General features: G+C 37.5%; 2 protein-coding genes across 3 annotated transcripts in view; one reads left to right on the top strand and one right to left on the bottom strand.

Moving 5' to 3' along the window:
- The first annotated feature begins 5,556 nt into the window (after positions 1 to 5,556).
- Positions 5,557 to 43,354, top strand: slc24a4b (solute carrier family 24 member 4b). Its single transcript, XM_027166381.2, has 17 exons — positions 5,557 to 6,118; positions 14,793 to 14,903; positions 28,994 to 29,070; positions 31,204 to 31,278; positions 31,506 to 31,590; positions 31,908 to 32,011; positions 33,071 to 33,145; positions 33,357 to 33,382; positions 33,491 to 33,544; positions 35,094 to 35,185; positions 36,533 to 36,702; positions 37,228 to 37,369; positions 39,353 to 39,519; positions 39,613 to 39,727; positions 41,001 to 41,113; positions 41,754 to 41,819; positions 42,826 to 43,354. Exons 1-17 carry the CDS (start codon positions 5,956 to 5,958, stop codon positions 42,976 to 42,978), a joined length of 1,788 nt encoding a protein of 595 aa, XP_027022182.1. The 5' UTR covers positions 5,557 to 5,955; the 3' UTR covers positions 42,979 to 43,354.
- Positions 43,355 to 57,132: 13,778 nt separating this feature from the next.
- The window catches only part of tmem121ab (transmembrane protein 121Ab), a 70,935-nt gene continuing 62,066 nt past the window's right edge, over positions 57,133 to 66,001 (bottom strand). The window contains exons 2-3 of one of the 2 annotated variants that reach the window (XR_007138031.1): positions 58,143 to 62,095; positions 57,133 to 58,053 (exon numbers count right to left, since the gene is read on the bottom strand). Coding sequence is in view for 1 of the 2 variants with exons in the window: in XM_047801299.1 (XP_047657255.1) it covers positions 60,187 to 61,137 (951 nt within the window). In the remaining variant the exon portion in view is untranslated. Of the gene's footprint in view, positions 62,096 to 66,001 lie in introns of both variants that reach the window. The other variant, XM_047801299.1, reaches the window with a different exon arrangement.

The raw sequence follows: 66,001 nt of genomic DNA, 5'->3' as shown, positions 1-66,001 counted from the left end.
CTGAGCTTGGGCTACTGTCAGTGTGGGGGTTCTGTTTTTCACAAGTTGATATGGGTTTATACCAGATTCTCTGGTTTATTCTCACTTCCCAAAAACATTCCAGTGGAAGGTGTAACGTTCTGGAGAAGGGCTGCAGTGCTCACGGAGATCCAACCCTATTCTCAGTTGTCAGGGCTATCATCCACTATGGCAATTAGACCCAAATGCAGGAATGTAGGGAAAACACAGTTTTAATGAACAAAATGGACTATAACCAAAACGTAAACAAAAGACGCATACGGCACGGTTGACATGACTTGACATATAACATAACATAACATAACATAACATAACATAACATAACATAACATAACATAACATAACATAACATAACATAACATAACATAACATAACATAACATAACATAACATAACATAGAAACATGGAAATGCATCCGACCATGCTGCAAGAAACACAAAGACAACAGAATAGATATGTTTAGGACATCTAATCAAGTTTAACCAGGAACAGGTGCAATGGGGGAAACAAGCATGGAGCCTATTTATTATATCTTGTTTTCTTTTTCTATTTTTATTTATCCATATATATAGAAGAATATAATGTGAATTACCCCATGTCAACATTTTTACTCATTCACTCACTTTCGGTAAGCTTTTAATCCTGATCAGGAGCCTATTCCATTCAATAGAAGGAATACCCAGGATAAAATACCAGTCCATCAGGGGACACCACCATATACACCATATACACACATTCATCCAAACATTATGTATGAATTATGTATGAGTATATCTTATCATATCTCAGCTCATTGTCTGTTCTGTTCATTTTTTGCACTGTGGGATGAGAGAATGAAGAAAAATATTGCACTACATTACATCACATGTATGTGCAAATAAAGAACTGTGAACCTTGACCTTTTTGTGGAAGGTAGTTTCTGTTATCACATCACATTATGGCAGGTATAAACAGTCAATCCATTATTAGTCCAGATGTGTTCAATAAAGTAAATAAGACAAAAGATAAACACCACAGCACAAAGTACTGTGGACTGAAAATGTACTCATTTCAATAATGCTAAATTAAGACAATAAACAGAAAGTTTTACCAAAGTAAAGATTATATATATATTTTGTTAAATAGCAACCTTTTTAATCTGTTTATTATTAGTATTAGATTATGCAAAATGTTTGCTGAAAGTACTGGCAGAGCTGCTGTTATAGGTAAATTAATCAACACCTTTGAGAATTTAACAGTGTTATGGTTAATAGACTCTGGAATGGAAATTGCAGTTGGATCATATATCAGTCCAGTGAAAGGGTCAGTAAATATGGACAAAACTGTATAAACAGATTAATACAAGCAAGGCGGTTCATAAGTGTGGCTGGCATCTTGGCTCTAAAAGTCATGACGCTGATCATGTCTTGCTGACTTCTCTCTTTATAACACAAAATTTATGTGCAGATATATGCCATGCTAGAGCATTAGACTGCCAAGGCTTAGAAACCTGGCAAATGTGTTCAGACCAGTGCCAGGAAGAGCTTAACCAGCTTTAGCTATAGTGCTACTCCCCCTGCTGCAGATCAGACAGGAGAAACCTGCTGTTCACTGACTGCTGGGGTCAACCAGCGTGAAGAAATTGTCCTTTTCTGACCCATATCTCTTGAGTTCAGGTCATAAATCAGAAGAAGTAGTGCATGGTCAGGTGCCTTCAGCATGCTGAGGCTCTGCCTGCCTCCTGGAGAGAGAATAGTTTGCTGAAGCCACTGACACTCCTTCAAACTTTCACAGGTGACAAATATCTGCTATATGGATTTAGGCCAATGAAAAACTCAGCATTTGTTTAATACTGTGCATGATGTGCCATGCTAGAAAAGACGAAAGAGAAACAGATTCTCTGTATAGCAATGATTCATGTATAATTCAGTGTTAATCTGTCCTCTAACACTGACATATAACCTTGTGGATAGCTTCTACTGAAATTGAATGAAGGGGTTAAAGAAGTAACTAGCTGTAAAGCTAATATATGTGAACTCACAGAAAAACATAAGCAGCATATTCAAATTGTTCAGACAAATTGATACAAAAACAATACAGAGCTACATAAAACTGGATGCAAGTTGTCCTAGCCATATAAAGTGCATCATGTGCAACATGACACAAGTGAGTGCAGACCAGTGTGGATTCAGTTTGTTTTACAGAACATTGTGCAAAGTACAGGGTGCAAAAGAGGGTTCTTGCACACATATATACACTTCTGTTATAGCAGCAGTTTGATGATGTATTAAAATGTGGTGTGCATAAGAACTCACTCACTCTCACTCACTCATTTTCTACCGCTTTATCCGAACTACCTTGGGTCACGGGGAGCCTGTGCCTATCTCAGGCGTCATCGGGCATCAAGGCAGGATACATCCTGGATGGAGTGCCAACCCATCGCAGGGCACACACACACTCTCATTCACTCACGCAATCACACACTACGGACAATTTTCCAGAGATGCCAATCAACCTACCATGCACGTCTTTGGACTGGAGGAGGAAACCGGAGTACCCGGAGGAAACCCCCGAGGCACGGGGAGAACATGCAAACTGTATGTGTGTGTTCGGTACACAGATCAGTTCAGCTGTTGAGGAATCTGATGGCTTGTGGGAAGAAACTGTTACACAGTCTGGTCGTGAGGACCCGAATGCTTCTGTATCTTTTTCCAGATGGCAGGAGGGTGAAGAGTGTGTGTGTGGGGTCATCCACAATGCTGTTAGCTTTTCGGATGCAGTGTGTGGTGTAAATGTCAGTGACAGGGGAAACAGAGACTCAGATTTTCTCTTGTGTTCTGAGATGGTGCAATTCCCAAACCAGACAGTGATACAGCTGATCAGGATGCTCTCGACGGTCCCTCTGTAAAACATAATAGTCACATCAAACCTCAAAATGGGAAAAATTTGATCTCTATGATTTTGACCTTGGTATGATTGTTGGTGCCAGATAGGCTGGTTTAAATTTCTCATAAACTGTTTTTCTAATCTTCTGTCTCAGATTCCTGTTCTTGGCTTTCAAGAGGTAGAAGTTGAACCCAATTTGGCGTTCTGCTCTTGTAGCCTTCTCTCCTCAAGATTTGTTGTTTTGTGTGTTCTGACATCCTGTCAGCCAAGATCCTACCAATCCTCTTAGCAAAGAACAAGTATCTAAGGCTATAGTGGGCACAGGATCACCACAACTGGACAGTTAAAGCTTGGAAAAAGACCATATGATGCTTTTTTAATGTTCAACTCTCCAGATTCAATGAATAATTATGCAACAAGTTGTGCATAATAAGCTACATCTCAGAGAGTCTATAGTTTCATTTAAAGCAAAGAACACAACACTCAACATTTTGTAGTTTAATTGGACAACATATGCTTATACTATTATCTTATATAAAAATACACCTTTTTTTTAGTTTACACTGATAGGTTCATGAAAATCTGTCAATGCTGAGAACTTTCTGGTCTGAAATCACCTTAATACCCAGGTGTGTGTGCTGTGTAATTGAATGGCACTCAAGAGTGTGATTTTCCATTTGTGAAAATATCATTAACACTCGAATTGAACAGGGTGAGAAATTAAAAGTTCAATAATGGGAATTAACTTCATTATGGCCAAAGTGTTTTTTTTAGGGATGGTCGCTGTACAGTGTGCTGAAGTGTGAGATCAAATCCCAGTGGACACAAAAACAGGGCACACGCTTCACGAAAACAATTTTTTGTGGTAGCTCTAATGGATGACTTGTGTGTTTAATGTGGAATTAAATGCATAATAAAATAAATAGTGCACTAAATAGTGCACAGTCGCTTATTTATAAAAGACACTTTATAACTATCCTCCTTACACACCGTTTCCTGCTTACTAGCTATTATATGTCATCAGTAATCAGTATGGTGTGTTTTCTCTCATTAAACATCTGTAACACTTGTTTCACACACACACACACACACACACACACACACACACACACACACACACACACACACACACACACACACACACACACACACACACACACACACACACACACACACACACACACACACATCACCATGTCTCAATGAATAAAATAATTGCATCACACTATTACTGTATATAAAATGTCAGCTTTGTGATGTCCTCACTTTGACAACATGTGTGTATGTGCATCCTCCATTTGAGCTTGGCTTTTGGTAAAAAAAACATCAACCAGTCATTCTTTCCAGCAGCCTTTCTGTCCTGTGTGAAGCATACAATGTATATTATGTTAATTGTTTAATTTGTACACAGAAACTTACACAGCAAATCATACAGTTGCATAATTACTCTCCAAATGCTTAATTACTTGTTTGTTTGCTACCAACCCCAGAGTGATATACATGCTATGCTATTTTTTTCTTTTACACTAGCCTAAATATAACTACAGGATGCTATTTGTTGGTGTCTTTCTGATAGTTAAAGTAGTTCTTCAGCTTTGTGTAATACATTACAAGGCTTGCATATGTTATATAGAGATTTGTATTGTAAAAATGAAACAGACGAAGACAAATAATAATAAGAAGACGCTTTTAATGATATGCTAATAGGTGGGAGTATTACAAGCCCTCAAAATGTAAATATTTGACACCATTGTATGATTGACAAGGAATGAACATTGATAAACAGGATAGATTTTGGAATTTATATAAACAGGGTCATGGCAATGTCAAAGGAAATACCTTTTTTTTTTTTTTTTAATTTTTTTAAATATCTTCCTCTTAGACAGATTACTTACATGTTCATGTTCAGGAACTCAATACCCTTTTTTTCACCAGCTACAATTTTGGACATGGGTGTGACATGCATGTGTTTGTTTGAGATGTTTAGTATGCTATTAACATAATAAGTGTGTGAATGTTTGTAGGATTTATATGGAATTGGCTTTGAAACCAGCAGAAAACTGTGTTAGATTTTGGAATTGATACAGTACTATTACAGCATAGTTTAAGAATTATATTAATATTAATTAATCATATTATAGTGTGTGTGTGTGTGTGTGTGTGTGTGTGTGTGTGTGTGTGTGTGTGTGTGTGTGTGTGTGTGTGTGTGTGTCTGTCTGTCTGTCTGTCTGTCTGTCTTGGGGTGGAATCAGGTGCTTGGTGCATGAGGGTGAACTATTTTCCTGCTTTCTATCTAGTCTTAGCATCATAAATACAAAATAAAAACACAATAAGCCAACTTGTCAGTTTAACTGTGTGGAGTATTGGGAAGCGTGTACATTTACTATTAGTCATAATGTTGCTTTCAGTATGCTTGTGTTCCTATTAAATCAGATTGTTGTTTCTTGTGTTCCTACACACTCATTTAACGTGATACACACATCAGAGTGGTGAAGGCAAGTAGACATGCCTTAAGGGCATTATGAAAACTGAGTAATGAATCACAATCACGGAATCTCTGGTCGAAAAGTTCGACTCATTTAAACGATTCACTTTACAGAATCGAATCTGGTCAAGTATTTCTGAACTAGGCATTGCTGCTGGACTCAATGTGGGCAGTGTGTTACTTTACTCGTCGCGGATAGGTTCGTGTAGATGGGATCTCCACATGGCCACGCCCACTGCCCGATACATACCGACCAATTAAACTAGATCAAAGCAGCTCGGGTTTCCAATTAAGACAAGACGCTGAGCGCGCGCGCGCGAGCACGTCTGTGGGACTGCACGCCGCTTTGAGAGCCGGATAGAAAGGCGAACTCGAGGAACGTGCCTGTGAGCAAGCAGCGTTTATATCCGCAACCATACCATTTACGAAGTGCGTTAATCTGGGGGATTTGGGACGGAAATGCTGCATTGATTCAAAACACCGGCTCTTAGCGCGTGCATGTGCCAGGGAGAGAGAGAGAGAGAGAGAGAGAGAGAGAGAGAGAGAGAGAGAGAGAGAGAGAGGGAAAACACCTTATCTGAAATGAAATGAGGACCGAATTGGAAAAGAGAGACAACATGAAGAAGAAATGCGCCATCTCGAAGATCTTTAAAGTTCGTAAGAGGCGGGAGCTGCTGTGCGCGCAGGCCGGTTTGTTATGCAGCATGCTGCTGGGGGTTTGGTCCATGTCGGAGCTCCTCACCCAGGCAGGTGAGTCCATAATCACCATTGCTGCTGCAACGCACACACACACACACAGTGCACATACAGCTGATCTGGGTCCTGGATGTTTTGCAGGGCAGTGATCCCACTGCTGTACACACACACACACACACACACACACACACACACACACACACACACACACACACACACACACTCTTCTGGTATTTATCAGACACCCTAATCCAGAGTGACTTACAGTACACACACACACACACACACAATACACACACACAGATTTAAAGCTCTCCATCCTGCAGTTCACATGACGAGCCTGCGATGTTTTGCATCAGTTCCTGTCAAAATGCACACCATAATATAGCAGATACAATTCAAGGACGACTCCATTTATGGCTTTTTATTCCATGTCATGTTCCTTAGTGGTGCATTCACACACTGATCTGGATGTCAACGTGAAATAACATTTCAGCACGTCACTGGGATTCAAGGTGCTGCTCATTTTGGAAAGGAGATTTCTAGTCTTAGTCTGTGTACTAGTCACATTTTAAACATTGTGTTTCCTATAGTAAGATCATTTAACTTATTTACTAGCCTATAAGCAGATATAGATGCTGAGACCCATGTAAATATAAAGATCTGTACACATTTGAGGTTAATCAGGTGAATTGTACTGATACTGATGAGCCGCCACATGCACACGTCTACGCCTGATATCGATCAAGTACTGTAGAGATCTCAGTCTGAAATGTAGTATTGAATTTACAGTGTAATCTAATATAGTATATGATGTACCCTCACTGTCCACTTTATTAGGTACACCTGTACATTAGGTCTGTTGTTTAATCAGCCAATTATATGGAAGCAAAGCAGTGACAAAATCCATGCAGATACAGGACAAGCGCTTCAGTTCATATTCTCATCAGAAAAAAAAAATTGTCTGACTTTGACCATGGCTTTGATGTAGGTACAAGATGATCTGGTCTGAGTATTTGATCTGCTGATCTCCTGAGATTCACACACACACACACACACACACACACACACACACACACACACACACACACACACACACACATGCACACACACACACACACACACAACAAAAACCATCCTGTGCATGGAGATGTCTGCTAGCTGAAACACCGTGTTGATGAGAGACTAATGTAAGCTGACAGGAAGTTTATAGTAATGCCAATAAAGAATTTTTACAACTGTGGTGAGCTAAAAAGCATCTCAGAACTCATTAAACCCTGAGGTGGATGGCCTACAGTAGCAGAAGATGAGGTTTCACATTTGTCAGCCAAGGCACAAAGGTTACACCTTTTCATCTTTTTGATGTGAAACTCTTGACTTGTATCTGCAGGGTTTAATGCAGATATGCTTCTGTCACTCTATTGGCTGATTAAATAACTGCGCGAATGTACATGTTTCTTCACATGTACATGTGTTTCTAATAATAATGTACATGGACAGGAAGGTGTTTTTGTTGATATTCACCACACACTATACTGTTTGAGTAGACATTTTTAAATTATGTTTGCTACTGCTAAGATTTGTATGTCTAGTATTGTGTTTAAGTTATTAGCAACAATAGTCAAATCTGTTGTGTTATTTAAGCCGTTATTGACGCATTAACAGCTCAGTGTGCCAAGAAATCATTCCCCACACCAGTACACAACCCCTACCAACCTGGACTGTTCAGACAAGGCAGGTTGGGTTTATGCTGTTGCCAGCAGTTATAGAAGTACTCAAACCAGCCCATCTGGCACCAATCATGCCACGGTCAAAATCACGGAGATCACAATTTTTTGCCATTCTGATGGTTGATGTGAATGTTGCCCAAAATTCTTGGCCCATATCTACATGATTGTATGCATGTCACTGATGCCACATGACTTGCTGATTAGAGAATTGCATGAACAAGCAGATGAACAGGTGTTCCTAATAAAGTACTCAGGGTAGAGTAACTTTTCTGCCAAGTGTTAATTCTAAAACTTGTTGCTCTGTATTGGCTTAAATGAGAATATCATCAAATCCTAATACAGCGTTCAGGGGAAAAGATTTTGGTGTCTAAAATCTTGCATTTTTTTTCTTGTAGGTTTATTATGTTATGTTTGGATTAATGGATGATTAAAATAAGAATAAACAAAGAGTCCATTCAAGGTTTTGATTGCAAACTAGCTAGAAAATATTATTTGTCATCATATGCTTGACTCGTATGTCAGTGAATGGATGAATGAATATACTGTAACATATAATGTTTAGATATCAATTTTATCATTAGATCATGTTTTACAATACAGGTATTGGTGTTATTTTGCAAACATTGTGTAACTTAGCCAGTTAAGGTTGGGAACTTTCATGGGTATCATTCTGAGACATCATTATTATTTTTTTTTAAACATATAAATAGAAGCAAATCCTTGCTTTTTGCAAAACAAACAAACAAAAAAAACACCTTATTAAAAAAAAACTTTCAACACCGGTGGCATAAAGAATGATGAGCCAGAAGTTTTACATTGGGTTAAACCCACCTGCCATTTGTCACCTGCCACAGTTAGTGTCAACAGCTCGAGTCAATGATTCTCTCTTAGACGGAGCTTCAGGATGCTGATGGCACCTGGCACTCGCTCTCCAAGCACCCTGTACTTGTTTCCATGATTTATTGTTTGAACTCTGGAGATATGGGTCAGTGCAGGATGTTTTCTTCATGCTGGAGGACTTCACTAGGAGTCTTTGCTCATGTTGCAGTGTGTGAGAACAGTAGAGCTGCACAGCATAACCTCCCTGCATTGAATTACCTTCTGCAGTGTCGCATGATCACCTACACCGCAGGAACATGCTGATTATCATCCTGGACATTCAACATGAGCAGTATTGCTTTAATTGATGCTTAAATGCATTATAGGTGGAATCGCATTAGTCTCCATGGCTGTCCTGTGCATTGGTTTGGAGAAATGTAGCATTTTATGAGCTTAAGAAAACACCCTTAATATCATAAACTGGAGCACTTAACACTGATAGGAGCTGGCATAGAAAAAAAACAAGAAATATAGTTAATTTGTTTTTTTTCCCCCATTTGGTCACAGATTGGGCTTTTTTAATTTCTTGTGGTTTAGCATCAAATATATTAAATTTAGATTTCTTGTCTCTGTGGTAACAAGCAACTAGTGGCTGTAGATGTCTGGAGTTTTGTTTTTTCAGTCTTTGAGATTATTGGCTTTTTGAAATTTCATAACAGTGGCACACACAATCCATTTTAATGGTTTTTATTTGAACAGATTTTATAAATGAATAATAAAAAAGTGGAGATAGTGAGATCTTGTCATGACCATATATAAATCAGGTGACGTCATGTGATGTCACTGACCCCGTTTCGGTAACCTGTGCTGTAAAATAAACCTCTCTCAGTTTGAGAGTAAATTTTATAACGCATGTCTCATTAGAAAATACAGCAAGCATATGGCATCTTGTATCACAGTGTTGCTGGATACTCTGTATTTTTGATTGGTTAGGTGTTAATTAGTACTCGCAGTCGTGTCTGCTGTAAGAAATCATTGCTGTATATTAATGTAATTGATTGTTGTAATATGTTGTTGTATCTGTTTTACGAACATGCATAATTTATTGGCAGATGCACAACATACATGTTTCTTAATATTTGTTACTTATTTTCTTCTTGGCAGAACTTAAACTTGAAGTAGCAATTTTACAGGCAATTCTGCAGGGCACAAGATTTACTTTTTACATAAGCATAAAACATTAAAACCTACCTTTTTTAAATTTAATTTAAAATATTAATATTACGTAAAGCTACTGTAATGTCACCTGTTTCATGGGTGTTCCACACCACTAAACATAGCTATAAAATGCTTTACCTTCTTAAATAATAATAAATATTGGCAAATTGCTGTTGCATAAGAGGAATAAATGACATACGTTTGGAAATAACTCAACAATGACAGATGTTGGGCCAAACCACACCACACAATTATTGACAATTTTTCTATAAGAGCATTAAATGTAAGAGCCTATCTGTTTAATGTACAACTGCCGGTCTTACCTGCGAAATGGTGGAGGTTTGTGGGTGTTTCCATTTTGCATATTCATAGAACAAATATGGGGCCATCAAAGCAAGATTTGTTCGACGTTAATGTGCTTTAATTTAACTTCAGCTCTTTATTCAGAATCACCTTTGGTTTTGTTAGATGTGAGAGGAGAGATCAGAGGCCAATGATTGCCGTTATTTTCTTTGTTAAAGATTTAAGCAATACTACACTGATACAATTCTCACTTTTCTTTGTAAGTCAAACAACCCATCAGGGAAAGAACGGGCTGTGTAGATTATGATAAAACAACATTATACAGCAGATGAGATCACAGTGAGAATGCTAAATTTCGCATGAGGAAGTGTGGGATGTAAATCTGAAGCGTTTATCATCAGTAATGGTTGTCTTTTTGTGTAATGGTGGCATGATGAAAGGCACTGTGGGTGTGTTGGTGCTCCTCAGCTCTCATGATTGCACTCATAAAAATCTGAATGCAAGAGATCAGAGAAGAAAAATGAGCACACCCTGTCCATCAACTGTTTTTCTCCCACTCCCTCTCAATTTCGCTGCCACAGCCGAGTCCTTTCGAGTTTGTATCTGGCTAAAGGCAATAACCCTAATTCACCTGTCCAATGATGACCAGTTGATGGACACAGTGAGTGCACAGCTAAATTAAGGGGAATTGTTGACTGGCATATTTCTGCCTCACACACATCACATTTCCACTGATGAAGCCAATGTGTCTTTGCTTCTACTGCAGAATTATGATAATTTTTGGTATTTTTATTTCAGCATGTCCTTAGATATGACCTTTACTTAGACAAAGTGTAGAAATAAGTCCATCTGGATTTAATATATTGGAAAATCTCAAGTAAAACATTTTAACGAGACATTGCCATAGACCAGGGATTGTCATATTGGGGTCTGTGAAGCAAAACCATAAGGGCTGTGTTTGATTTTCCTATTTTATTAGAAAGCAGAACACACCGTTTACAAAATCTCTCATGTTTATTGCTGGGTTCTTAGTTATGAACCCCTATGACTGGCTCTTCAATATAAATGGTTTCAGTCCAAACTTTAATAACTCTAAAAGATTTAGACCTTAATATCAACTTAAACCTAATGTGTTCTGATGATGGAAAGTTCAAGGATTAAAAAATAGCTTTAAGGTTCTAATAAATAACAAGAACATTATTAGGACTAGCACATTATTATAAACCTTTATAAACCTTTATTTTTCTATCTGAACTGCTGTCAGAGCTGTTATTGAAAATGAAAGAACACCCACCTGATTATCATTTAAAAACACTAGTATAAAATTATGTTAAAAAAATAATTAATTCTTGTCTCTAGGTCAAGTGATCCAATTAGAATTTTTATGAAAATAATGCAGCATTACTTCCAAGCAGGATGCAGGACAAAAGCTAATCTTTTCTACATTATTCAGTATGTAGTTACATAAGGAGTTAGATTTGACATTCACATTAAATTGATTGTTTAAACAATCTGCAATATTCAAATCTTTTTTTTTTTTTTAATGAGGTGCTTCATTGAACCTGAATTGTTGCTATGGTAATGAAGTGAAACCTGCACAGTTCAGTATGTTTTTTTTTTTTGTGAGAGGAACAATGTCGCAGAAACAAATGAGAGGTCATGGCACGGACATCGGTGGCAATTGGTGTTTGTCCTTGTGTCCGATTTGACCGGACAGCTGCCTGTTGTATCAGTCATCTTGTTCGGCATAGGTCTCTGAGGTAGACCTGCGGGATATTCGTCCATATAATCCTTGAAAGGTCGTCCTCTGCAAATGATCCAAAATGCAGCTGCACGACTCATTTTCAAGCTGCCCAAGTTCTCACTCACCCCCCCGCTGCTGCGCTCCACACACCAGATACAAAACACTGATGCTTGCCTACAAAGCCAAAAATCCAGATCCCTCTTACCCCAAAGCCCTCATCACTCCTTGCACTGCACCTCGCACCCTCAGATCTACCAGCACTGCTCGACTGGTCCCACCATCTCTCAGGGAAAGAGGTAAGTATACAACAAGACTCTTTCCTGTTCTGGCACTGAGGTGGTGGAATAAACTTCCAATAGGGGTCGTTTGACCATCTTCAAACGACGGTTGAAAACCTACTTCTTCACAAAATATTTGAACTAGCACTTTCTCTCCTGTTTGTTGATTGTTGAACAGTGTTTTAGGCTCATGGTGTCTTGCGTCTGTAACCTAGTGAACCAGAGTTCATGTATTCAATAATAGAGACTTAAAAGCAAATTTGTACGTCACTCTGGATAAGGGAAATCATGTTTCATAAAATTCCAGCGTAAATCATTTTCACTTATGTTTCAATCTTTTTGACAAGATTTGGCAAAAAAAGGCTTTATTCTGATGGCTTCTCTCTTTTTTCTTTATAAAAGTAGATTAACTAGCAAGACTATACTAGGGTACAATATAACCCAGTTCACACTTGTAAATCACTGACTAGTTATAAAAATGGTTGTAATCTTAATTTGTTTGAGTTTTTTGTTTGGTCAAACTTCACAGAAAATAAGAGCAACATTATTAATTTTTTCAACAAATGATGTTCTACTCTACCTCAGACATGCACCCGAATAAGAAAAAGGAAGAAACAGCAAAGAAAAGCTAAAATGTTAGCATATTTTATAAGATGAGTCCTAAACCGATTGGGAATTTAATATCCAGTTCTAAATACTAAATATATCAACAAGTTCTAAACAGACAAAATGTATGAAGTGAATGAATAGGGTGCTCAAAACGTGCCATGGATTCATTATGCATAGCTTTGATTTATAAGACCTGGCTTTCACCTGCAAGTGGTTTAACAGTTCCTCTAGGAAGGACAACAGAATCACAGCCACTATAATTTATCTCAATGGCCTTTAATATTGTTGCTTTATTTTAACTTTGCTTGGACACATTATGCTTATTGCAATCTGAATAATATTTTATACTAAATTGCAGTTTATTTGGCTCAGTATTTTGGTTCCAAAGATACAACAATAAGTCAGTAATTGCAAATGAATGATCTGTCATTCACAAATGTAACTACATGCCATTGCAATGTGTAATAAATGGAATAAATGTATGTTTTTTTTTTTTTGTGAAAATGGGTCAATGAATAAAAATGTGACACTTGTAAGCCAGGCAAAAGTTAGCATTTCTAGATCGTAAATTCAAGGTCGCCGTTTCGGTCCAGATCTTGAGTTAATGTCCGTGTGGAGTTTCACACATTCTTCCTGTTTTTGTTTGGGTTTCATCAGAGGTCATTGATTTTCTGCCAAAGAAAATACAGATATTTTCTCTTTCAGGTTGAATGTACGTCACCAGCACAGGTCTCTGAGGTAGTCTGGGTTCTGACTAATGACTGAACGTTACACTAGATATTGATCTTCATGGTCCTTGAAAATTAAAGATGTATTGTTGGCAAATGATAGTTTCATATGGTGATATGCATAAAACATAAAAGCCAATCAGATATGAATATGGATATAACATATATTGATGGTTACTCCATTTTTATGCACCTTGATACCCAGTATACATATAAAAGTACAATATTACCAATTTCACACTTCTAAAACCCCTTGATTGGTTATAGAGTATACAAAAAAACATCCTTGATATGATTCTCAACGTGGTTTGTGTCAAGATCTGATCAAGATTAGAGTTCATCATTTTTTGATGAATTGCCTCCGCTGGTGTGAACGTGCCTAAAGATTTAATGGAATTTTCTCTAGTGTGTGCCCCGGTCTCATGCTCTGGGTGTTGACTGTGACCCTTAATCAGTGACCCTTAATCTTAATTATTCCGTTAATAATCATCCAGCAATTCATAATATGCGACTTGCCATACAATTTTATTTCATTAGCTTAAGATGGCAGAAAAGAACTTGGTTTATAATTCTATTTTCTTGTGTTTTGTGTTATCTTGTTTTAAGATACGAGAACCAGAAACTGGTTGAAGATGGCTGTGATTGCATCTCATTTTGGGTTTAAATCAGACTCGGATTATGCTAAAATTATGCCAATTTACCATTTTCCTAATAGGTGCATGAGGAAAATAATTACTGCATACACACTTTCCACTTTTTGCTATAATGAATCCTAAATTTTTTCTCATTTTCTTTCATTATATCTGTCCAAAGTAGCATTTACAAGAAAATTTGGTTTGTCATTGTGCAATAATGACAATTTTTAAGTTTTCTGTCTCGTGAGCTTTCACTAGTCAGTAATTATTTATTTCACTAAACTAATTTACCAGTTTTAAGATTTTCCTGTCATATCAATTTAGGACTTTCTGTTAACAGAATGAATTTGTGTCAAGGCAACAATTTGGTTTTATCAGGCTGTGAAATCATTCGATCTGATCACGTCAATCATTAGTGTGTCATTCGTGCATCATTAGTCAATCATTAACTCCTGACCTTTAAACACAATCTTACTAGATTGTAGGGATCCTTCAGATAAAACCTGGACACAATGTTTTTAGGTCATTCCTGTTAATATTTTCATATTAATGTGATTTTTTTAAAATGTCATGATACTTGAAATGTCTTTTTTGCGTTATGATTTGAAGCTCAATACGCTGAGACATGCTGTTTTAAATGACCAACATTTCCGTTTTTCTTCAGGTCACGGCATGATCATAGACGGTGGGATAAATGTTGACGCCCACTGGGGCAGGAAACTGATGGCTACAGTGCAAAACAACGAGACACTGAAGAAGAACTGTACTGAGCCAGGTAGGAGATGACAATTTATCATCACAGTCATGGCAAATATACACAAGATCTTGGAGAAGTGAAGCACTTCACTGAGTCTCAGCAATGCTGGTGTTTCCATCTCGTTGTGGTATATAAATAACTTGTGGACTCCATTAACTTCTTAGTCTCTCCTGAAAAGTGCCAGCTGACGAGATTACACAATCAAAATCTTGTCTGCGCGCTCTCAGGATTACCTGCACTCTTTCCTTCGGGTCGTCCTCTTTTGCTTTTTGCTGCTGTACGGCGCCTGCCTTTAATGTACCGATAATATGACTTAAATCGTATCTCTCTCTTAATGGCTAGCTCCAGAGAGAAAGCTGATTTTCCAGTAATGGGCTGCTGCAGTGCTGACTTGCACATCTCTACATCCCACACACAGCGTCTTTTCTTTATTACATCCATCACCTTCAGGCCGATTCATTGCAGCATTTTTTTTTTCAACAATGAGTATTTTAATTCAAATCTTTAAGGTAATTAAAAATCGACAGCCATTTCCGACAGCGGTTTATTTTAACGGGAGATATTTATTATTATTAACTTTGTTCAATTAAAAGTCTGATTATGGCGTTTTTGTGCATCAGTGAATTGTCAGGCACGGCTATTTTTTCCCCCTCATCTCTAATCTTGTGACTTGACTGGTTCTAGATTCATGCACAGACATTTAAGGCTTTAAAGGCATGAAGTCAAGAAGCTGTTGTTTCTCCCATATATATATATATATATATATATATATATATACTGTACCTGGTGAAATAAAATGAATATACTGTACCTTGATGAAATAAAACAACGTTCATCTAGGACCATAGTGCTACATGGACTGCTCATTGGAAGGTTGTGAGTTTGAATCCCAGGTCCACCAAGCAGTTTCCATTTTGTTGTCATGTCCCTTGCGCTGGATTTCTCCAGTTTTTCTGAATCTTTTGATGCTCTGCACTGTAGATGATGAGATTTGCAAAGCCTTTGCAATTTGAAGTTGAGGAACATTGTTTTAAAATTATTCCACAATCTTATTACACACTTTCACAGATTGGGAAGAGCCTCTGCCCATCTTTACTTCTGAGATCCTCCGTCTCTCTAAGACATCCCTAATGTTACAGACCTGATATCAGTTACCTTAATTAGTTGCTAGCTGTTCTCCCAGCTGAATCTTTTCAAAATTTCTTGCTTTTTCAGCCATTTATTGCAACCCCAAAAATACTTAATTCCCATTGCACAAAACAATTTTGTCATTGTAAAACACTGCATAACACGTTTAGCTATCAGGAGGATTATTAGCATATTAACTTATTTTTTATTAGCTTTCTTTCATATTGTCCACACATCAAACTTTACATTCTGACAATGTAAATTTTTAAAAATCATTAACATCTTGACACAGATTTTGCTACTGACTACAAGTTTAAGCAGTTTATTTTGACTGTGAAGACCATATATGTTGTTTAAAAGGATAAACAGTTGTTTAAAAGGATAAACATGAAGACTAGTGAGCTGTCTGAATCTGAGGAACATGAGAAGGTGATCTTTTTCCTATCTCTGTCTGTCAGTTTTGGTGAACCTGTTCCTAATACTCAACATTGTGTTACTTTGTGCTGGTGACATTTATTAGTTTAGGGTCATTTGAAATTTATAACCGCATTTCTGTCGACAATATCCATTGTTAAAATGATAAACAAATCAACAACCAAGGAAATTGATAAAATCTTAGAGCGTTAAACTATTTGGATCTTCATGTTTATCTTGCGTTATTGACCAGATGACTCTACATTGCCACTGTGATATGAGTTAATCTGGTATAAGTCCCAGAATCTACACTTCAGTCACACACAGTCTGTGTATGTGTTTGATCTACATCTTTGTGTGTGTGTGTCATTCTGTAAAGTTTTGTTTGTTGGCTTGTGCCGTGTTTTTTGCTCGCTCCTTAATGGTTATAAACAAAGCCAGACTTTCTGAGATCTCAGCAGTGTGCCGGTTATGTGGGAATGTCATGCTGTTTGTTTGCTATTCATGCAAGTTTTCTGACCTCATTACATATAAGATCTGAGCATCATTTATTTATTTATTTATTTATTTATTTTTCTAAAAGACATAAACTTGTTTAAAAGTGGGTTGTTTTTGTACATGTTTACCATCATGCATTAGGCTGAAAGAGTAATATATATGAAATGTTTTTTATTTATATATATATACACACACACACACACACACATAATATTTATTTATTTTTACTGTCCCCATTTCGGTCTGTCTCTTTAATGATGTTTGACATTCTCTGTCTGACTGACAGGCTTTTTCTCTGAATATCTGTGAGAGAAAAAGACAGACAAAAACTTGAAACTAAGAAGATAAATAGACTGAAAGACAATGTCTATCTCACTGTTTCTTTCTCCCTAAGTGTTTCTAGGAGTTTTCTTTCTCTATATGTTTGTTTGTGTGTACATCAGTCTCATTATTTGTCTGTCTGCCTGCTTTTATGAACCTCACAATTTTTCAGTACTACCTCTCCATTTATTCTCTGACTGACCTGCGAAATGAAATATGTGAGAGATGTTCAGATAAAAAGTTCATACACATATTTTTGCTAATCAAATACAAATAAAAGCAAAATTAAGGAAATTAAAAAAAAAATTAAATTAGAATCTGCAAAAAATATTTCAATTAGATTTTTTGATCAATGACAATGGGAAGCCGACAGGAAATAAACACGGGTAGTGTGTCGGTTCTTTACTGCCAACTTTTGCTCCAGAAGAGAAGAATAAAGGTCAGTGGTTTATGGGAAACGTATTTATACCATGAAAACATTAAGGATGCCCTTAAATACTGTAAACTCCTAAAATCCACACTTTTTGGGTGTCACTAGAGACATAATTTGAAGGCTTGTTGAAACATGATGGCATAGAAGGACAAAAAAAATAATAAAGTGCAAAAAATGCAGTTCTTAAATAAATGCAGTTCTTAAATACAATAATACTATATTTCATGAAAAAATATGATATGCTGTAAAATATTCTTTTCCTACACTAAAACAACACATGGGTTGTTTAGCAAAATGTTAAGAAGCCTAATTAGAACAATTTTTGGCAGTTGTAGATTTTTAGTCATCGGATTTGTAGATATTGTATGATAAGTGAAACTGCTTTTCTCTGACTGTCTAAAAAGCTAAGTTCCCTAATGCCTTTAAATCCAGACTGAAGACTGATGTCTTTAATAAGCCTTTATTAAGAATGGGCACTAATGCAGCACTTTAGGAAAGAGACGCTTTCGAAGAAGCGCGTGTGTTAATGTAGTCGTATATCAACACCGGCTCGTGTTTCTGCTTGTGCTTTAGGCTTGTGGGTTTCTTAACATGTTGCATAGATAAAAGCATCTGGTAAATGCTGTACAGTGTATGAGCGCATGAGTGAAAATTACACTGTTTTGCTTTCTTTTCTAAAGAATCTTTATTGCGGTTGTTATTTACAACAACTTGAGTAGGAAAAAAACAACTCACAACTTCACAAATTAGTGCAAAACCTGATCCGTTTTACTTGTGAATTTGTGTCTGAGAACTCCGGTAACGTGGGAGTTGCTCGAGCGGAGTTCTTATCCCCATCATTCTGAGCTGAACGATAGTTCCATCCCAAATTTCCATAGAGATGTACTTGAAACTGGGATATATTTCGTTAAAAAAAAAAAAAAAAATCAATGTGTACAAAGCCGACGGTGAGTCCAGATTCACTGCAGAAGCATACAAACATCTTTATCGTTGCCCTCCATCTGAATCTGCGTCACAATTTCTCTTGACTTTGATGTTTCAGGCTTATCTGATTTTTTTTTCCATTAGTGCAGAAGAGCAAAACACCTATTATATAATGTGTAGCATCTCTCTCTTTCTTTTTCTCTCGTGCGCTCTTTCTTTTTCCTCACTTTCTCTCTCTCTCTCTCTCTCTCTCTCTCTCTCTCTCTCTCTCTCTCTTCTCTCTCTCCACCCACCTGGTGTATATGTGCATGTGTGTATGGTGTGTTTATCAGAATGCTGCTCCTGCAGGCCTCTTATCTGGCACATGTGCTTCTTTGCCCAGCTGATTACACACACACACACACACACACACACACACACACACACATACTTACTACTTTGCTTTGACAATGAAGCTCCTGTGCAAACCCGATGCTGCACTCACAACTCTCTGCTTAACAAATATTAAAATGATTATATTCTTAGCATTTGTAATGTTGACTTATTATAATTTAATTTTATTTAAATTTTTTAATTTTAGCTTTATTTTACTGCACTTGTTCTAATGCTTTATCATGTATGTAATATATGCATTGAAAATGTGTCATTAGCTAATAAGGAAAACTTTCTGTGAGATATTTATTCAATACTTAAAAGGAGTCTCCAGTGTAAGTACATTGTAATGGTCAATACTTTTTCAACCATCGTCAGCACCGAGGGCTTTGTGCATCGTGGCCATGTCTAGCTCCAAGAGAGAAAAAAAAGCAGAGTCTGCTGAGAGAACGACTGTTTATAACAGCTACTATAAAAGGGGACCGAAATGGAGGCTCCACAACATTAAACAAGCTATAAAGAAATAAACAATTGTAATGGGTTGTCGTTACATACATAAAGTAACAGTTTAGAATCTGTGGTAGTATAAAAGGAATCAAATGATTTTGAGAATGAAAATAATAAAAGCAGCTTCAAGTTAATAACTGTAAATCTGTTTCACTCCACTGGTAATTATTTTCTTTTAATTGTATCCTTATATTTTGTGAGACAGAACAAACACAGGAGGTGGAGTGAGCTGAACCATGTGGCATTATGTCCATCTCAATATAAAGCTGTTTCTAGTGTTACCTAATTTAGTAACATCTGTTATTACCCAATCTGGTCACCAAGTTGCCTTATTTGCCTGGGTCTGCCCCTGGTGACGCCGGCCGATTTGGGTCCCCCCGGTGACTCTGGTGGTGTTGTCTGAACCATGTCAACGGTTCTCACTTGATGCATGTCACTGATTATATTGCCTGATCTGGGTCACCAGCGATGGCCTCCAATCTGTCACCTGATCTGCATTCCCACCTTGATACCACTTTAGTGGCTCTAGTGATGTCACGTGAACTGCGTTGGTTTGTTACTTAATTCTCACGGTTACATTGTCACCTGTCCCTTTATTAGATCCCTTTCTTACCATGTGAATAATTACAAGTGCAAAGAATATCTCCGGATTAATTTTCTGAATGTTAAAAAATCAAAAATTTAGGCCTACCTGTTACTGGGTGTGTAGGGATTTTTTGTGCATACAGTAATCCCAGTGTTGTGGATCGGTTGTTTTTAGGAGTTACTGAAGCAAACGTACGTCATTATTTACATTTTCTCTCAAAAGAAACAAGCTGTCCCTGTATTCCTCCTGTGAGATTCAGTATGTCGTCAAGAACAGGAATTCCTGGACTGTAAATCGACCAGCTGTTTGCATAATACTTGTACTGCAAATGTTCTTGGAAATGAATTACTAAAAATGGATGTGTTACTGGTTCGAAAGTGCTTCTGCCTGATGGGCTTGGGGTTTGTTTCATATCTACTCATTCTATCAGCTTCATCAATCAGCTGACGTAAAACTGTTCATTTGTGTCGGTGGCTTCAGGAATGTTCCCATGTTAATCTTATTTCATGGACACGACAACACGATCACAAAAAGATCAGCAATCTATTTAGCAGCACTGATTACCTGAATTGTGGAAGCCGTTCCCTTAATAAGCATGCATGTCTCTCTAATGTACAGAATATAGCACGGGGATCTATTTTAAGCACAGATTTGCATTTTGGCACCTGTTCACTGAATCATGCTCTCTGCAGTATTGGCTGGGGAGGCTGCACATGCTTTGCATTCAGTGTGGATGTGGAAGCAGAAGACAGGAAGGTGACACAGATGATTTGAAGGACCAAGTGGATGAAGGAGACATGAATGATTTCTTGCATTAGTAAACCTCAAAGCTGGATCTCAAGCAACTCCCCAGGATTAATATGAAAAACTCGCTTGCACTCATCACTCGTCTGTTTAATGTGATGTGGGTAAAGACTCTTGGGATTGATATCTGGGATCGTAGAGTTTGTATAGAGGACGGCCATTTTGCCATTTCTGAAAGTGTAAACACTTTACGACTTGTGTAGTTTTTCCAGAATGGCTGTGAATCACTGAGCCATCTGGGACTTAAGGAGACAATTAGATTGCTTTGATTTAATCTGAAGGTCTTGGCTGCTGTAGCCTGTGTGTGATCTCCAGTTTAATGCCTGTGATTCCTTATCCTTTGTAATTCATGTGCTGTGTAATACTGTGATTAGAACAGTGTGATGTTTACTGCTTTCAGGAATTTTCATACGATACGTTTAGCTGTACCGAGCACAATACACACAAACGCACGCTTGACTGTATGGATTGCACTGATTTACACCAAATACACACACTTCCAATATACATCCATGTGCACATAACCACCCATATCAAATTGTTTACATGCTTTTTTTTGCTCGTTGCACATGTTGTCTTGCACATTTCAGTCAATTGCTGTTTTGCACAATACATTACAATACCTCGTATAACCGCTGCTACAATATTAAGTGTTCATTCCAGTATTTCTGCGCATGTACTATAGAACATACACTATGTACTGTACACTGGTCGGGGCTGCTTTTGTGTATTGATTTTTGTGTAATGTATTGTTTTTGTCTTGCATTGTTTGCACCAGGTTGCACAGATGCACATAATGTGGCTAAGACTAACTTACTTAAGTCATTAGCTCTGTGTTTGTTCTATTTAACACCATAGTCCTGGAGAAACATTGTCTCGTTTTACTGTGTACTGCGTGATGGTGGTAGTAGTACTTTAAGAATACCAAACACCTTACTTGTTCCTTATTTGTTTTTAAGGAAGCAATCTACAGTATAGCACAACTGTACATACATTTTATTAATTTTTAAATTTATTTTACATCATTTCATTTTTACATTTTTTTTTTTTTTAATGTATTTACGTATGTGTACTTTATTTGTATTGTCTGTGTGGTGTTGTCTGTGTGCTGAAAGCATGTGACCCTAAAACAAATTCCAATAAAGCTTTCTGATTCTGATATTAATAAATAACTTTTCAACAGCCTCGCAAATTTGGATTTAAGGTAAAAAGATTGAGTCAGTGACTCAGCTGTCTGGACCTCAAGGGGAAGTTTACAGGAACAAGAAAGAGTTTTGTTATATACTTATCTCATTGCTGGAGAGATGGTGGGACCAGTCGAGCAGTACTGGTAGATCTGAGGGTGTGAAGTGCAGTGCAAGGAGTGATGAGGGCTTTGAGGTAAAAGGTAGCCGGGGGGAATGGGGTGGTGGGGGTGGTGGTGCTGGTGAGTGAGAACTTAGACAGGTTGAAAACAATGGTGCACCTGCATCTAATTGATCTAAATCCATCTTAGGATCATGTAGGAATGCAGGAAGATTAAGAGAACTAAAAAAAAATGCAGAATTTTTCCATTGAAAATTAGAGCAGAAGGATTTTGTAATTTAACTGATTTATATCATGCGCTCCCTGTAGTCTCACTGCAAGAGGTGGAAATGTCTGTGCTTCAGACTGACTGAGAAAATCACTGTGAAATCACTATGTAATGTGTAGACTTTTCTGTCTAGACATGGACATACACATTGGCTCCTTTAGTTCACTTGATAAAATATGTATTCAGGCCTGAGGTTCCAAGCGATCCAGAGAGCGAGTTAGCTAGTGCAATCTTTATTTGGCTGCATTTGTTTTTACTAGATAGCGATCAGAGCAATACAGGGCACTTTTGAAAATAGGACTGTTGTTATTGTCTTAAATTAGTCTTTGAAGACATAACAAAACGCAAAATATAATTACTTTTGCAATTCAGTTGCATATAGGCTACTCTAAATGTTTTTCTGTGGTTTTGTTTAGTTGATTAATGAATTCCCTTCAGATGTCTAGAATTAGTTAAATGAATTTCACAAGTGTCAAAAGATTTCATTATACATAAATGGATCTGTTCCTGGAAGATCTCAGAGCTGGTTAGAGAACATTTATACAACAAAAAAACAGGAAGACCGAGGACAAAGGTGTGGGAACAAGATCAATAATAAGACGACATGTACCAAACTCTGAACAGCCTGAGGGGAACAAATCAAAACAATATTAAAAGAAAAAAGCTTTGTGATTCGACATTTCAAGCTCAATTTCTCCCCGGACCGAATCAGCATTTTTGAGAGACCCTGACAGGTCGTATAATCGCAGTCTGCATTTTTATTCAGTTATTTAACACATTCTATCAATTCACACCAATAGCCTAGTAGTTTCTAGGCAGAATATTGGCTATAGTAGCTATTCATTGCATGAACTATTAGGTAATCAAATGTATTATATTGATTACATTTGAATAAAGGTATTCCTTGTTTTAAGCACATTTTGAGAAACAGCAAACGGAGATGCTACAGTTTTTTTGTCTCTTTTGAAGCTTGCGTCATTATAAGCACAGAGGAGAGAGCTGGTGAAGTAAATGTTGGGATTAGCTGGAGAAAAAGTAGCACAGTTTTTATAACATATAAAGAAACATTTTTTCTCTATTAAAATTATTTAAATCATTGAGGGCAGTGTTGGCTGTATTGTTGATTGGAGTATCAGGGTTCAAGTCCCAGCACTGTCAAGCTGTCAATGATGGGATTTTGAGTAAGGCCCTTAACTTTGTCGGCTCCAGGGTTTCTGTATTCACATTTACTGTACATTTTATGGCATTTGGCAGACGTGCTTATCATGTGCGATGTATAAAAGTGCTTTTAGGTCACAGACTTGGGATACAATCAACCTAAAAATATATTTTTTAACATGCACATAACAAACAAGGAAAAAAGCGCTAGTTCAAGTGTCTTCGCCCGCCGTAGGTCTTCGCCCGCCGTTTGAAGATAGCCAGTGACTCAGCGGTTCGGACCCCTAGGGGAAGTTCATTCCACCACCTTGGTGCCTGAACAGAATAGAGTCTATACCTTCTTCTTACCCTGAGAGATGTTGGGACCAGTCGCACAGTGCTGGAGTGATCAGAGCTTTGAGTTAAGGGGCAACTGGTTCAGATTTGGCTTTGTAGTGTTTTGAATCTAGTGTGTGGAGCCACTGGAAGCCAGTGGAGGAAGCACAGCAGTGAGCTGGTATGTGAGAACTTAGTCATGTTGAAAACAAGTCGTGCAGCTCCATTTTTTTATCATTTGCAGAGGACGAATTGTGTTCATAGGTAGACCTGCCAGCAGTGAGTTGCAATAGTCCAGTCTTGAAACGACAAAGGACTGAACAAGTGTCTGAACAATTTTTGCTGCTGTCTGATATCTGTCTGCACTGAATGTGTGTATCGTACGTAAAGAAATCGGGATTTTTATTTTTATCTGTACAACTGAATGGGTAAGTATTTCCTGATCCCACCACAATGAAACATTTTAACAGTGCTTTCATCACAACACAATGTGCTTCTTAATAATTTCTAGATGCAAGTACTGTTTATTATGCTCATCTCAATGTTGTTGTTTTAAACCTGCATTTCATCACTGTGAGATGCACTATACAATGGCTACTGATCTGCTGTGAAACCTGAAGTGTGAATGTTGAACAGTAGTGTACAAGTTTACATTGGGCCTAGTATTTGGCCTGGGGCACAGAGTAAGCCTTCCACCATAAGAGCAAGAGCAATAGCATTAGTCACCTAAGCAACTTGGAGACAAAAGGTAACTCGCAATATGATGCTACCGCCATCATGCTTTATAGCAGGGATAAGTGGTGAAATGTAAATATAGTTCACAAAGTAAATGGTTGCACCATACCATTGTGGCTTTGATTTGATTTTCAGAAATTGCAGGTTTATTTAATTATCAAGTGTTTAGAATTTATTGACTCGATTTTCATGAACGTCACATAGTTGAGTGGAATCATGATTTTCTGCCTGAACCAAACGTGAGCTACAGCTCTACACTGTGATAAAGTGATCTTGCTGTGGAAACCAGATGAGTCACAAGCATTTTGGGTAAATATGTGAATATGTTGAGGGAGATTCAGATGACTGCCATGAACCCTGGGCTCCTCTGTGTAGTGTATTAACGGAACAGTCTACCACTCGCATTTCTTGTGTGAGCGTGAGACCGCACTGACGCTTTCCAGGACAAGTGAAAGTCAGAAAGAAGGGGCGTGTTGCACATTTAGAGGAGTATTCATGTAATGTATTATGTTACACATAAGGAAAAGGAAGTGCTGATGGTGAGGGTCAGTGGAAGTGCATTCTCCAGTCTGGCTCTTGTTTATTTATTCATGAATTCCTTTCATTTCGAAGTGTATTGGACATGAAGTCTACATGTTGGCTGCCGTTCATGTTAAATATTTAGATCATTCCAGTGTTAATTGTTATTGTTGATAAAATCTATGATGGCAAATGTACATTTAGCAATATCCTTGTACTCTAAAGCAATAACAGAATTAGTAAACTCATAATATACCCCACGTTAGCACTGTACAATAAGTGATTTTGTGATAACAGAAGGACAATGGACATGAAAAGTGAGTCAGTGGAAATGTGGGAATGAACTTGGTTAGAGGATAAGATTAAGAACCTGCAGGAGCAGTGGTGGCTCAGCTGGAAGGCTTTGGGCTACTGCTCAGAAGGTTGAATGCAAATCCTGGCATGTCACATTGCCTCTGTTGGCACACAGCGAGGCTGTTAATCTTCATTAGCTCACCTCAATTAAAAGTTGCTGTGTATGTGCAGTCTGCCAAATCTGCAATATTTAAATGTTAAGTGATGGCCTGCGAGTAAAAGCTGCAGATTTCTATTAAACGTCTGTCCTTTTGTCTTTAACATTTGTATCCTTTTTAATGACAGTAATCAAAATGACCCTTAAGATTTTAAGATTAAATTGGATAAGATGAAATGTTAAGCAGAGGTTGACGAGGCTAACTGAGCAACCGATTCTACTGGATTGCAATATATCTGATAGACGGATGTCCCATCCAGGATGTATAACCAGCTCGTTACTACTGTTTCTGGGATTAAAAAGCAGGATGAATGAGTGATGAAGGATGTATAGTGTGTGTAACTTTACCAGCTTTTTTCTGACACATTTGATGCATGGGATAGCAGCAGTAAACCACAGCATCGGTGTGTATGATGAGTGCGAGGTGGGATGCTGGCTGGAATGGTGTAGAGGGTCACCTTGACCTGCTGGAAACATTAATCTATACGTGGCTATTCTTGGAGCAGAAGCCAGTGACGTTGTTCCCTCCTACTGCTCCCATCATCTTGTCATAACTGTGGGATTTAGTTTAGTGATCTTTTTTTTTTTTTTTTTCTTTAAAGCACATTTTGTAATCTAGGTTTGCAAAAGCCTATACAGGCAGTTTATTGCGTCCACTGTCTCGATTTCTAAAACCAAGCCAAACTCCGTCTTTAACAGTTAACATTAATTTTTTACTTTTTAGTTCAAAACTTCCAATTTTGGATCTAAATATGTTCTAGTGCCTCAACTCTGAGAAAACATGTTTGTAAAAAGATGAGATTGTAGTTTAAATAAATACAAATTATCACTAGAGCAGAGAGCGTGAGAGAGTTCAGAAATAATACTAAAACAAGACCTAATTAAACGAACATGTTGATGAGATGATGAGGGTGACTTTATGTGGGACAAAAACTCCAACAATAGAGGAGTTGGATACAGTTACTAAGGCACCATACAACTGCCCCACCCCTTTCCCCCCACCACCCCACAAAACAGTGATAACATTTAAATAAACTAATTTTGCTAATTTTCTCAATACACCATTTTTTTACTCCCCCTTCTCACCACCAAAACCACCACAGCAACACCCACCACTCTTGAATAATGAGCTCCATCTCTATTTCTTCATCTCTGGGCTTGTTAATAATATGCTATAATTGTCTGGCTTTTGAGGAATTTTCAGGTTATCCTTCAATCTGTCCGTCCCTCTATCTATCCGTCTACCCATGACTGCTTCTGTTGCTGTCTGTCCATCTGTCTATTTAGTGTCCTGCTGAGATAATCATTAGCATGACCTCAAGAACAAGACATTGAATGTCTGTAGGATTGATATGGAATTATCATTGTAATTAATCAAGGTCAAGCTCAAGGAATTTTCTGCAATAGCTTTCTGCCGTTCTTTCAAGGGTATCTTTGGCAAACAATTTAGTAACAAGAAGGACCTGAAATATCAACACTGTCGTCAAAATCTCCTATTCTGGTTGTTCTGGCAGTGGTGGCACAAGAGGTTAAGGCTCTGGGTTGTTGATTGAAGGATCGGGGTTCAAGCCCCAGCATTGCCAAGCTGCCACTGTGGGGCCCATGAGTAAGACCCTTAACCCTCTTTGCTCCAGTGGTGCTGTATTACAGCTGCCACTGTACTCCGACCCCACAGTGCTGTAATGTATATGTGGCGATAATAAAGGCTTCCATGACATGACATAACAGGAAGTGCTTTTGTTCAGAAACCATGATGAACTGAAAGCTGTGGCATAATATTGAGTTATTGTCTCGGTCCTGGCTCCGTTACCACCCCCCTGGATCCATGGAACCGGTAGATCCATGGAACATTAGGAACTAGCTGCAGAAAATCTGTGATATTCATTGGTACAGCTGCACTTTGTATTCGTGTCACAAAGGAGTGTGAGGACTTGTTTGTGTTTGACCTTTCAGAAGGAGCTGCAATACCCAGTCATGCTGAACAGTAGGAGCAGATTGCTGCCTGCTTTGTGTGTGTGTGTGTGTGGGGCCACAGTTAACACCCTGATGTGTAAAAGATGCATGTGACTCAGAGCTGATTCACCCAATAGTATGATTCAGAATCGCAAAGATGATTTGTTATTAAATAAAAAAAAGTGTTAGGCCATGCCATTTCTACTGCCATGACTTGCTCATACAAAGAAAAAAACACATTACATCAGTAATAAGAGATGTAAAAAAGGCAAATTTTCTTTTTTTGAATGCTGTGGTTTAGCCATATTTGGCAAAATTGAAAATGTTGCACTAATTCAGATCACCTATCTTTTTATCTCTAATGATTTAGTGGCATAAATCATAACACGTGATCAGTATGAGTTTACTGTACAGGTTCTAACCCTAACCCTGTTTTTACTGGACTCCTTGTTACTGTAATGCATGACCTTGAGGGTCTTATTATTTTTATAAAATGGCAAGAAAAAATCCATCTGTCTATCCATTTTCTCTAGCGTTTACAATACACAGGGTCTGAGTCTGAAACAACTATCCCAGGGGACTTGTGACAAAAGGTGTGGGACACCCTGTACTGTGCTCAGTCAAACACAATCACACACCACAGACAAGTTGGAGATCGGCTAACAATGCTTGTCTTTTGCATGCTGTCGGAAGCCATGAAGCACACGGAGAACACGAACTTCACGGAGACTGAAAATGAACCACCAGTAAGGGTTACTTAGGTCATTGTGCATCCCTGAAGAAAAACATGAAAAATTTAACAAATATATTTGTAATCATTTTCAAAATAAACTGCCCCCCATTTTCCCCACTTCCTACCCTCTAGTCAGTTCCCCTCAATCAAACATCTAGTACCCGTGGAAGGTGATTGCTGACTTGTCTTTTTATCCATCTTTTCAAACTGCTGCTCTTGCTGCATCACTCGGAATAAAGCCCTAATCGTCCTCTCGTGCATAAACAAGCTCCAAGAAGGCCATGATTTGCTTGTGTCTCTGTGATTGACAGGACAGAGACTATATCATCCTTCCCACCCAGAACGATCAGCCAGGTTTGCTTTGTTGCTCTGTTAGACTCCATGGATGGCTGTGGTATCATTAGGACTCTGACTTGTGCTCTTTAGGGTGAACACTTCTGTTGTTACTCAGAAGCTCAGCATTGCAGTCTGTTAACAGTAAACTTTGGTTGCTAATGAATGGAACCAGCAAAGATGAAGGTATTCTCTGGACTCAACAATGTCTGAAGTGTTGGGGTTTTCTTGGTGTTACTGGCACATTGAACCAAAATGATCCATTTTATAAACTGTGTGTGTGTCTTGCAGCCGTACATGAATTTCCTGATGACTTTTTCACGAATTCTGAGCGGAAAAGTGGAGCAGTGCTATTGCATATCATAGCGGTGAGGAAAAAAGCTTCAACTCTCTTGCTCTCTCTCACTCTGCTGATAATGGACCCCCCTTCTGTCCCCTCCCCTCTCATCTTATCTCCACCATCATCCCTGTAACTGTCTTCACTTCTGCTTATTTCTCCTCATCTACTCTTAACACGATCTTTCTTCCTTAATCTTTCAACTTTCATGGCCGTCCCTCTCCCTGCATATAATTATCTCAATCTGCCACCATCATTCTCCCTTAATCTGCCTTTCACTCCACTTCTACCTCTACCTTTTTCATTTTTCTTCTTCACCTCTTTCCATCTCAACCCCTACATCGATCTCCCCACCTCCCCCTCCATCTCATCCTTTATCTTCATCTACCACCTCCATCCACAGCTATCTCCCCAAATCACTCTCCTCTCCTCTTCCTCATTCATCTCCACCTTCGATGCTTTCCCTTTTATGCTCCATCTCTCTCGTCACCTCTGTCTATCTCTCCAACTCTACCTCTATCACTCTCGCTTCATTTCCATCACCATGGTCTCTTCAAATCAATTTTTTTTAAACTTCCAACTCTGTCTCTTTCTTATCCATTTCTTTTTATAAGGACTCTTCTTCACTCATTTTTTCATCCATGTTTTGTTTTTTGTACCCACTCCTCTTTTACACACACGCACACACACACGTGTGTATATATATGTATATAAAAAAGCAGTGTTACAGTTGCGCTTACACTCCCACTCCCAAAATCTATGGAACTAGTAACTAGTAAGTCACTTTTACTGCATACATTGTGTAAAGTTTTCTATTCTACTCATCGTTTTTGCACTTTGTCAAAAATAATTGCAAAAACGATGAGTTGGGTGGTGAGTTGGGTGGTGAGTTGGGTGGTGAGTGTACACAATATATGCAGTGAAGTAACATAGTTAAAATATACAAATTATTAACAATATAGGAAATCAAATAAATCCTGATAGCTCTTTTTCGAGGCACTGTTGCTGCACCAGATAATCTGCCGCTATCCTAACACTCAGCTTAACTTCACTTGCCAGTTCGCAGCAATTAAAGTCTGCTCCTTGTTATGTAACACACTATAGGATGGCGTAATGGCTTTACAGCTTACACTCTTCTCGTCTGTGACTCTGACCGGCTTTCCGGTGCTGTGTCGCCCCCTATTGCTGATCTAGTCCAGCTCCGGCTGCTGCAGTAATACAAGAAGGCAGCTGCATCATGTATTCATCATGCCAGTGTTCTTGCTGCAGGACTGAGGAACTTATTGATGATTCAGTTCTCAGTAAATTAGTTGCGTCCACCAGAGCTACGTACGATTCAATCAGTGATGGTTAGAGGCCAATTTTATTGACCAGGTTTAGTTTATAGCTGCCTTGTATCTTTCCAAACCAGACCTAGTCCTTAAAAATATAGGTTCATTAACTTTAGTGAGGTGTTTATAAATGATCCCATTTCTCTCCATGTCTGAAATGACTAAATCCTTGATGCTAAGTACGCAGGTCAAATCAGAAGGGTTGGATACAACATGAAAAATGAATAGAAAATAAAAGTCTTTCATGATGTATTTGTTATATTTATATTAAATGATTAGGCCAGAGTTTTAAACCTACAGTAAGTGATATCCCAAAACATACACAAAAATACATGGAGGCTGCCTGAAAATGTCTGTTCAAGGAATAAACTATAGACTGAATCTTGTAATGTTTACCATCTTGGAGAACTATTGTAGCATGCAATACAGATATTCTTAAAGTGTATTTTAATTCCCTTTTATTAGTTATTTTTGTTAGATATATTAGTGTAACAAGAATAGCTTCACATTAGAGCAAATAGCATCAAATGACTAAAATCTCTCTGAGCATCATCAGAAATCTCCTTTGCTCTTAACATGATGCACATCGATAAGCACAAAATTGACATCCCAATGATTAACAGATTACTCTTATTTGGCCTTCAAATTAACTGCTAATACGAGAAATTCACATACTTTTACCACAAAGCATTTTTCTGAATTTATTCATTTTCCTGAATAAATAAATTGACAAGTACTGTAACATTTTTCTCATTTGCTACATTGGGTATATATATAATAGATGCAGAGATGTGTGTGTTGTGGAATATAATGCAGTATGTGTGTCCTCTCAGGCGCTGTATATGTTCCTGGCACTGGCCATTGTGTGTGACGACTACTTTGTGACCTCTCTGGAGAAGATATGTGAGGTAAGAGCTAAAGCCCTTGCCTCCCTAACAACTGGAAATCAGGATGCATTGCATCTTAATAAAGCAAATTGTGTGTGTGTGTGTGTGTGTGTGTGTGTGTACGTTTGTGATTGTGGGTCATGTCTTGAAGTGTTTGTAGCTTGTGCTCTGTGTGTAGTTTGTAAATTGTATTTGTTGTGTACGTGTGTGTTGTAAACTGTGTGTGGGTTATTGGGTGTGTTCCGCAGAAGTTGGATCTTAGTGAGGATGTCGCAGGAGCCACCTTCATGGCTGCAGGAAGCTCGGCGCCTGAACTCTTTGCATCCGTTATAGGTAAGAACAAACACACACTGGTATTATAATACTGGAGAGGAAGGAATTCATATCCACTGGTATTTGTACACTATATGGAATTTAAAGACGATAAAAATCCAATAGAATAAATGCATATCAACGCAGTATGCATTATGACCTAAATTTAACTAAAAAGTTGCGGTTCTTTACGTGAACATCAAGCAATGAAAATGCAACAGAAACTGTACAAAGACAAATGCAGTAATGCTACTCGTAGTGGAACTGTGTCTTGGTTAAATGATAGCGATTTAGAGCTTAATTTAAAAACACATTTTAGATCTAATATGCATTTGCAGGTGTGTTCATCACTCACGGAGATGTTGGAGTAGGAACCATCGTTGGCTCGGCAGTCTTCAACATCCTCTGCATTATTGGAGTGTGTGGGATTTTTGCTGGACACGTATGTGTGCATTCTTCTGTTTGTGTGTCTGTGTTTTTTTGTGTGTGTCTGTCTGGCGTGTGTCTGTCTGTCTGTCATGAACACCAAACAGAAATCGCTGACATTATTGTGATCGTGGTGATCACTTTCTCAGGAAAAAGCCAGTCAGATAAAACAGAGGTTGTAGCCTGAGGCAGAGTGAGTGATGTCTGGAGTTAAAACACAGCAGACACAGGACGGTGTGCAGGAATACTGCTGCAATGGCTTGTGTGAGAAGAAACTTCACGGTTTGTTTGACGCATGTTGCTGCAGGGAAGGATGTGTTTTTGTGGAAGGGTTTTCTTGGTCCAATCTTCATGTGAGAGTAATGGTTTTCTACTGACTGCCATACTGTAAGTCCAGACAGAGAAAGAGAGAGAAAGTTCCTGTGTATTAGTTTACTATTTTCTGTTAACCTTATTTCTGCAGTTTTGCATGATTCTGTATAAAGTGTTTTCTCCTTTAGCTGCACATGTGATTTTAAACGTGAATGTTAAAAGGTTGTTCTAGTCTAGTTAATTTCTTTGTATTTTTTGTAATCAGTACAATATACCAGCTTCTCCCTAACTCAATCTCATAGCCATGCTAGCAGAGATTAGCATCAACTAATTAATCAGCTTCTTGAATCTACATTGCTATGTAACAACGTTATGGTAAATACAGACCCTCAAAGATTTGATCCCGTGCTTTCTTAAACAGGACTTGAGTATTCCACCAGCAGGGGGCACTGAAGAGCTTTTTCAGAACTAGTACTCGCATAGAACAAAGTTAAAATCAGTCATTTTAAGTCAGAATAACTTTAATTTAGTTCTTTAGACAGACTAGACTAGACATGCCTTTCTGCCAGTTTGAACTGAATTGTGTCCTAGAGTAAAGTTTGGAGAGAAAGGATTTAAGAGGAAGTGAATCTCTTTCCCATTCAGTTGTCTAGGCTTGTTCTCTTCTGGTCTGCTTTGTTTTTATCCATTTTTTTTAAATTATGCATTTATATACATGTTTTTGTTCATGATCATGTGAAATAACGTGTGTGTGTGTGGTTAGGTGGTGCTGTTGACGTGGTGGGCTGTGTTTCGGGACTCACTCTACTACATCCTGTCTGTTGTGGCACTGATTGTCGTAAGTTCTGCTGCAAACACAAATTCAGAACTCCATGTGTTCAGTAGTATCTCAGTAAACAAGCACGCATTTCATCAGTTTGATAAGTCAAGAGTTTGAAATGATCTGTAGACCTCATTTGAACACACACACCGTTGTATGATGTCACTTTGACTTCCTTTTTGTGCTCTAATATTTCTAGTCATCTTACTCTGCTCTTTTTCTGCTCTAGTTTATCTATGATGAGAAGATCGTATGGTGAGTGTGTGATGTGTTGCACATCTTTTGTTTCTGCTTTGTTTCATGTGATTGTTGATGGTGTGATTAGCAGAATTGGGTCTTTACACACTGTCTTCTTCTTTGCAGGTGGGAAAGCTTGGTGTTGGTGGTCATGTATATGGGATACATTCTGATCATGAAGTGAGTACAGGGGATTTATATTATGGATTATTTTTCTCCCCAGGTTGGTTCCCTTATGCTCTCCCACCAGCTGACTCGCCCCATAGCGTATAACAAATACCAGCTAGGGACAGTGAAGGCTCCCATCCTTCCTCTGACGCATCAGAAGCCAGACAAATGCATCTTTTTTCCATTTGATGTTCATGCTGTGTTTAAAGTTTAGTAGGTAGACATGGTTAATAAAGTCCATAAAACAGTATCTAAGTTATGATTTCTGATTAAATATGTTCCAGTAATGGTGTACATATAATATTTTTGTAACGATATATACAGATTTACAGTTTGACCAGCCATAACTTGCTCGGTGTTCATGTCCCCTGTCAGTGGTTTTAAAGGAATAGCTGATGGGTGTATATATATAATATATATATATATATATATATATATATATATATATATATATATATATATATATATATATATATATATAAGGCCCTCCAGGATTTTGCGACTTTGTGAGCACAGAAATGAACGAAAAATCAAGCAAATTCCCTGATATTTAGTGGAGCATGAACACAGATTTTCTGCAGATTTGGGGCAAAACATCATGTGATATCACAGTGTGCTAAAGCCAAAGCCTCTTTGATTACTTTCTATGACACACTACACTTGACGCACCTTAATTAAATACATGTCGTCATTGGAAGTAATTTAAAGAATCCTGTGCTTGCAATTTTGCCAATCCAGGTCCCGTATTCATAAAGAATGATCTCAGACAGCTCCTAATATAGTTTAAACATTTCTAACTAGGAATCTTATGTTAAGAGTGATTCAGGACCGAACTCGGAGCATCTCTGAGCAAGGACAATACTTTTATCTTAGAGAGGAGGCGGGGCTAAACCCTGTTACTAGGCATGCCACATTCTTTTGAAGACTGTGATTGGTTGTCTAATAAAAAAAAAAGGAGCGCTTTTAAAATCTGGTCTGTTGTAAGCCTTCACGTTGTCTCTCACGTTAAGAGATTTCAGGCTATATCATGCAGGGATTACCTTCGTGACCGATCGATCGTATTAGAGACGTTCTAACATCTCGATCATTATAAATTTTGTAAATGTAAACATCTCCGACACAGTAATGTCGTAGCTCCAAATGACTGTATATCATTTTGGCTCTGTTTCTGAGACGATATTTTGTTGTTGAGGAGAAATTTGGCTTATCATTCTTATATTTCTGATCCGATAATGAAACAGGCTTAAGGGAGTTTACATCATTTGAATTTTCATTTAAAATGATTTTTTTTCTATTTGCTGTCCATCGAGGTAGAAAATTAGCCAAGGCATCAAGAAAGCTCGACATCTGACAAAGTTCTTTATCATTTTTAATCAGTGTGAATGAAGCACAGTGCAGACCAGTGGAGAAATTACTCACCATCATCACTCTGTGTTGGCAGTGATGAATTGTGTACTCTACAAATATTAAAAAATAATTCCATAACTTAGTGCGCATGTTTTTTTTCTTCCCCTAACACTTGATGTCTCTTTTGTGCATCTCTGTTTGTTTTCTGTCTTAGATTTAACTCCACCATGCAGACTTTTTTCACTGGAAAAGGGAAGAAGAATGTTGCTAACGGAAACGCAACAAGCGGACACGAGCTAGAGGACGGTAATGATTGTTGTGCTTCTGTCTCCGAAGACCCTTCGTTTCCTTTGCTGTGTTCAGGTAAAGGTTAAACAGACAGGCTGATCATCACTCTCTATTTAAATGACATTTAAGTCCATCATTTAGTTCTATAGTATATAAGGTTAAAGAGATCTGAAGAATGATTTCTGAAGGATTTATGAATTGATCTGTATTGGAAAATTAATACGAATTCAACTAATTCTTTTTAGCAGAGAGAGAAAGAGAGAATGATGAATGAATAAGAATTAAGAGAACTAATAAAAACACAATACCTGTACATTTAGTAATTATAATAATAATTTATTATTATTATTATTATTATTATTATTATTATTATTATTATTATTCATAAAAACCTTACCAGTATCAAACACTGTTTATGAAGTAAAATTTTAATTAATTATATAATCTGGTAATAATAATAATAAGACATTTTTTATTATTATTATTTTGAGATTAGTTCCTTACTGGATTACTTATTAATTGTTATACATGTTGTGAACAGCATTCCTTTCAAGTAAAATTATTTTTTTTGATTAAAAAAAAGTGATTTAGACAAAAATAAAGATAATCTGCACTATTTTGTTGGTACTTTGTAGTAAAACAGAACTTTAATGCACTTTACTTTCTTAATATCTAATCAATAAACATGCTTTTGATGTTTTCAGCAGGGACATCATCGTGTGTGTGTCTGCATGTGCACGAATGTGTTTAAGTATATATCTGTCTGTGTGTGTATATCTCTGTATCTGTGTGTGTGTGTATCTCTGTGCGTGTGTGTATATCTCTGTATCTCTCTGTGTGGATATTTGTGTGTGCATCCATGCTTTTTGCCGCAGTCTGATGAAAAGGTAATCCCTTGTGTGCTCTCTTTTTCCTTCCTGAATTCTGAGACAGACTCTTTTAAGCTAATTTCTGCTTTATTCGAGTTCAATAGCCTGTCTGTTTAGCCATACTAAACCCTCTCTGCTTCTTCTTGGCTGTTTCATGTCTTTTTATGGATTTATTATCTCTGATTCTGTGTGTTTCAACAAACCACTTTGTACCTTTGAATAAATGCTGAACATTAGAAGGAATTTGAGGATAAACTGATATGTTGCGTTGGTGTGTAAGTGTACGTAACAGAGCTCTTCTTTTTTTTAATTGTAGTGAAATGCTGTAAAATTTAGTGCAATGATGCATATGCTGCTAATTAACAGCTGTTCGTTTAAACATAAACACTGTTTGTCTTCTTCTTCTTTCTCCTCCTCCTCTTATATCTAATAGCTCTGAATTATTAATCGAGTATATTCCTGATTGTAGTATAATGTGTATGCTATAACCCTGTAGTCAAACCTAGTAAGACCTACAATCGAGGCTCAGTGATCATGGTAGACGAGATCATCAATGCCAGTCCCCCGAATTATCGTTTTCCCGAGGCTGGGCTTCGTATCATGGTCACCAACCACTTCGGACCCAAAACTCGCCTGCGCATGGCTAGCCGTCTCATTATTACAGAGGTGCACATCACATGACACGTGTAGAGACCCTTTAAAAACCATGTTATGATTAATATATTAATGAGCCTGTAATGTTGTCCAGCTATGAACTGGTGTGAACTTTAGCAGTAGTACACCCTGTTATTCATATTACATCATCACTGCGTTAAAATCTCAGGATGGAAACATCATTTTCTGATCATCATTTAATGTATAATTAATAAATAATATTATAGGATTATAGGATTATTTGTTTTAGATGGAATGATATCTTTAAATCATTTTTGAGAACCTTTTTGTCTTTGAATATGGAAAAGTGGCTGCATGATAGTTTGAGATATTAAGCAGTAAAATTCATACAGTCCTTATACATGTGAATCAGATAATAAAGGTAGACTTGGACTGTTACCATATCTTATGTTATAACCTTAAATCAAATGTTCTAAATCATTAGCATAATAATGTGCTAAAATAGTACACTTAAAATAGTGTGTGTATATATATATATTTTTTCTTTCCCTTCCTCCTCTCGCTTCCTCGTGGCAGAGGCAGAAATTGGTGCAGGGAGCCAATGGCATTGAGGTGGCGGTGGTGGATGGAAAGAGCGACATCGAGAATGGGAACGTGCCCGAGGACAAGCTGAGCGAGGAGGACGATGGAGACCTGACCTCACCGTTCTCTATACCAAGTAAGAAAAATACAGAGCAAAGGAAAGGGTCTGATGTTTGAGTAACTCTCTGAAACTGGAGAAAAAAAAATCACACTTATGGTTGATAATTAGCCATCAGAACACCCTTCATTAAGGCCCTTTATACTGTACCTTAACAGTGCAGCTCTTGAACTTGACTTGAGTTTATTAATAAGATCACTTTTGCAAATTGGGGGAAATAAAAACAGAGTTGTACATTTAGTAAACAATTAAAACCTCATTAAACAACCTCAGTTTATCCTTCATCAGAAAGCCAGAGGTGACAGAAGCAGGATAAACTCTGAGATGATGAAACCTTGAACTTTTAAATCCAAGTCTATTGTTTCCAAATGAAATTAAATTTCATTACTCCATTGATGGAGAATTTAGTGCAAACTGTCCTAAGCAATTTCAGTCTCAAGGCTATCAAAGGAAGAATATCCACAGCTATCGTTATAGTTTCTCTGTGGTACCATCCACAGTAATCTCATGATGATCTTTAGGATGTTTGTCTTGTGATTTTGAGGTGATGAGAAGTCCAGCCAGAAAAGATGATGGATGAGGCAGGTCTGTTTATCAGAATGCAAATTAGTTAGACACGATTACTTACAAACAGCTGTATGTGGAATTGCTTCCATTACTACCGATGCTGCACCTTTTCTGCATCTTGACATCTGGTATAGCTGATTATATGATACAGTAAGCATAAAATTAGGGATTAATGGAAGATTCAGTTTAAAGCACACAGCAAAGTTTTTTTTCTATTTAAATCTTCACCAGTTTTCAGTGACACAATGATTTAACTTAATCAGATCATTTCTTTCAAGTCACTGTGCAGTGTTCACTGTACTGTGGAAATGTCTTCAGTTCACATCCAACACAGAGTTAAAGCTTTTTGAGCTTCCTTTTAGTTTTATGCTTTAGGCAGAAACTTATTGAGGTCAACATTGAGTGGCAAACATGAGCACACATTCTGGATTATAAAGATCTGCTCGAGAAACCGATATTCACTTGAATTCAAGAAAAACGAACATGAATCTAGGGAAAGCTACTGTATCAATCATTCCTGCTTCATCACAGACAAAGGAATCTATTATTGTGGAAAAGAAGACAAAAGTATGGAGTGTCACACCTTCTGCTCTCTCTCTGGTGTTCTGTGTGGGGAAAAAATGTTGAATTCAAATCTGAGTTCATCTAAACACAACATGCTCATGCATGAAATTTTAAATTTTATTAAAAAGTGAATTAGGGATTTGCTAAATGAGGTTTTAAGTGATTGAGATGGAAGCCACTGTATTCAAATTAATTTTGTTTTAATTAAAAATTATATAAAATATATATAAATTGTATAGAAATACAATTGGCCAGTCTTCCTTGTCTCACCTCCAGCTGGATCAAATTGCAGCTGCGTGCCTTTTAACTACAGCACGGACACGTGACCATTACGCCGATTCTGGCTTCAGTACACTGGTTTGCCTGTCCAATTTAAAGTTCTTTTATTTGTTTTTAAATCTCTAAATGGCCTCACCCCCATTGTACTGGACAATATATATATATATATATATAAAGAAGACAAGTATAAAGCATTGTTTATGTTTTCAAGGAAAACCTCATCAATGGTTCTGTATGTCAAAGACAGTGTAAGCTGATAGAACTTCACTTAACTGAGTGATTTGGAAGCCATTTGAAGTAAAGTTGTGAGTAGGTTTGAGTGAGTTTTTCAATCACTATGGCATTGTTAAGATTTGAAATCATGGCCCTTTAAAATCATGGCAAATTTTTTGACAGCTGCACCAGTTTGAACTAGCAGATAGACTGTGAAGTTGTGCTCTGTTGTAATATTTAAGTGAAAGTCCTCCTAAACGTCCCATATTACAGGTCTGTTAGAAGCAACAGTGTTGGCTCTTAGTCCTTCATCGCATCGTTGTTCTTGTAAGATCTGCTATTAAGGTTTGTGGGTTTATTTTGTGTGTGTATATGTAGAGGGCTGTATGAACAAGACCAAATGGCTGGTCTCATGGCCTCTGCTGCTCCTGCTCTTCTTCACCATCCCAAACTGCTCCAGACCTCGCTGGGAGAAATACTTCATGCTGTCCTTCATCCTTTCGACGGTCTGGATTGCGGTCTTCTCCTACTTTATGGTGTGGATGGTAAGTGTGGAATAGCAGCCTATTCTGTTTCGCTCAGCTTTCATCATCATCGTTGCTTGGTTTGTCGAAGTCCTAGCTTGCACACTGTTTTAGGTGACCATCATCGGGTACACGCTCGGTATTCCTGACGTTATTATGGGCATCACGTTCCTGGCAGCCGGCACTAGCGTCCCAGATTGCATTGCCAGCCTGATTGTTGCTCGCCAAGGTTTGTCTCTGCTATTCATACATGTTGAGTGTGTTTTAGGGAAGTTTTTTTCATCACTGCCAACTTGTGAAAAAGTTCCTGGAGCTCTGACAGTAGTGCTGACTGCAGGGCCAATTATCGGTTTGAATGAATGCGATTGTTCTAATACAGTAGAATTTCTGTAGTATAAAAGTCATTCACAGGAACTTGAATGGTGGTACTCTATATAATCTAAGCCTATTATTAAACAGATTAGCCTGTATGTGAACTCAGACAGGCTATTCAAACCAGATTAAGCTCAAGAGTAAGTCTTGCAAATCCTGTCAGATTAGCTCATGTTAGCTAGCTTGCTCTGAACATTCTGAATCTGTATGATTTAAAAATCATCTGAGATTTTGTCAGTTTTGTTCATTTTAGATACCTGGCAAGAATTAACAGTGAAAATTCATAAATGTGTGAACTTCTTCCTTGTCATATTTACAGTCTTTGTGTAGCCAGAGCATTTGGTTAGCTAATGTTAACCAAAATAATACTGGCAGTGGAGACTATTAGCATTTATTAAATGTAACTAAAAAAATAATAAAATGCAGAATTTTGTTTAATTATAACAATTACCTATAAGTAGTGTTAACGGAGGAAATTAGCATTATTAAACCTGACTTTTAAAAAGAAACCTCTTGAACTCTATCTAGTCAGCTCATATTAACCATATAGTGTGGGCAGAAGAGATTAGCATTATTTAACATGATTTAAAAAAAAACTCCTTATGAATTCCATCTTGTTAGATCATGCTAGCTATATAGTGCTAGCAGAGGAGATTATTAGTATTATTAAACATTATTTAAAATAAAGCTTTTTTGAACTCTGTCTAGTTACCTAATAGCTGGCTGGCTAATGTTAGATTTGTGACTTCCTGGATAAAGCTTAAATTCTCTTAGAATTCCTGTCACATGAGCATATACTGTATCATGTTAACAAAGCTCATGTTGGCTAATAACATGGAAAAGTATACAGGGCTAGATTTGCTTTGCTAGATTTTGTTGTGCCTCTTGTTACCGTGTCCAGTCAGCATCTCTTCTTGCTGCTCATGTGTGGAAATGTCTGAATCAAAAATCATTCCAGTTCACATTAACCACGGTCGATTAAAAAGTTTCTTTAAAAATATATATATATATACATCATGTAGATTTATTCACAATTTTTTTTAATTTAAGCACGGTGTCTATGATAGGTTTTGTATAGCAGCACTGTGTGTGTGTGTGTGTGTGTGTGTGTGTGCACGTACACGCTGCAGGTCTGGGTGACATGGCTGTGTCTAACAGCATCGGCAGTAACGTGTTTGACATCCTGGTGGGACTTGGATTGCCGTGGGCTCTGCAGACGATGGCCATCAACTACGGCTCAGTGGTAAAATCATCCACTTTGTGATCGCTTAAACTGGTCTTGGATCATTAACTCTTGTGGTGCGGCGTTTTTAGGCTGGTATTGGAATATAATGTTTTGTAGGTGCTTTATGCTCAGTGCTTAGCAATGTTCTGTCCCACTGAGTTAGGATGTCTCGTCACATTTATTTAAAGGACCTCAGTATATTCATCTCAGTGATCAATATAAACAACCCTGAGCTCTGCCTGTTCTCAGGATTGGAAATATGTGAAGGAAATGGGACATGACTAACATCACTTTATTTTTATCTCTGATTTCATTTTATTTCTCAAATATTTCTAAGGTTGTAAGTCTGCACACCACCAGCAGCCCATGGTTTTACTGATTTGTTTCTATTTTTCCCCAATTTCAGAGTTTGAACACAATTAACTACAGTCAAATTAGGTTTGTTCCTGAGTTAGGCTACTGTATTTATCTAAGATCAATTCCCCTAGGTCTGTGTGTGTGTGTGAGAGAGAGACTTGGCTGCAAATAAGTAATAAAAAAAAAAAATAAAAGAAACTGAGCTGTGTGCATAAACAGTGTTTGCACCCACATCAGAAATGTTGCTGCGGTTCCTGTTAGGGAAGTGTTTTAACCTTGTCTTTTCTGCTCTCTCGTTCAGGTGATGATAAACAGTCGAGGGTTAGTGTACTCTGTCGTGCTGCTGCTTGGCTCCGTTGCTCTCACTGTGGGTGATTCTACACACACACGCACACACACACGCGCACACACAAATGCACACTAAACCAGATACACACTTGATTTTGCTGACGTGGCTGAAAAGATGCTCTATTGAAGCTTGAAGTTATCTTGAACATGTAAACAGCAAACTTTATTAACTCTCGTAAGACACTGCTGCAGTTGTCAAGTGCAATCAATCTCTTGGTGTATGGACACTTAGAAATGACTCTTCAAACTGGTGTATAGCTGCTTTTATATTAACACCCCAGGGAATATTATTTGTAGTGCAAACATGAGTCTTGTATTATACTTATATTAACTTTTTTTATTTATTTATTCAAAGTTTCCTGAATGCTTGAGCAAACAGATAAGATATGGATTTGATAACTTTATGGGTGTGACCTAATATTCTAATCACCATGCTTGATTGACTGGTTGTAACTGATGAGGTTAAAGCTTAGACTGCTAAAATTTGCTTGTACTTGAATGACAATTTGCACAGACTTATAAAAACTGGATAAAAGTTGAAGCTTTTATTAGCATTTTGTTAAGGAGCAATGCACCCTCTAGTGCAAGGGCTTGTTTAATGGCCAGTGGGTTTTCCAGCTCTGGAAAGTCTTTAGGATATTTCTTCTTCTGGATTCTAACATGACCAGCAAAAATAGAAGTTGATGAGGGAGCCACTGATTATTGGTGATAAGAACTAAATTGTATTCTAAATATTTGACACTTCAGGTACATTTAAATGAGGAAAAAAATGCTAATTTCTTCACCATATTATGGATTTCTTTTTTTTAACAACATGTCCAGAAATGTTTTATACATGACATGACATGACATGATTGGTCCTCAGCTACAACAGCAACAACAACTACAACAGCAACAACAAAAGCCTTTTCCAACTCGGTGCTTCTTGAGACGTTAAAAAAAAATGTGAAATTATACTAGGTCCATATTATTTAAGAGTGTAGAGCTTTTGTAAACCTTCTGTCTTCATGTGACTGTGTGTTTAGGTCCTGGGAATCCATATCAACAAGTGGAAGCTGGACTTTAAGCTGGGTGCGTACGTGCTGGTCCTGTACGCCATCTTCCTCTGCTTCTCCATCATGATCGAGTACAACGTGTTCACCTTCGTCAACCTGCCTATGTGTCAGGAGGACCATTAAAATCCACTCCGTCTCCTCCACATCCTGCTAATGTTCACCTCCATCCAGTCCCTCTAGATTTTTTTCTCTCAACCCTTACCCAAATTCTCTCTCTCTGTCTGTTCTTTACTAGCCGCTGGTCTTCCACTGCAGTATCAAAACCACCATTACCTCAAAGTGGACCGAGATGTCGTTCTTTATCTTGCGTTCAATTCTAGATATTCTTTCACTGACAGCAGTCCACAAAGTGTTTGATGTTTATCTGGTGACCAGGAGCTTGTCTCACCATAGCAGGTCAATAAAACAATAACACAAGCCCTCAGTCATGAAAAACCAAGTTCTCTCCATGATCCAAAACAAGGATCTTCTTGTTGGCAGCTGATTTATTCTTGGGGGGAAAAAGAAAAGACCACTTCTATGTTGCGGAGTGGATTTTTCAAATATGGATTCTGTTGGCTTTGCCCTACATAAACACCTCACTTTATTTATTTAATTTTAATCCACATTGATTTTTTTTCATTTTATTTATTTCTATTTATTGACAGTATTTAATTTACTCACTCGTTGGATTTTTACGCTAACAAATGTGCATGTTTTTTCTATTTTGCAGTGCTTTGTGAAAATCATTTACTTCCAAACAGTTTTGTTTTTGTTTTTTTAGAATAAGAATTCAGAATGACCGAGAGAGAGAACTGCAGGAATCTGGGAGTACTTTCTTAATAAAAAGGCTCATCTCATGGAACGTCATTTCATTTTCGCTGTCCGAAGAAATTTCTGGAATGTTCTAGGGAAAGCTGTATATAATTGATGTGAGTAAATGTGGTGTTTTGAGCAGGATGTGGAGGATCGTAGGTTGGATCCTGACCCTGATGTTCTCTCCTAGCCGATTAGTGGTGGTTGATCAAATAATTTCCATGTAGATACTTGCACTTTAAAACCAACACCCAAACAATCCTCTCTCATCAGTGTACCATACTCCCTTTAGTGTGAGTGTAAAAACATTGTAGAGAGATTACGGGAGTTGAGATCCCTGGCCTTGACTCTTTGAGCACAGCTGCCGAAAGCACATCCCATCCTAATGTGCAGTGCATGATGGGAACTCAAACCAGCAGCAGTGTATAAAAACTGCCCCCCCAATTGAAAAAAACCCACAGCATTACAAAACAAACACTGCTCCTGAAAAGCATGTCTAATTTTTGTGAGGTTTGCCGCTACAATATGCAATCTCAACATGAGCATCACTTTCACGTCTTAGCATGAAGGACAAACACGAACCGATTTTCATCAGGACGCCCGATTCATTAGCTGTTTAGAAGAATGTTAAGGATGTGTGCGTTTGGGGGTGGGTGGGTTGGGGGGGGCAGAGATGGTGGGCACTATGCAAGCAGCGATACAGTTCCCATCTTTTTCCATTTGTGAATGACTTGAATCTGTTGTCATGGGACATGAGGAGACTGCAAGTCTTTTTGAAGCTGCTAATCATGCCTGGGAGGAAATGTCCTCACGCACTCCTCATACATCGACTCTTCCTTTATAAGGACTGACTATCAGCACACTGGCCATTTTAATTTCCATTTATTTGAATGGCAGCTTGTTTGGAGTTTGATTTTATGGACAGGGGAAAAAAATCTCTAGTGCCATTTTGTACACTTTACAGATACTGATGATGATGCTGCTGCATTGTCAGTTGTATTGGACCTTTTTGTTTGTTTTTGAAAGAAAATTGCTTCTTTAAAAAGTATGTTTGAGAGCAAAGAGTTAAGTTTGTTTGAGGTGACAGAAAATGAAAATGTATCAGATTTTTGGTGGGGTTGGACCTGTAAGAGTCTCTGTATGTCTCATGTACTTTTGATGTTCTCTTGTACTGTTACACAAATGCACACACGTTCAATGTACTGACTCAATTCATAAACGCGTACTTAATACTTTTTTTTTTTTTTTTGAAAAACTACAATGTGTTGTGCATATTAAAGATTTAATAAGAACACAATTCGTACGACTCATATGACCTGCATATGATGTGTGTATATAAGATCTATGGAACATAAGGGGGGGGTTGGTTATTGCGAACGAACGTGACCCTATGCACTGTGAGCTCAACCTGATGTGGGATTTGTGTCTCTTAATAAGAAAAGATCATTAAAAATAAATGAATATATATAATGTTAACTTAGATACCATTAACAATGTTTAACTTTGATGAATGTATTGTCTTGTTATAATGGATGTATCCATTATGCATTTTACTGTAAAGCAATAACATTAAAAAAAAAAAGTGGAAATGAGTCCTGTACATTTGTCATATCAACCCTTATAGGGTTAAGGGAAGTTGTTCAGATTAAATTCTGATGTTTGAATGTTGGAACGTGTGGTTTTAAATGTCTTAACTTGTGATGCCCCCGAAGCAAGACCTGAGGAGAGTCTCTCCTGTCCAACATGCAATGCATTATGGGATACTGGACCGCTCTCTTTCTCTCGAATGATTGCTCAGTAGAAAGACTTTTTCCTTCATTTCAGACAGAGCAAATGGTTCCTCCTGAGGGCCAAAGCTTTAATCAGCTCTTCTATCAGTATCCTACTTGGATTTGAACCTGATTTCTGATTTCACCCAACCATTAAGGGTTTTTTTGGTCTTGCTGATGTAGGGTAATAGTTAAAGGGGGGGGGGGGGATCTTAACACATTCAGAGTCTGTCCTGAACTGTTTTTTTTAGGCTGCAAGTAATGTTTTATTTATTTGTTTGTTTGTTTGTTTGTTTGTTTGTTGAACGATTCTTTCAGAGGACTTTATCTGAGTTTGTAGTAGAGGTATAAAATAATAGTACAGAATAACGCTAAAGGAAATTAAGCAAACGATTATTTACCAATAACAACACACCTTGAGGTGTTTTATTCCTCTTATACCTCAGAAGTAAGTTCATAGTTTACTGTGAAGGAGCATCCACAGAATGTTAGATACTTTTATCACTTAAGTTCCCTCAGCTGCCTGTCTTGATTTTTTCCAAGTTAGGAAGAGGAAAAAAAGACACTACAAAGTGGAAAGATTCACCTCTGACGGTTAAAAACACAGACATCAGTGACTTCTTCCAATAATTATCAAAATATCAAGAATTACACACGTCCAAAAATCTATAACGCTTAGCATTTACAAAGGGTCTGGTTAAGCATAGAAATGACAGCATATAACAGAGTGCATTAATATGAACCTCTGATTATTATATTACTTTTAATTTATTTTAGATAAGTTGAAAAGCATGTTTTGCTATGTAACAGGCCAAAGTTATTACATCATAAAATCCAAGAGCCAATGAGGTTCAACTATCCAGGTATGCAACAACAGGCTACTTTAATAATTTAGATAAACGCTTGTTCCGTTTATTTTCTCACCTTGAAGATGCTTAGCTGGGACAAATGTCGACTCGTTGAAATAACTGAGCGACAACCATAATTCAGAAAGAATGTACAAAATGACAATTTAAGAAACTCCCTCCGGTTCTTGGGTAGAAGAGGAAATGACAGGACGCATATCTGTTAGCTTCTTAATAAATGAAGCATGTGTAGTTAGATTTAATATAACGGGGGCACGGTGGCTTAGTGGATAGCATGTTCTCCCCGTGCCTCGGGGGTTTCCTCCGGGTACTCCGGTTTCCTCCCCCGGTCCAAAGACATGCATGGTAGGTTAATTGGCATCTCTGGACAATTGTCCGTAGTGTGTGAATGCGTGAGTGACTGAGAGTGCGTGTGTGTGCCCTGCGATGGGTTGGCACTCCATCCAGGGTGTATCCTGCCTTGATGCCCGATGACGCCTGAGATCCCCCGTGACCCGAGGTAGTTCGGAGGAAGCGGTAGAAAATGAGTGAGTGAGAGAGTCTCGTGGACAACTGAGTTGATCTCATGCAATATTTGAATGCAAATTAAAAATTGAGTTTTGACCAGCAGGTGGTACTCTTTGCTAAGTATTTGATAAAACAAGCCCCCCCTCCACAATTGGTGACATGACAAAGGTTAAACTCATGTCCATTCAATATTTTACCATTAATGCTAGTGTATGCTTGCGTATAGAAGAAAAGATGTTATTATCTGTGAAAATGGGATATCTACTCTTTTTTCAGGACAGGACTGGTGTTAGATCAGACTATAATCCACCCACACAGTTCTACATTCAAACTGGGTAGTGACACATTTACTGTATGACAGGAATCCATAAGAGTAATGATGCCTTGAGATAGGTCCAAGTTTTATTAGTCATAGTTATTTATTTTTTAATATAGCAAAATCTATAAAAATTCTATTTTTGAATTGTTCCAAGATTGTACATTAGACGAGGTTTAGTAGGTTTTAAGAGTATGGAATTATTTCTGGGTAATTTAACAACAAAGCTAAGGAGAATGTTCACATTCATGAGAATTTTGGCATTTTTCATCTGTCACTGTATCTCTAAAACTGCAGATATAAAACGCTTCATGGCTACGTTAGCTACCTCAAACATTAGCCTTATATTGTGTTTTTATATTTGCCAGTTGCCGAGCAACAGTGTTCTCAAAGCGTTATCCACTTGAACAGCAAGCGTATCGTAAAGTCAGGGCTGTCAAGTATCACGCATTGAAAGTGACAGTCACGCATTTTGGTCTTTTCTCACGCTCAAAAAAACTTTTTGACTATTTATTATATATTTAATATGCTGCAGCACCCAAAATGTATCAGGCCGCACCGCACAATCAAGCGCGTCTCCCATGGAGCTCTTAGTCGAGCCTGACACTTACAGTATCAGCCAATCAAAAAAAGAGGCTACATAATAGCCAATCAGAGAATAGCACTACCTGGGTAAGATTTAACGCAACAACCAATGAAAAAAAAGCCATATTTATTAGCGAGGGTATTTTCGATGGTCGGTTTGAACAAAACCTCAACACGAAGCAAATTGGGGAAATTAAACAAATACTCCCCGATTATTGGTTATTGTTTTCTTTTTTGTTTTTTTTTTGTGGTGGGGGTGGTGGTGTTTGGTTTGGGGGGGGGGGGGGCTTTTAGGGGGGCTTACACTGTTCTAATATACTTTACAAAAAGCACTGTAGTGACACTAGATGCTAATATAGCTAATCAGCATAGCACTAGGAATGCACAAGTGATCTCACGATCAATAAAAAGCTATGCTAGTTTCACCTTCTCCCACATAGTTTTCTATAGTTTGGTATCACTCAGTGGCAGCAGTAGAAATTATTATTTAAATGATAATATATCTAGTTGTATTTGTAAATGTTTAAACAGACTAATTTTTTTGCCTCATGGCTGATTTACATGTTGAACAGGACGGTAAATGGTCTGCGAATAAAACTAATTGAAAAAATTAATAATACGTCAGAAAATTTAGCCGGATATTATGTATTATGTATTGATTTGGTGGAAACTATATCAAAATTTACTTGAGTTAAAGAAAATGACTCAAATATGAACATATAAGTTAAAAACTACTTAAATAATTGTTTAACATGTTACTTTATATCTACAACTGACTTACAAATGTTCTATTTCTAAAGAAAGCCCTGATGTTACTTATAGTAATTAGTCTTTTCAGCCCTGTTGAAGTTACTAGCTCATGCTAATGTACACAAGTTATCAGCTACATTACTAGTCATTTATCCATCTGTCTAGCTCCTCATATATGATCCTAAATGTTATCTATCAGCTGTAGCAGCACTCATTTAATAGCTTTAACACAACACTGAAAGCTTCATACAAAGATTTTATATTGTACAACATAAAAAGCACTGCCTAACTAGTCTAGTTCACACAGCCAGCTAATGGCTTACCTGTACATGTTTCTGCAGGTTGGATGTTGACTTGTTAAATGCTGCTATCTTCATGAGTTTTAAAAATCCAATTGTCATTCATTTAAGAATGAAGATAGCTGATAAATTAGGCTCATCTGTGTCTGATCCAACAGAGACAGATGAGCCTAATTTATCAGCTATCTTCATTCTTAAATGATTGACAATTACAGAGTTTTCAAGCAAATTTAATGAAGTTCAATATTTCATATCATGCACTTCACATCCTGTAAACCTGAGAGTTTTTTTTTTTATAAAAATGTAGACTAATGCTGCCTATTTTGTGTGGAAAGTTTTCAGCAGTCAATCAGTGACATTTTTCCCCCTAATCAGCAGCATGGTGTATTCATATTTTTCAGTAACTATATTCACTGGTGCTGTAGGCTGTACATAAGTGAGTGCCTTTTCTGTTTCATGTGATTTCTGCCATCATCTGCAAGTTGGAGTGTTTCTTAATATGCCTGAAGATAGAGGAGGTTTAGGGTTGATTAACTGCATTTACAGCATAACTCTACTTGTATGAATAGTTTTTAGTCTAAGGAAAATGTCCAGATTTCAGAATTTGCTCTCACTACACTGTTAAAACTACATGCATACATTACCTCATAGTTATATTCTATACCTTCTCAAATTAGCCTCAGTCATTAGCTACCTTCTGCCGTGTGTTCATATTTGCTTTGTACAAAGGACTGGCTTTGTTTTCATGGCGTTTCTGTCACAGTCAGAGACTGGGAAGTGCAGATTGAGCAGGAGTAAGATCACTTCCCATATAATGTTTGCTAAACAGGCAGCAATTAATCTTTCTTACTTGCTAGATACTAACCATTAGCCTTGTAAATGTCATACACCAACCATGTGTTGGTTGACTAAATTTGACAGAAGGGGAAAATTATAGAAGTTATGAAATGTCCCTAATTGTAATTTAGAAAATTCATGCAAATATGAATGCAATATAATGCAATAATTGACGATGAACTGTTCTCTAGCTCACTAGCAAGCTGTTGTACGGTAGAGAATGAATTACGTGAAACAATCACATGAAATTTTCAGGATGTTACAAAAACAAAAATTATCACCATGCCTTCCTAATATTCTGTGTTTTTTGTCAAGATTCAGCTGACTGATTTTCTTTAATGAGCCTTGCCTTAGGCTACAGAGCTTACAGGCTCTTCACACACTTCTTAGCCTCACGACTTTGCTGTCCTGCTCTCTGATGAGCCCAGAACCTTTAATGACATGTATGCACGTGCCCACTGTCTTTTGTCCACAAGCTTAATTCTCTCAAAGCGCCTGATGAGATCTTGACTCTCAGCATGTGTTTCTGACAAGCTTCAGTTGCTCCTAATATCCAAGACAAAAATGTCTGTAATATTTCAAGATATTTCAAAGGGATTCACACCTGTGTTTCCTTTAGCAAATGATTCTCAAAGAAAAATCCCTAGGAGAATTAAAACTCTATACAATGGAATTGAAAATGTAAATGCTTGAAATAAAAGCATTCTTAACATAGCTATATAAAATGACTGAATTAATTAACATGCTCTATAAAAATAATTAAGAGTAAACAATAAATAAGTACACTAGAGAAATAAGTACACTCAAATACCTTTTATGCCAATATCTCTAAAACAATAACTAAATAGATCCAATTTAAAACGGTATTTGTTTTTCTTCCATATTAGTGCAGGCAAATAAAAAAATTATAGATTACTTTTGTCCAAGTATGTATCTAGCATATGAAACTGGGTAGTCTATCTGAATGTGCTTGATACATCAAACAAAAATCTCACTTTATTTTAATTCAATTTCTCATTGCTAGAAGAAATCTGAACTGAATTCTTCTACCTCCAAAAATTTTGTTTTTCTGTAAAAGATTTATTCATTCTATTAGTAACAATAATAGTAACAATAAAAGCAGTAACAATAAAACATAGTATGATTTGCATGTTTACAGCCGTCTGAGGTATTGGCAAGACATAAAAAAATGAGTGTTTTTAAATTTCTACCAGCAGAGATGATGGGCGACAGCATAGACAGCAACTTCTACAATACTGCACAGACCTGTTAAAATGGAAGTCATGCTGAGCTTTTCCTGCCTGAAGACCCATAAATATTTTGGGGATAAAATTATGGGATGGTAATGCACTACGAGGCCCTCCCAGCAAAGCCATTTATTTTCATCCTTGACAGGGAGAGATCTATTACTGCTGGGCAGAAAGATTTTTTAAATCACTGTCCTGGCAGTCAAACCCACTCACTGATGCCTTTTACTTTCAGGTGTGAAGAGGCTTTTTTTTTTTTAATAACAGATTTTATGACCAAGAGCAGAAAGGGTTTGTCCTCATCACCATAATTGTGAGCTTGATTGCTTCCCTGATCATGAAATGCCAAACAAAGATGCTATTTGCCTCCTATTAACTGTACATTAACTGGACTGAACGGAACTGAAATAAACTAAACATTTACTGTAATGGCTATAATGGAAGTCTCTAGGTGAATGGAGGACATACATGCGAATAAATATAGTATAACATATAAAATAAAGTGGTTTATGTCTAAGATGCTAAGATTATATTCTGAACTGCTGATATGTTGAACGGGTTGGCATATGGAGGTGGCAGAAAAAGTACATAGATTAATGGGAACTGATATGAAGATACCAATCTTATACATGACGTGAAATTAACAACCCAGAGACTGTTAATTCAACATTCAATACATGCTTATGATGCTTGATATTGTCCATTGCATACTGTATAAATCTATCCATTGGAAGAAATAAATAAATGCATAAAAAAAAAACAACAACAACACCTTTATTTTAAACCAGTTGGGTTTGTGAATCATCTACATTTATAAGTTATCCTGAAATCTTCTAAGACAGAACTTTTTCTCTTGGCACAATTTGGCATCACTGCAAATGTTGTAGGCGGAATTCAATCGGACAGCTAAAAATTCTGCATTATTATATTAGATATATTTTTCACTTTGCACAATTTTGCAGATTGAACTTAAATGTTTTATACCAACATGAGACAAGTATATGAGATTTTATCTTATTTTATATAATAAGAAATTTATCTAGATGCTTAGATTTTTTTTTATTAGAGCTAGGGTTTGCTTTTTTTAAGTACTTCTCATGCAGCCTTCATAGCTATAAAGGTCTGTTTTACTTTCCAGTTGTCTGGATTTTATAAGGTTGGAGTATAAGAACTCAAGTGGAACATCAGCCTTTAGAATGGGGGAAAAATTGTGACCTTAGTGATTTTGACAGTGACATGGTTGCTGGTGAGAGATGGGATGGTTCCAGTGATTGAAAAACCTTGTTGATGAACGAAGTCAAAGCTCTGTGCTGACAGAAAGGATACAATGACTCAGATAACAACACTGTACAATTGTGGTGAGTAGAAAAAACATGTCTGAATGCACAACAACTCAATAACTGAAATGTAACATAGCCCTATTCTGATGAATCTTGATTTCTTCAGATGGTAGTTTCAGAATTTGGCAGCAATGGCATGAATTCATGGACCACAGCTTCCTTGTGAAGGTGGTATAATGGTGTAGGGCATGTTTTTGTGACAAACAATGTCAATACCAATCAATAATCACTTGTAATGCCACAGACCATGTGAGTATTATGTTTGACCATCTTTTCAGGGCCACAATTTACCATCTACTAACGGCTGCTTCCAGCACACTAATTTACCACATTACAAAGCATCTCAGTCTGGTTTCATGAACGTGATAATGAGTTTAGTGTTCTTCAGTGACCTCCCTAGTCAACAGATCTGAATGCAGTAGCACACCTTTGGGATGTAGAAGAATGGGAGATTCACAGCATGAAAGTGCACCTGAAAAATCTGCAGGAATTGTGTGATGCAATCATGTCAACATGGACCAGAATGTATATATAGATACATATTTTTATACCACACCTTATGTGACTTTCCCAGTGGCCCATTCAAAGTAAGTTTAGTAAAAACTTGTTTTTATCACAGAAATATTATAGAAATGGAGTCTTTGTTGGAGTCTCATGGCCAGAAAAGCAATCAATTTTGTAATTATGTTAATATGGACAGATTCTCGTGGGAAATGTGCTTTTACACAAAGGCTTGAGGGCTGCAAGTTCAAACTTTATAAGCACTGCTGCACTGACCTTGAGCAGATTTTTCAAACAAAAGTTCCTCCTCAAGTGTCGGCACTTTACTTAAGTTCATTAACCCTCTTTTATGGCATCTCACTGCAGGTAAGCTAGAAATTTGACTTTATAGAAACAGATTAAGATCCTTTATTTGTTCTTTTATCGCATTTTAATTAGCCTTAATTCACGCACTGTCTTCTAGTCTGATCTCCCACATCACTGATTAAACTCAATTGCTACGTACTAAAAGGCTTTTTAGTTCTAGGTTGGTTTGATCCTTGTTTATGAACGGTATTTGTTTTCTCTAAATTGCTCTACAGACACCTTTAGACTGAGGCGATGGAGGAGTACAAAATAAATGATCACACCTGTATTTGAAATAGTAACAAAAAGATGACAATTTATAGTGACTCAAGCTGGTTCAAGGTCTCTTGATACAACTATTTACATACAATACAGTATTTATCTTCAGCTCAGAGCGTACATGAAGCAGGTTTAGACTGATTTAGTGCATAATAATCAGACACTGTTAAATGTGATTGGCAGCAGCTGATCTTTACCAACATTTCAACACTGTTGAGTGAATGTCATTATTTTTTGAGAGAATGACGTCTATAACGTAAGTCAATAACTATCACGAATAATAAAATATAACATAATAAAGAATTATAGTTTATATGAGGGACATTCTGTGAGTTTAGCACATGATCCTGTTACAATAAACATGACTGATTTTTTGGTTCTGGATGGAAAATCTTCATGTCATTACTGATATAGCTACAAAATCCTGTAACATAAACAAATTCTGAGATAAAATCGGCAATGCTGTCTTTTATGTATGTTTTAGCTTCATTTACTTTGAAAGCATTAGCATCTGGTTGCAGCCAAGATTAGTTTGGAGCACTTCTTAGGGCTTTTAAATAACTTTTTAAGATATCACTGTGGCAAATAGACCAACATTGGATAATACAATCAAAGTGTTTTTTTTTTAAATCTGAAACTTTATTTCAGATTTAATTTGTAATGTGAAACATTACACAAATTAAAATGACAAAAGCATACAAATTTTACACAATTTAGGCTACAAATGCCTGCCACTCTAAATGCTCTAGCTACTACAAGCTAGTTTTGTTTGGTGTTAGCAAACCAATTATAGCCAAGCTAAGCAATGTTATTTAAACAGCTAATGTTGTTAAAAGAAAACAAACATTTTCAACATATAAAACATATAATTAGATATACTGTACAGTAACTACAGAGAATGTCCATACAGCTGATTGTAACTTTGTAAACTTACACATTTTCTAACTTTATAATTTGTAAATTTGACAGTAATTTCTGTTTTTTGATGATTATATTTGGTGGTATCCCTGCTAACCCCCCAGATTGAGCCTAGCCTACTCTCTAAACCTGGATTTTGTGTTAATTTAACATTTCAAGTTACTTACTACTTATTCTTATTCTTTGTTGTTTTTTCAAAAATCGTTGTCACGTTCCTGCACTATTCAAGAGAAAAATTGGTGTAATGATTATGTTAAGAAGAGACAACTTGGTATATCACGTTTTCTAAGGGATGGGTGGGGCCTATTGAAACAGGTGTTGACAGTGAGCAGAGCGATGCCTGGAGTTTCGCCCTGGCTGATGATACATGTTAGACATTTTTCTAAAAAAAGTAATAACCCAAAATCCGGACCAATGTTGAACTGTTAAAAGTTAACATCAGTGGAAATGTATCTGCAACTGATTTTCTTATGCTCTGTTTTCACAGGTTTTTGTAAAGGTGCAGTAGAAATGCACGTTTTATGAATTTTTAAGTGAAAAACGTAGTTACCTATTAAAACATGGATCTTTGTCATTACAAGTCTATTTGTTTAACATTATTAATAGTTATTTAATAAGAACGGTCTTGAATGTGCTCTGTTTTTAGGAGTCCGATGATGATTACTCATTTCACCACCTTGATTTTAGAATCCTCCTTGTTGTGCAGGAAGGTGTTGTGTTCCCATCTTCTCTTCATCTTAGTCCAGCCTCAGTAAAGATCATCATTGAGGAAGAAGTTGGTGATGGAATGCATCAAAGACCTACCAAAAGACTTGTGCATTTCTTTTAGACTTGCATGTACTGCATCTCAGCTACCCCAAATTGATGAACACTTTCCAATTCATCCAACAAGTTTTCCTTATGTTGGGCGACAGTGACCTACCTGTAAATCCCAGGCTACAAACATTAAAAAAAAACAACTTGCAATTTGACAAAATAATTAAGAAACTAACAATCTTTGAACAGATTCTTTTCTCAAGAATGTCCTGTGTTCTAAAATTCTTCAAATTTTAGCAGTGTTCTGTGTTAAACGTATTGTTACAGTATTAAGCATTGTTATGTATTGTTGTGCTAAAAATATTGTTGCTCTTAATACAAGTTAACAGTTGAAGTCAACTCCAAGCTTAGTTTTAAAGGCCTGTCTCAAGTTTCATTGTGAATCCAGTTTTAATGCATGTCTAGTCATTCTTAAAGATATAGCATATTGTTAAATACTGTGTTCATATTCATCTAAAAAAATTGTTAACAAGCAAATAGGTTTGCCCATGCAAAAAACCTTCACTTGTCTTTTGGTTGACAAGTTAACTACACTGAAGTGGTACCTGTTTTTTGCTTAAAATTAAAAAAGGTTAAAAGGTTGTTTTTATCGTTTGTTTTAAAAAAATCCTAATTTTGTTTGATTTAAGTAGTATAATTTTAAAATTACAGTATAAGACATGCTAAAATATAATATATGACTACTTAAAATGATTTGACTTAAGTTATTTTATAAAATGTATACTCAAAAAAGTTCATATGAATTATTGATTTCTAGATAAGACTATAATGCAAACTATATTTGTCTACTGCACCCACTAAAGGTTCTATGTTAATACAATTTAACATGTTTAGTTTCACCCCATGTACAAACTAAACTTGATTAGTGCAAAGGGTTTCCACGTAATTTTTCCAGTAAAGTAAAAAAATTAGTAGTGTAGAAACGGTTTTCTGTCCATTAGTCCGCTTACTGTTTACTGTGTTACTTACCTCTGCCATATTTATCTCCTTCTGGCAAACCCATAAAAGGTGGAAAAACTTTACATTTCACAAAACAGTGCATTACACCTTGTTATTGCTAGCAAGTGAGTCTCTACAGTGCTGTTTCGACGTGGGTAGGGAGAGCCATGAATAAAGAATAAAGCCAGCAGCAGCTATTTTCTTGAATGCATTCACCTGTGAGGAAGTAAATCAAGCTGAGCACCAGCTTAAAGAGCTTTGCTTTGCAAGAAATAGGACACTACTTTACAATATCCATATTTTATCTTGATATGGAAGCTTTGCACTTCACATAGAATTTTAAAGTCAAATTTAGCTGAGAAATTTGCACAGTATGTTGTACAATTAAATTTAAACTTCAACCTAATTTCCTGGCTAATGTACTTAAAAAGGGACAGGGTGGCTTAGTTGTTAGCATGTTTGCCTCACACCTCCAGGGTTGGGGGTTCGATTCCCGCCTCCGCCTTGTGTGTGTGTAGTTTGCATGTTCTCCCCGTGCCTCGGGGGTTTCCTCCGGGTACTTCGGTTTCCTCCCCCGGCCCAAAGACATGCATGGTAGGTTGATTGGCATCTCTGGAAAATTGTCCTTAGTGTGTGATTGTGTGAGTGAATGAGAGTGACTGTGTGCCCTGTCATGGGTTGGCACTCCGTCCAGGGTGTATCCTGTCTTGATGCCCGATGACGCCTGAGATAGGCACAGGCTCCCCGTGACCCGAGGTAGTTCATATAAGCGGTAGGAAATGAATGAATGAACGAACTTAAAAAAACAACAACCTTTGACTCCTTAGTTAACTCAACAATTGCTTGAAAGGTCTTGTGTGAATTTTATGATAGTTGCTTCTGTCTTTAATTAACCAGAAAATGTGGCTTGGTCTTCCCAAATGTAGAATTAGTTCCAAACTGGCATTGTTTCTTTGTATCGCTGTGGTCCGATTTTTCTTTCTAATTTGTTCCGCAGTGGTGATGGGTGATGACATTGCAGCTTCTGCTCTGTTTGAGCACTTCCTGCATGAAAATCTATAAATATATTTGGGACAAAATGATGGCATGCCAAACCACTACAAGGCCCCAGTCCCAGCAAAATCATTTATTTTTATCCTTGACAGAAAAAAAAATCTATTTCTTCCTGGCACAAGCAGTTTTTAAAATCACTGTCCTGATGGTCAAAACCACATATTGAATCCTTCTGCACCTTCACAGCAACATGCACATGACGTGGGAGCTTTTTTGGGCTAAAAACAAAGGTTTTGTCCTCATTAGTATACATATTAACTTCATTGCTTCTCTGGCCATGAAATGAAAAAACAAAAAACCTCTTTACATGAAATGTTGTTGTAAACCAAAAACAGACACTCATCATACAGCTCTGTCATGTCTGAGGTATGAGTATTTAGATTTATGTCATATCCTATCAAACCATCCCATCTTGACCTTCTAAAGCAGGTGACAAGAAAAATCAATTCACAGGGCAAGACAAGACAGGTCAATTATTTCATAATTATCCATTCAGACCATTGATTGTGGAATTTATCATACTTTTAAAAGTCAACATTTGGCTTGGTATCACCATTTCTACATAAAGGATCTCTATGCATATTAAGTTGGACCTAAAAATTTCACACCTCCTTCCTGGCTGTAAAGTTTGAGAGGCATGACATCAAACCACGAGATGATGAAGAAAGGAATTCCAGCTTTTTTTTACGATTTTATTTAAATTATTATTACTTTTATATTATTTCTTTTTCTGTGATAGATGACAATGGCATTCACCATCAGACACTAAACTGAACAAGATGCTCTCAAACAGCTGAAAAATTCCATTTGAGTTGAATTGGTGATGATTATATGAGATCACACTGGCGTATGAGTTTTACTGATGCAGACAAAAATGATAGCTTGCAAAACAGTTATTTTATCTTGGGTTGAGAACGTTGCTCTGTGATCAATGCAAAAACTGACATGCTGACATCACTGGCAGCTCACTGCTGGCAACAAAGTTTAGGCAGTGTGAGAAAAATCTCGATAGAGTGTCCGCTACCATGAGGCTTGTCTAAAAAAAAAAAAGGACACAATAAAATGAGCAAACACACTGGACAGCTACAATTATGATGAAAAGTAAACAAAAAACATTCTTATTACCTCAAGCTTACTTTGAAGAATGCTTCTGTTTATGCAGATGAATCTGGATCGTTCTGATTAATGACCTAAACAGAATTCAGCAATATTCTGTAACTGCAGGTCTATCGTTAGACAATCTTTAACATACAATTTGCCAAAACGTTTACTGGCATCATCGTGAACAGAATGACTAGTAGATTGAATTCTAAACAATTTCTAATATTGAAGCATTAACTAAAAATGTACTTAAATGTAAAAAATAAAACAACCCCACAGCATTTCTGACTATTTATGGTGTAAAACTATGTGCATGCTTTAATAACCAAAAGCCAGTGGAGAAACATTAAAAATGAGTCTGATCTTAAGGAGGCAGCTATGTCCTGCCCCTCATAAACAATAGGCGGAATATGAACGTTAATTGTAAGCATACTAATGTTGCTTATGTTGTATAATTTATTGTTGATTCACAAACTGGTGCTCACTCCTGGCTCAAACTAAGTGGGCATATGTTCAAATGGTTTTGTCGATGGCCCTGGAGAGGCAGGTCATTTACAGGTAGATATATGGTCAGCAGATTGGGCTCTGAGGCTGTGATCACTTAGAGCAGTGATGCTCTAAGTGAGGAAGTGTGGAAGTGCAGCAAAGTAGAAGCAAGAGAAAAAGCGTCTACTCAGCATGACCTGGTTACTACAGAAGGTGTCAACAACTGGCAAGATATGAAACGCTGCCTCACATTATCCACATGTGCTGAATTAATGCTGTTGAGAGTGAATATATCAGGAGGTTATGGATGATATATAAATCTTTGAGGGCAAGAATAGAGCTTTTAACACCCTGTAGAAGAGGCACAATTCATTTCCTGATGTACAGACCTGGTGATTTATGAATGGATTCCTTACGGTGTAAGGCTAGGAAAGGTGAGCGCCCACCGATAGAGGTTTAGATAATTCATTATTTTTGCAGTTTTGACATTTGATATCTTTGTGCTCATTTTGCTGACAGAATTTATTCAAAGGATGGTGATATTTGCTGTATTTAGCCCATACTGACGTTGGCAGTCTGTAGTGGGAGGATGATGACAGGCAAATCTCAATTTCCTTTTATGGATTTCGTGTTACATTATAATCTTTAACATTTAGCACGTCTCTCTCAGGCTCCCACTCATCCAAACACTGACATTAAGTATTCTTTTTTATTAAACACCCTCCAACATAAAACATATAAATGAAGCACACACTAGTACATAATAATAATAATAATAATAATAATAATAATAATAATAATAATAATAATAATAATAATGTTCACTTGTATGTTTTTACCAAATAAAGCTCTGTGAGTGCATTCACTGACTTTCAAGGCTTTTTGTGAGGGAATGTACATAGATTATATATCATAAATGTTTTTTTTTTAATAATATCAGGTGTCTCACTCTCTGTGCTGAGGTTGCCAAGGTCTCTTTTTGACTCTATCGTCATTATCCAATCCTCACACTAACCCACACAATCTCTGTATGCACAACCACAAGCTGCAGCATTTGAACACACTCAATTATTATCCACTTGTCACAGATCTCATCCTAACTAAAAACAGCCATTTCTAAAGCAGAGCTTCGTCTCAGTTATGAATCAATAATTGCTTACTTTCTTCTATCTTATACCTTCCCAAAGTCCTTTTACATTGCAGGAGCCAATTTAGAGAGATGCTCATATCTGATGGGTCAGGTATGTGGCAAGAAATGCAGCGTTAGAAAAATCCCACGCTCAGAAATGTTCTTGAAAGGAAAACAAGTTCAGCTGATGTCACTCAGCAATTACAGAGAGAAATTCTGGCAAAATATGCCAGCTCAGTCAGTAGAAAAAGTCCATTTTGCTGCACCTAGAAATTTCAGCTGGTTTATGTGTTTTGTGTTTTAACATTTCTTCCATATGTCCCAGTTGAAACGCAGTCTAAATACTCAGAAATGATGCAATAATACCGTAAGTCCTCTCTCTCTCATGCATTCATCAATTGGTAGAACTGTGCCAGGTTGGAGCCTTGAGGACTGTTCTAATTTGTTAATTTGTCATGTATCAATTATCTCCTGGACTGGTGTAGGTTCATGTGGGAGGCTTGTTGCATTTGGCAGAGCCTGTCCATGTCCCACTGAGTTCTGCTGTATCTCCATTGGAATACCAGTTGCGTTTTCACGTGCCGGGAATTCTCGTGACTGTTTCCGATACTCCAGGAAGGTACACACCTTGGTGGCTATTGCCACCACATTTTTGCCAACAAAGATGGTAGAGACCCGGCTGTCCTGAAAGAGCACCATGTTAACGCCACGTATGAGGATGGTGACTACGTTGATTGTAACCAAACTGAGCATGGGGTATAACATCATCTTCTGTGGTGATACATTTTCACCCTGCACACTGATCTCACTTAATGACACACATGGTAGGATCAAAAGAAGAATGTAGCAGTAGAAGAACATCAGCCCTTCTGCCCAAATGGGCAGACCTGTTCGTTGGGGTTCCCAAAGGTTTGCCTGGATATCAAGCAAATCCAGGAGGTCCAAAGCAACCCAGAAGAGTCTTCCTCTCATATCCTCCTTCTTCCTAAAAGTCCGAACATATTCCATGCTGTCAAGAGCGACCAGGACTAAGTAGAGGCCTGGTACACATACAGACAGGAGTAAAGTCAGAGCCTTCCTTGCTACAGTCTCCAGACTTTTGCGGTCAGCCTTGCAGTTTTGGAAGACAAAGTAAAGCTTAATCTCCAAAACAAAGATGTAGAGAAACCAGAGGATCATGGCATAGCCGCGGCGTGCCGTCCGTACCTCTGCTCCGACCCACACAGCTACATAGCGGAGCACTATAAGGAAACAGACGTCTCCAACCAGGACAATGATACAGACACCAATTTTGCGTGGCCCCTGGTTTTGTTCCACCAGGTAGGCATCCATAAAGGCCATGCTGGTCATGATGACAATGGTGGTGAGACAGACGTGCCGTTTGTCTGGTGGTGGCAGCACCATGGCGAGGGCCACCACCACTATCGCTGACTCACTGCTATGATGTCCCTTTTTAACTCCAGCTATGGGTCAAATTGAGTCTCTTTTCAATTACCCGATGCCTAGTTACTTTATGTAAGGAGCTATCTTACCTTTGTGCAGATGCTACTTACTGCCAGGCGTAATTACGTTATTGTAAATTGAAAGGATTCGTGTCTTCACTCTCTAATCCTTGAGAGTGAGAGTGGCTTTTGTAAGTCTGGGTTTTCTTGCTGTACTTGCTGAAAAAGTCAGTCCAGGAGATTACAGGATGTATTCAGACTGTAAAGATTCTTTCTTTCTTGAAGAGAAGTAATAATTTCAGTCTGAAGCAGTATACTGAATCCAAGGATGGAGCTGAACTACTTTGCAATGGAGATGCGAGTCTGAAAGAAGAAAGAAAAGCCAAGCTCACAGCTTGGCTTTGGCAGGTGGTTCCTTTCTGGCCCACTAAACGTAAGAGCTATCTGCTCATTACTCACAGAGTGTTCATTGATTCTGCTTGACTTCTGAGACTGCTGGCCTAACCACACCTCAGCATTTATTGACAAAATGCCATGATTTTTTCCAGGGCCAGGGTACATGCACTGAGTGAGGGAGATCCTTAGCATGCATGTACCAGATATAATGCGTGTCTTTTCAGGTTAGTTTGGGCAGAGCTTTAAGAAGCCTTGAACGCATGTGAGAAAGACACCGAAAATGTAGTGTTGCTTTTCACAATGTAGATCCACTGAAATAACCCAACAGTTTTGGAATGTCTGCATATATTAAATCCAGAGACAGCATGTGAAGGATCAAGTAGCACAGAGCAATTGACTCGGTGGAGCAGCCATTCATCACCTAAATAGCAGGGCAGGACATTCAAGGGCCAGTGTTCATCCATGGCTCCCAAAAAGGGAGGCTCTCTCACTTGTCTTCATTCTTCCTCTTCGCTTGATGTAACCTGGAGGGGAGAGAGCGGGGAAAGAGGCATGTCAGCACAAATCTGATGATAACGTATAGCTCGCTCCTCCACACTCAGATTGCATTAGAGCCAGTGTGTCAGATTTATTACGAGCTGTGTAATGAACGGAACAGCATGTTGTTGTCTGATTGCTGCTTATCAAATACTGCACGTCAGCTTTTGTATGGCTTATTGAAGCTTTTCCGTGCAGATGGCTTAGTTTAAAAAAAAGAACCAGGTATTAGCTCTCTGATACTAAATAATAAAAAAAAAATCTGGTTTACACAATTTGCCTGTATTTGAAATGTACTTGATCAGATTTACCCTTTTTACCAGTACACTGGCATTCTTTGACATTCTCAGACATTTTCAATCAGCATAAACAAATATATTCATTTATTGCCGCATATCTGATAAAAAAAAAAAAAAAACCAGAGTCAGGACACTGCTGGCTTTCAGTGTGATATGTTTTCACTTCTGTTGGGATAACCGTACATAGAATTTTAGTTGACGAAGGTAACCCCTTCAAATTTTAGATGCTTATGAACAAACATTTGAGGCATCTCAAAGAGCAGAAATGTACTTGATATAACCATTAGCTTTGAGGACAGAAACATTTGTGTGTTTCGTTCAGATTTCACAGTTTGGTTCACAGTTTTTTTAATGAGAGCTGAAAGTCTAATACAACTAATGTAATTAACATGGAAACAGGGAGTGGGTCAGGAATCCTGTCATGTGAAATTTAAATAAAAACAAAAAACTACATTATCATCCAAGCAGCAGAGATAGCTCACCGAGCAAGTTATTTGAAGGTTGTAAGTTCAAATCCATGGACTGCTAACAATTTGTGTTAAAGGCATCCACCCCTGAATAAATATCAATATGTCATAGTCATATACACTATAAGGCCATACGGTCACCTGACCTTCACACCTATATCTAAGCTTTCTTCAAAATATTACACAAGGTTGGAAACACACAAACATCTAAAATGTATTTGTTTGCTGTAGCATTAAGATTTCCCTTCACTGAAATTTAGAGGCTCAAACCTGTTCCAGCATGACATTGCCCCTGTGCATAAAGCAAGGTTTGTTAAGGTTTGCCAAGGTTGGTGTTAAAGAACTTGTGTGTCCTGCACAGATCCCAACACCAGCAAGTCTTGTCAGAATGATAGCAAACTGCACTGTATACAAAAATGTGATTCCATTTGTTAAAGATGTCTGTCCTGCTATGGCATTCACTAAATTCCAGGGGTTTCGTTACCATGACGTAAAGTGGGCGTGTTTCCGGAGGTCTTGGAAAAACGGCCTCTTTAAAAATAAAAGGAAGGACAAGACAGTCATACAGGTAGATTTATTTTAGAAAACAAATAAACAACCAAAAACTATGGTTACGGTTACGGTTAGGGTTAGATCAGGGGTCGGCAACCTTAAACACTCAAAGAGCCATTTGGACCCGTTTCCCACAGAAAAAAAAACACAGGGAGCCACAAAACCCTTTTGACATCTAAAATGAACATAACACTGCATATATTGTTTTTTACCTTTATGGAAAGTATAAAAAAAACTGTAGTGTGTTGCATTTATGAAATCAATAAACTGCTACCGAGTAAACAAAATTTTATTTCTGCAGGCAAACAAAAACAGTTTGAACTAACCTTAAGAAAAAAGACGCTGAGTTGAAGGTTACTTTCAAATAAAATGTTCAACGTCTAATTGAGTCCTCTTCGTATTCATGACCAGGGCTCTCAAGTTTTGAAGACAAGCAAGCGTGACATCCCCCCCCCCCCCCCCCCCCACCAATTTTTTTCATTGGTTGTTGCGTTAAATCTTTCCCAGATATTGCTATTTTCTGATTGGCTATTGTGTAGCCTCTTTTTTTTGATTGGCTGATAAGTGTCAGGCTCGACTAAGAACTGAGACACGCTTGATTCCTGCCCAGTTAGAGAAACCGGTGTGGACTGATACATTTTGGGCACTGCGGCTTATTAAATATATGATAAATAGTCAAAAGGTTTTTCTGCGTGAGAAATACAATGTGTGGTGGCGTGACTGTCACTCTCAATGCGTGACACTTGACATCCCTGCATGACATCAAAATTTTAACTTGCCGGCTGCAGCAACCCAAAAATGCGTCTGCTTCTGTGTGTCGGATTTCGCAAGTCAGCAGTTATGACGCATATTTTGAGTGACAAAAAATTAAACACGGTATATTTTAATGTTACAAGAGCATCATGATCTTTGAATTTAGAATTCTTTTTTTTTTTTAAAACTAACTAACTAAAATAAAATATATTTAAATTAAATATTTATATTCCAAAATCTACAGGGAGTCGCAGCAGACGGATGATAGATTATCAAATAGGCCACGCCTACCCGATGACGCAATATCTGTTACGCTGTTCTGAAATCCCTGGAAATAAGTGCATCCTCCTTTACTGTGAAGTTTAATCCCTTTTTATATACCTATATGGAATTAAACAGTAAGTAAGTAACACTGTGAAAACCAGGTAGTCAAGTCGGTGTGATATGAAGAACTGGATGTGGTTTGAGGCATTATTGGATGTCAATAATAACAATAAACCCACATGAAGTATTTATTCTTTATCAGACTAATATGTGATGTTTACTAGAGGTGGACCACACAGTAAATAGATTATTGAAACATTGAGATGATACAGGAGATTGCTCTAGCTACTCCACATTAACCTGAGTTTGCAGTGATTTCAGAACAACGGAAGTGTGGGTGGCATTGCTGCGTCATAGGTTTAGGATCCTGTTGTCAATCTTTAGCTTGGAGTTTCTGTTTATGATCTTCTTGTGACTGCAGGGGATTTTCTTCCAGGATTTCCAGTTTATGCCCACCAAAGCAAAACAATATTTGGATTGGCTGGTAAATTGAAGTGAATTGTCCCATGGAGTTAAAGTGTGTGAACGGTGCCATGCAATGGACTGGCATCTCATTCAGGCTGTATTCCTTGGTGTGGAAACACTTTCATTTCCGGTCAGCTTCTAGTTTCTGGAGAATCTGGAGGTTCAAATCTGTGGACTGCCAGATAGCCTTAAACCATAGACTTGAAAACCATGTCTTTATAAACCTTGTAAAACCTTGTAAACATGGTACTTGTCATGCTGGGACAGATTGAAACCTCATAGTCCTAGTGAATGAAATAGCATACAGAGACATTCTGTACCAGCTTTCTTTTCCCAGCTCTGTGGCAACAGTTTGGAGAAGAACCACATATACTGTACGTGTGATGGTCCAGTGTCCACATATTTGTGTCATATATTGACTCTTAAAGTAAAAAAATATTACACCTATATTTCACTTTTAGTAAAATTTATTGCCCTACAGGTCGGGTACTGCATCTTTGTAAAAGTTTACGCTACAAGGTGCATCCAAAGAAACGTTAAAGACTCGCAACATTAAAAAATGATTGGAGGCAGTCCAATTTACACTCCCACATGCTTAGAATTAAAATGAGGTGCGTGCAAAATCAAATCCCTGCAGTCTCTAGGGCACTGATGCATGCCAATATAGTGGCATTAATTATAGCCTGCTTTGGAGGTGGATGGGTGAAAGATCATGCATGACATTTCTCTGAGAACCATAGATTTAATTATGCTTCCTACAGATTTGTGGCACCAGACATGCCAGCAATTAAATGCTAGAATGGAATGTATTTGAGTTTTTTCCATGCTGTCAAGCCAAAATCAAGTCTGAATTACTGAAATCTTTGGATAATTACTCTCCAAATATAACATACTTTTGGCACATAACAGTTACTTTTAATTTTATCCTATTATGTTTGGAATTAACTTAATCATCTCAGCTTCTATTTTGTTCTGTAAATAGTTAATGGAAATATGTATGTAAATATACAGTAAGTGAATGTTAAGAATTGAG

Source organism: Tachysurus fulvidraco, chromosome 16 (genome assembly GCF_022655615.1).
Source record: "Tachysurus fulvidraco isolate hzauxx_2018 chromosome 16, HZAU_PFXX_2.0, whole genome shotgun sequence".
Classification (NCBI taxonomy): Eukaryota; Metazoa; Chordata; class Actinopteri; order Siluriformes; family Bagridae; genus Tachysurus; species Tachysurus fulvidraco.
This window is presented reverse-complemented; position numbering and strand designations above follow the sequence as displayed.

Coding starts and splice junctions, on each gene's coding strand:
- slc24a4b (XM_027166381.2), top strand. CDS start 5,956: ATGAGGACCGAATTGGAAAAGAGAGACAACATGAAGAAGAAATGCGCC. Junction 33,146..33,356: donor CTGTTGTGGCACTGATTGTC/GTAAGTTCTGCT, acceptor TTTCTGCTCTAG/TTTATCTATGATGAGAAGAT. Junction 39,520..39,612: donor CCTACTTTATGGTGTGGATG/GTAAGTGTGGAA, acceptor ACACTGTTTTAG/GTGACCATCATCGGGTACAC.